The sequence below is a fragment of the Petromyzon marinus genome, chromosome 17 (genome assembly GCF_048934315.1).
Source record: "Petromyzon marinus isolate PM22_M1 ecotype Great Lakes invasive population chromosome 17, UKy_Petmar_22M1.pri1.0, whole genome shotgun sequence".
In the NCBI taxonomy this organism is placed as follows: Eukaryota; Metazoa; Chordata; class Hyperoartia; order Petromyzontiformes; family Petromyzontidae; genus Petromyzon; species Petromyzon marinus.
In genome coordinates, this window is record NC_133683.1 from 13575727 (window position 1) to 13647815 (window position 72089).

The 72089-nt window shown below is 43.9% G+C and overlaps 1 protein-coding gene across 3 annotated transcripts; it reads right to left on the reverse strand.

Moving 5' to 3' along the window:
- Positions 1-3177: 3177 nt before the first annotated feature.
- Positions 3178-45232, reverse strand: LOC116943314 (BTB/POZ domain-containing protein 3-like). Of its 3 annotated transcripts, none has more exons than XM_032956086.2 (6): positions 44957-45232; positions 26926-27178; positions 22140-22230; positions 16746-16864; positions 12929-13145; positions 3178-10090 (listed from the first exon to the last, which is right to left on the reverse strand). In XM_032956086.2, exons 2-6 carry the CDS (start codon positions 27048-27050, stop codon positions 9275-9277), a joined length of 1368 nt encoding a protein of 455 aa, XP_032811977.1. In that variant the 5' UTR covers positions 27051-27178; positions 44957-45232; the 3' UTR covers positions 3178-9274. The 3 variants fall into 3 exon arrangements, with proteins under 3 accessions (XP_032811977.1, XP_032811974.1, XP_032811976.1); XM_032956083.2 differs by having other exon boundaries at positions 44831-45016; XM_032956085.2 differs by lacking the exon at positions 44957-45232 and having other exon boundaries at positions 26926-29327.
- Positions 45233-72089: the final 26857 nt, after the last annotated feature.

Sequence of the window (72089 nt, forward strand, 5' to 3'; positions counted from 1 at the left end):
TGCGGCCCTTTAATCCACCACATGCTACTCTATCGAATGATAAATTAAAGTTGTATATGTTGTATGATATATTATAAACTTGGCTATTTGCAGAACTCATGGGTGGCCACCCCTGCCAAAGGCAGACGAGAAGAGGAGGCCAGACTTGAACAGGGGCTGGGAGTCAAGAGCACGGAGAACTGGAAGTAGGTTCCGTATTGTGTAGTCAGTAGAGAATGAGCGTCCTCCCACCGAGCCGAGGCCGAGTGAGAGATTTCGTCAGGGGGCCTTGACTGCTGGATCGGAGAGATGAAAGGAAGTATGTATGTTGAACTTCTTTTGCACCGTCCGCAGCCAACCGTGCTAATCAGAGGTGCAGGGGAATGACAAACTAAACACAAAAAGCAATTCTATAGAAATTAGTTTTCTTTAGGCAAGTGATTCGCTTTCCTTTCCTATACTTTGCACTCCAATCGTGTTTTATTGTTGTTGTCATTTTCTGACCCGCCCCCACTGGACATCTGTGAAATAGAGCTTTATAGCTCATCGGATTTCTCCAGGATAAAAAAAAAATCTGATTGCATGATGTGGGAGGGGTAGGCGAGTGAATGGATGGTAGTAGTGAGAGGGGAGGAGATGAATAAGCGAGTTCGTGGAGGGGAGTAGGGCGAAAGGAAAGGGGAGAGGTGGGATATAGCACGGAGGGTAGTGCGAGATGAGACGGGAGGGCCATGGGGGGAGGTGGGTAGTCCATGGAGAATCTTGAAAACGGTGAGGGCAATCTTCAATATGAAGCATGAAAGATTATTTAATTTCTCCAAGGACCCCTGGTAACCTCCTAAACACATTCACCAAACATCTATTTGACCAACCACTCCGAAGTAGAAGACTCCTCAAAAAGAAATAAATTCTTAGTGATATCAATATATATAGTTTTAAGATTATGCAAAAAAAAGCCAGACTGCGCCATAGTAGTACACGGTTGTGACCACGAGCATCCAATGGCATTCAACAATAAACACGTGGCTTTCTATTGCCCTTCATCCATTCCGACAGTGACCAGGTCCAAAATCTGCTTAGCTTCTTAAGTCTGATGCGATCAGGCTGGTGACAGGCTGCCAACACTCTTCTTTCGGGGGTACGTGTCTGAAGGGCGTTCACACAGTAAAACAGTGAATTGCACAGCTTAATAGATATACCCTTGACGGCGAAATGAAGATGTAATTATATGATGGATGGCACCAAGTGATGCATTGGTGCACGGCAAAACTACTATGCCTGAAATGACCAAAGCAATATACGTTCCAAGTGGTGACTGCTGTTTAAAAATTGACCTTTACATTTCCCTGACCATGCACGGATGACGCAACTAAAATGGGTTATTTTAGGAATATTACCTTATTCGTTGCATGTAGGACGAGGGAGCGGTGGTGCAGTGGTTTGTGCACTGCACTGTGAATTTGTGGATACCTGAGTTTGATCCTTGGCCACGACTTAACGAGGCTCGGTGATATCTGAACCGGTCCCCGTGACAACCCATGCTGACCAGCATGGTGAGGTATGGTCAACGTCCCCCCCCCCCCCCCACGGCAGACATGGTGTGGGAAGCCCTTCTTCCAGCAATAGATTCACAAAGGGCTGGTCAGTATTACCTTATAATTCTATCATATAATAGATTGAAAACTAATTTTCAGATTGAAATCTCACTTCTTTAAAACGGCATTTTGTGTTTAGTTTGTTCTTCCCCTGCACGTCTGATTAGCATGGTTAGCTACGTATGGTGCGGAAGAAGTTCAACACACAGATAATGCTAAAGAAGACTAATGTATAAGCAGCAGACTCACAACGTGTAGGCTTTCGCCACCCACGTTGTGAGTCGTCATCGACTTTTGGGTCAGATCGCACGAGTAAAATCCAAATGTGTGTTGTACACCCTCCTCCACCCAACACAGCCAATAACATTGTCACGTGAAAAGGTGCCGATGTTTTGTTTTACTGCTTCAGCACAAAGGTGCGTTGGAGAGCGATCCGGACACATTGAGCAATTGCATATTTCTTTGGCAACACACCGGATGTGCCGAAGCAATCGTAAATTGGTACAGTATACAGATAATTATTTACTTAACTTGCATATACTGAGGGTATATCCAAAGTAATGTGGTTAATCATTAAAGCGAAACTTAAATAACACATTCCTGCGGAGGGAGGTGGTAGGAACGTTGGGTTGCTCGGTCAATGGCCAGGGTCAACGGCGACGTGGTGTATTCCGCAAATATGCCCGACTGTGAGGGCGGGCACAAGCCGGCGTGAGTAGGTTAAACGTTGAGATTTATAAGGGCACCACAGGGTGACCAGCCCCTCCCCACCCAACCCCACCCCTCCCACCCCCCACCCAGCCCCTCCCTCCCCACCCAGCCCCTCCCCACCCTCCCCTTCCCACCCAGCCTCTTCCCACCCAGCCCCTCCCTCCCCACCCAGCCCCACCCTCCCCTCTCCACCCAGCCCCACCCCTCCCATTTTTGGATGCACGACGGACGGACGGACACAATAATCCCCTGTGGGCTGGTGGAACCAGGAGGTTCCTACCAGTAAAATATTAAACTTTCAAGTGCACATACTGCATGTAAATGTTAACACACGGATTGATTACATTAAACACACCCTGCGAACATCACAACCACCGACATACTGATGCATCATCCAGCCCTGGGCAAATTATCACGGTTCTGAATTCCAGGGTTTTGTGGGATTATAGCAATTTGATAACAATACGTACAGGTAATCACCAAAACTCCAGGGTCCAGTAATTGCAAATGCAATGATCACAATTACCATGAATGTGAATAGTATGTCGGCAAAAATTTAGAATGAATTTAGAATGTTATTAATCATGACAATGCAATTGTAACCGCATTTATATGGAATTTCATTCAATGACATAACCCATTATATATAGTATTGCTATATAACTGAATGTATAACGGAATAATGGATGGAACACATCTGAAATGGTGTCCATCATGGAGAGATGGAGCGATTAAATCAGCTCATGTGGAGGTGCTTGGGGGGGGGGGGGGATTGCTATTTTTGCAAGATGTCGAGGGATGGCGATGGTTTGGAGAGGCCTTTGTACAGCAGTGGATTGACCACGACATGAGAGAGAAGCATTTGCAAAAATGAAAAACATGTGGCAATGAATCATTAACATTAGCACTTTATTGCACCGACATCCACGAACGCCCATTAAAACAAATAAGACATTCCAACAATCCCCACCAACATGAACACCAAAGAACACTTGGTGATATTATGAAGGCAGTCCATTGTTACCGCATTGAAATCGAGCAAATTAATGGTATGAAGGTTCATTAGCAGATTACATCGCTTCAGAAGGTGACAAAACAATTACAGCACTGTTATGCTTTTCAACAAATGGTTGATTTTAATGTTTAATATATCGCCTGTAACTATTTTAAAGCACAACAGTTTACAATTTTCAATTGTAAATATACAGCCCTTGGCTAATCCACTGCTGGATGAGGGCCTCCCCACGCCACGCAGGTGGCGGGGGGGGGGTTATTTAGATTATACTTCACCACGCTGGTCAGAGTGGGTTGATGAGGCTTGAAGGCAGGGAGCATACACATTGGAGCAGAGTACTGCACAACACTGCATGTTGCTGCACTCCCCTGCACTGAGTGACACTGTTGCCCCGCAGGAGCCTAAAACGCCTGTTTAATGCGTGGTGGTCGCCCATCCAAGCACTCTCCAGACTCAAACCTGCTTAGCTTCCGAGATCGGGAGTGTTCCAGACGTTGCGGTCGGTCGTAGGGCGTTTGTATACAGTATTACAGATTCAAATGTAAATACCGAAAAGCACGACGATACGCACTCAGTGCATGTATTGACCTATTGAAACAACCATGAACGAGCATCTGTTGTTAATGCGATAGCCTACTTGCCTGCACATCATTATTCAGATACAAAAAGTAGCTCCAAGCGAACAGCTTATGAGGTACGTACCAGACACTAGGGAACGAGCGTTAGCCAAAGGACAAACAACACACTGAAAGTTGGGTACCTCCGAGAACTTTGTGACTGTGCAAAATGGGACTTGTCAAGATTACGCAAGAGGCTCACTTCAACTCCTTTGATGTATATTAATGAGAAGGAAAGCTTCAGTGGGCGACGCCACTGATGTAGAGAGGCAGAATGCGACGAATCCTGAATCCTTTTGCGAGATACAAAAATTGTTGGGGGCGTGCCAGTGGAAGAAAACGTAAATACGTTTCACATCCAGGTCAGAATACCAGTAATGCCTCTGCATGAGACACAGGCCACTTAAGTAATTAAACCCGACCATTTGTCATGTTACTACGGGCTGCTTTTGTTCATTAATATACACACACACCTCTTTTTTTACAGACGTGTGCAGCACCGACAACGTTATTGTTGTAAACTGGCCAGGTAATCAAGAATTTAGTCGCGCCAGAGATGTAATTGACATATCGCGACTTTGTACAGGGTGATATTGACATTGCCTCTATAGTTAAGAGTGTCACGGAGAGCTTTGACATTTACTGTAAACATGCTCTCAATTGAAAGGACTCATCTCATCATGACAGAGTGGCAGTTGTTGAGAGCACATGGCAATCTAAGGAAGTGAACGTCACTGCATGTTAGGTGGTGGCATCATATCCTGCACAAATGTGACGTTTAATTTGGGGGGTTCTCTTCCGTAAGCAAAATACTGCCCACGTCCAGCAGAGTATTCTCTTTTTTTACACGACAATGAAATCTGGATTCGACGTGACAGTGGGTGAGGGCATGTGTGGACTTCTGCTGGCCTTGAAGTCCCTGCTACATGGTGTAAAGAATAAATGGCGATTTTAATTATGTACCGAGCCGTGTTCCACTTCACAGGGAAAACAAGACTTCCAGCCATATTTCATTATGGTCTTACACGGGCATCGAAGGGAACTTTGACGGCCCTTTAAAATGAATGTCCATGAAAAAATAAATCGTGCAGGTATGAATAGCATAACGAATAAATGTGCTGTTAAATGATCAAATAATGGTGCACACATCTAAATGTGAAACATCTTATGGTTGAGTGCCTAAACCTTGTGAACGTTACACGTTTTATGGCTCTTTCTCCAACTGCGTTTGACCTCACGGTGTAAAGTTATGTTTTGCAAATAGCCATCTAACATCGATGCGAGCGTTACCTTTGTAAGTAGCGGTAACTAAATTCTGTAACTGAATTCAGGCAATGAGTCTCAAACAAAATTGAGCTTACAAAACAAAATAATACAGATATGCAATCTGACGTAATGTTTTAGGACTTTTAACAGAGGTACTCATAACCAAAACAAGATGTAAAGTAGACCTAGCACTTGGCTATTGTGAAAAGCGTGTCATGCTAAGTTGGTATCCACGCGGACTTGGCTGCACATCTGGTGCTCCCCATGCACCCCTGTGCAAAACTCCATTACATATAATCTTGGCAAACTTTTATACATTAAGCTCTACGATTTCTGTCAACAGATAACCTCCATATTTTATTTAAGTGCTAACATGCAGTAATTTGCTTTTCTTGTTCAACGTGTTGTTTTTTCATCAACGATAAAACAATGCTACATTACCAATGGAAAACAGACCACCGATCAAAACTTTACGTTGTCAACACAAACTACAATGAAACCAGTTCAAGTTTCAGTGGTATATGGTAAATACCCTTGCCACACTTAAGTGCCAATTCGTGTAGTGGTACATACTACACGGCACACACTTTTCCCTATGAAATTCACAACAATCACCAACAAGCTCTCCCGTGTGTGTTTCGAGTTATACCACGCTGTATGTTGTTGCAACGTTCTTACCCGCCCCTACTGGACATCTGTGAAAAAGAGCTTTATAGCTCATAAGATTCCTCCATGATAAATAAATATTCTGATTCTGTATTGTCCAGCACGACGTCCAGACGTTTGCTCCACGCTGTTAGCGGAGCTACACCAAGTACCCAATTCAGAAATTCAACATTGAATTCAGTTCCTGAACAATTCACTTGCTGAGGTTTTAGAACTGAATATTCAGAACAGGTTCTGAAGAAAGATTGCAGCACGTGGAGCGAAACACAAGGGGACATGGCAACGACCTCAAAAACCTACACAGTAGAATAACCACAGAAGTATCTCTGGCCACAAATGAACAGTCTAAACACACTCGAGCTACATTCCACAATTTGCGTATACAAAACCATAAAAAATGTATAATTGTTTAAATATTGACTGATCGTGTGTTTGCGATAAACTACAGCGTCTGAAATGTCAACTGGAGATTGTTTTTAAATCCCAGCAGGTAGCAACCGCTATCCCACCACGTTCATTATCGGCTGTGCAATAAGCGGCCTCGACTTATGAAGCCGTGGCATATGACTAACTGTTCTTCAACAACTCCTGCGTCAAATTAATTGACCCTTAAATATTTAAGATGCTTCGATACGAGTTGAACGTGTGTTTAAAGGCGAGAGAATGCACTCCGCAGATTAATGAACAGCAGCCGGTCTTAGAATTGGCACAAAGTTGAATGTCGAACAAGTGTCTTCAAAAGCTTAAAAGGATACCCCAGTGTCTTGGTTACAGTGCCGTGTTAAAATCTTCGTGACCTTTATAAAAGTGATCCACACCATAACCTACATTTTTAGATGTTGTAAGCCGTGCTTTACAAAGCCTTTAAAATAATAGTGCATTACTAACTTGAAAGTATTTGTGGAATCTGACATTTAAATTTTGGGTTTTTATTTTATTTTTGAGTGAACTACATTTTAAAGTGAACATTTTCAAAACCTTAAAATAAATATTAACAAAGTTGTTACACATTGAATATAATCTAAGGCTGGACAAAAAAAAGCTACAGAAATGCTTAAAAATGTATCCCGAAATCTTTTCTTACGTTGTGAAATGCTGGATGAAATAAAAAATAAGAATGTATTATATGACAGCTGCCATTTTCCTAAATGATAATCTGTTTCTGATAGCACTAAATATACACTTGAACCTTATGGCGGTACCCTGGGATACCACAGTACCCCGGCTCCCGCACAATGTCCGTGATGCAGTCATTTTTAGTCTGTTGATGGTCGGCGATGCGCCGATCGACTCATCTCGACGAGCTGTACTCACGATGATGCACCACCACTTACGGTGCGTACCGCGAGCGTTCAGGGTTTCGACACAATCGTCCTCACTGCGTTTCGAGATCGCAGAGTGGCACTGATTTCGGATTGATTGGTACCCCCAGTCACGGAGTTAAGTAACAGCCCTGGAAAAAAAGCGTCCCAGAAATAAAATGTTTAATTGCCTCGGCACATTTTGTATTATTTGATAACCCTGGTGTACTGCCATCAGGATCACTTGTTGTTCCCTCACCACAGCAATGTGCAACTTACAAATCAGGAACACAATTTGATCGCAAGTTATAGCAACAGCCATATATGATGTTAGTTTTCTCTAAAATAAATACACGTGACTGATGTATTGTATGCAGCAGGTAAGTTAGACGCGAGTGATTTCAGTGTAAACTTTCATCCTAATAAGCAACTCGTTAAATTAAAAGCACTAAAGAACGTAGTTATTACGGTGAAAATTCACCCTGCTGTAGGTGATTTATATGATTCTTTTACGGGCAGCGTTATTAGATTTTTTCACTCTCGTCGCAATTTTTTTCAATTTCAAACCTCTCAGCGTTTCATCAGAGTGCTGTACTGTGCCTCTCCAAGACGACGGAAAATAATACGCGTGGCTTAAATTGGGATACATTTAGTAAAATTAGGTCTCAACTATTGTTATTTTGTGACATTTTACAACTGAATTACTGTGCATTGTCGATGGCATTTGAGACGGCACACATTGGATCCATAATTGAGTGTTCATTTCCTCGTCAATAACGTTTGAAGCTGGAGGAAATTATTAAAGATAACACTCATCTCCCACGCACACGTCAATCCACTGCTGGATGAGGGCCTCCCGACACCACGTGGGTATTGACCACACTTCACAATGTGGGTCAGTGTGGTTTAGATCTGGGAGCATAGAAACACTGTACAAAAATGGCTTCTGCTACACTGCCCTTTGCTGACCACCAAGGGACGCCATGGTGGCGAGATGTTATCTCCCTCGCCTGGTATGCAGGAGGTTCGTGGGATCGATCCCGACCCGGACGCATGTATATTTGGAGTTTGCATGTTCTCCCTGTGGCCGCGTGGATTTTTCTCCGGGTCCTCCGGTTTTTCCCTCCACACGTAGAAACATGTCTTTAGAGTATTTGTCTGCTATACATTTCCACATAAGCCACTTTGTTGAGCTATCATTTGTGGCCAGGTCGCTTCTGAAAAATACCTATATAGCTCAGTGGGCCGTACCTGATAAAAAAATAAAAATAGTTTAGTTATAGTTTAAGTAGCCCCACATCCACTTGGGAAAACCCCGGTGTGCATGGCGGTCATTAACCCAAGAATTATCCAGGCTCAAAAATCCTGATGAGCTTCCGAGATCTGACGAGATCGGGCACACTCCTGCTGATGTGGTCAAGGGTGTATCCATGCACCCAGTGGTGAAATAACCATTTCACTACAGTGAGCCCACGCCAGTTTCTAAGGGTGAACTGTGGGGAGCCCACCCTCTTACCATCTGTCAGACTGAAGTGAATGAGTAGCTAAATGACCCTCGAAAGATGAAGACCTTCCCCCCCTGCAGCGGAGTAAGCAATGTCTCTAAGATGACCTTCACACACCCCTGGCTCTATATTAATTCGCGCACATCATACTCTTGCCGGAACACTTTAACCCTTGCTCCTTTTGTAAGCGTGTAATTTTTTCCAGTTGGAGCAAATGTATTGCATAACCAGGTATTAACAGCTTTCAGTGAAACACTCCTACTCTGCACCACTGTACTTACCTGCTCAACAAGCTTATCAGCCAACATGTCTTGGCATTTGTTATAGAAAGTGCTCAATAGTGTGCTGGTCCTCTTATCGTTCCAATTTCCATCATCACAAGGTAATTGGAAAGCTAATTCTTTTTCGTGACCCATGCACCCAATACAGTCTCAGCTTCATCACCGTCACCACTACCCGCTGAGAACAGCAGTAGCATCCCCAGAAGTAGGCGGTAGCTACTTCCATTTCACTGTTACATCAAGGCCTCCCCTAAAGCAGCAGCAGCAGCAGCTTTAATGTCCAAAAAATAAATAAGACAAATAAAACCTTTGTACGTGCTGGCGTGCCCGCAGTCTCATCAGCTGTAGAAAATTAGCTCGGGGATCTGTCCCCCCTGCACGCCCGTCCCATTGGTGCTGTCGGACGAGCACTGGAACTGAAAGGCGATGCCCTCGCACTGCACCTCGGTCAGGCCATCCTGCCCGAAGTAGCTGAGGCTGGGTCCGTCGAGCACCACGCTGGCCGTGTAGAACGCGTCCGGCTCCACCTGCACGGGGTGCTCGAAGTACACGGGGAACGTGGCCGGCGTGCCGTCCGCCGTGAAGCGGCTCGTGCTGTGCGCCACCACGGTGCCGCCGCGCTTCAGCTCGACGCGCGCCGCGTACTCGGTACGCGTGCCGCTCGAGCCGAAGAGGCCGAAGCCGCCCAGGAAGATGCGGCGGTCCACCGAGAACTGCACGGCGTCGCAGCGGCCGTGGCAGCGCCACTGGTTGCTGCGGAACGTGCAGCTCTGGAAACGGCAGCAGCGGCGCGGCTGCAGCCCCCGCCTGGGCGCCGTCGGGAAGGGCAGCTCGGGCTTGCCGCGCGCCGTGTGCCACAGGAACACGTCGAGAGTCTCGCGGGCGTCCAGCACGCCCGACTGCGCGGGCCCGTCGGCGAAGTCGCTCAGGGGCATGGCGGGCAGGCGCAGCAGGTGCAGTGCCTTGCCCAGCGCCGAGCGCATGTTCCCGGGCGTCGGCGTCGCCACCGATCGCCGGCATTCTGCTGCGGCCCAGCCGAGAGCCGCCTCGAAAACGACCGTCTCGGCCGCGTTGAGCGTCTCGCGCGACAGGATCGCCGCCAGCGTTTCCAGGTCGACATCGCAGAAGCTCTCCGAGCGCAGCGCCAGCTCGGCCTGCCGCAGAACGGGTTCGCTCGTCAACGAGCGCGCAAGCATTGCCGATGTGCGTACATACGTATGTGCGGACGTATGTTGAACTTCTTTTGCACTGTACGTAGCCAGCTGTGCTATTCGGAGGTGTGGGGGAAAAATGTCGATCGACGCTTCCTTCACGTTGCGTGAAAACGTGTTACGAGCTGTCGTGGAGCATTCTGGGTAAAAGCATATAGAAGTTAAAGTATATTTCAGTCCAATGCCCTATTGGCTTCCCACGACCAATATTATCCAGCTGCATTTCTTTAAGCACGATAACTCATCACTCTTTGTCCTCGATGGGTTACTGGATTCGTCTGAGGATTCAAAAAGAGAAATGGGGTTTAATGTAATTATTTGTACTGCCACAAGGTTCAATATGGCTTCAGGATAATTATTATACTCAATAGTACTATTAAATTAGTAAGTGCAAAGTGGTATTAAAATCGGTGTCATATGCACTTTTAAATGTTTGATAATGGCCTCCTGGAAACGTGCAATTAAAAAGACTGTGGGCTGCAATGACAACATTTTAACTTGAGTACGAGTGCACATGGCAAAATATGTTATGCTATAACAATTATAACCCACTTGGTTCATCTAAAGAAAAAGCATACGATGATTAGCAATCACGTTTTTATACGAATCGCCATGTGATGGTGTTTTCTCGATTACATGCTTGCCTTTGTAACAAAAAGCCCCCAATGTTGGTTTTCAGATTCCCGTTACACGAACTTACATGAGAAAACGATTGCCACGGCACAACAAATGATGAATTCACCAGAATAGAAAACGTTTGTTTGCACATGAACGCATATTTGCTTGTTTAACAAAAAAAAAGAACACCGCAAATGGCATCACACACAATGTCAAACAACTCCAAATCCGTGATCTCTTTCTTCACCCCCTGTGTGTACAATTCAGATCAACCGGTGTTCGTAATAAACCACACAAATAACACGAGGTCAACGAGAAAAAGGAAAAAGAAAATCAGGCAACATAAAAATAAACGCGCGCAAAAAAAACCCCTCGAACTTCTGAAAGCAAGTGCCCTTTTAAGTGTCGGTCTTTGTTAGCGGGACACACAAAGAAAAACTGCATCCGATTCTCAAGCAGAAATGCTACACAGCACGAAACAGACAGCAGCATCTGACCCGGGACTAATGCGAGCCACGGGGGGGGGGGGGGTGAACATGCGCACACACGCAGGCTTATCTGCTGGTTGCCTCTGCCCAGCGGAGTCCCGCTATAATTTTCCACAACACTTGAGAGTAACGAAAAAAATCATCCTCCACCGCAAAACGCAATCCACATTTTGTTCTTCGGCGTTTATCGTTGCTTCATCAAGGTGGCACTATTGTTGATGGCCAATTTTGTTTACATGCGCGTACCATGTTTGTTTTAACATCGTGCACACAAAATGGGATATTGCATATGAGCGCTGAACAATGACACAAAGACTTGAATGTTTAATTGCGACCGATGTGTTTTAGCATAACTTCGTTTTGCGCAGTTAAGTAGTTAACCGGCGACACAGATTTTTGCATGCGAACATTATACACGTGCGAATGTTTACTTTGAAAAGGTTTTAAGCACATTATCACCCTTGGAGGTTATTTTTTTTTAAAGAAACTCCACGCAGTGAGTGCATAGAAAATAAACGACCATGTCCCACTGCCAGTATCAGCCATGGATGGTCGAATGCTTTCCAACGATCTTCGAGAAATAGAGTTCTCAACTCGGGGCTGATGTGAATAGAGCAGGCATGCATCATTAACGACGGTGGTTAACTTTTCCCGATGTAACAACAAATCAATGAAAGGCCTTTCAGTTCTCAGCCGTGCCTTGTTGGGAGGTTTGTTCACTTGAATCCCTCACAATTCTAAATCAAAATGACGGTAAGCAATGATGATCTCACATTGGATTTTCTCCCTACGGTATATCCTGTTGCATCTATTGCTAGTCATAGAGACTTTAAGTCGAACATTGAATAGCAACAAGTTATTTGGTCACCCTGGAAAATCTGTCCAGGTGTCAAAACTCAATATTCGATCACGATCTCAATCAGGATGTGTGACCAGTTCTTTTTCATGTCTGTGTGTATGTGGATGTAAACCGGAGTGCCTGCATGAGCCCATACACATAGTCAACTAACATCCAACATTGCCACCTGTCCTGAATTCCCACGGATATCCTATTTTTGACAGAGCTTTCACGTTTTTTGTCAGAACAAAGCATGCATACGAGGTTCTCTCCTCCGCTATTGTCATACATCGTTCTTCACACGTGTTCACAGGTTCACACCCTAGGTGGCAACCAGATATAACACTCCAACTCCACATATAAAAGTCCGCAACCTACTTTCTGCGACTCCCATCCTTCAGGCCCTCTCAGAAAACCCCGTCTGCGCAAGTCATCCAACCCGAACCTTCACGGTATCCGGATCAGAGAGAGAGAGAGCGAGAGCGAGTGAAGGAGAGAGCTAGTGAGCGAGCGGGCGCCAGACTGCGCTCCGGCCGTGCAACAGTCCCGGCACTTTCCCCCACGCCAGGGGTCACCAAAGTTTTTTTCCACGGCGGGCCGGACAACCGATAGAATGACGAGCGCGGGCCGCGTAATCATTCTGCTCAATACTTGGGGGTCGGGAAAGATGCGCGTTTGTGTGTGTGTGTGTGTGTGTTGCCATGGAAACCATGGTGGTAACGTCAGAGCGTAGGCTCCGACGGCGGGCCTGACGGACAGACGTCGGCGGGTCGGGTCCGGCCGGGGTCACCGTAGTTTAGAGTGACCCCTGGCCCCGCGCCTCGCCCGGGCCCTCACCTGCGCGTCGATCACCTCCCAGCAGCGGTCCGCGAGCTCGCGCTCCTCGAAGAGGCGGCTCTGGGCCAGCAGCACGCAGGCGTTGCGTGCCGTCAAGCTCGTCTCGAGGAAGGAGACGCACGCTCGTGCCAGGTGTGGCACCATGTACTTCTTGGCGACGTACAGCGTGGCCAGCACCGAGTCGGCGTCCAGATCCATCTCGTCGCAATAGATGTACCTGCCAGTGCAAGCGTTCAGATGTCAAACAGCGCCACGGCGGCGAGATGTTAAGTACCTTGCCCAGTATACAGGAGGAGGTTCGTGGGTTCGATCCCGACCCTGACACCTATGTATATATATATATATTTGGAAGTTTGCATGTTCTCGCCGTGGTTATGGGGATATTTATCCGGGTCCTCGTGTTTTTGTTACCGCATTTAGAAACATGCGTTGAGACTACTTGGCTGTGATAAAATTGCACGTGATAAGCCACTTCGTTGAGCTATCGTTTGTAGCCAGGTCGCTTCTGAAAAAGAGATGTGTAGCTCAGTGGGCCTTACTTGATAAAATTAAAAGTTTCGTTTTTAGTTTTATATAGCTGCATGATCCTGGGACACTGCTATGATGCAATTGTGAGCGCACCAGACCTGTTAATTTAGAGGTCGTCAGTTCAATTCGATATCCCAGCACGGCAGTTGAAACAATGGGGCAGGTTTATTTTATATCCCTTCCACCGTCTCTGTCCACCTAGCAGTATAATTGAGGTCAATGCAATTAGTCTATCAGCCAATTACATTTGGTGGGGTATAGTGTGGGTACTTCCATCTCTTCCAAGATGTACGGCTAACATGGAAGAGTAGCCCAAGAGCCCTCTAGAGGAGCTCTCCCGTGCTCTCTCGAACAGAAGCCCTTCTGCCAGCAGTGGCATGAGCAGGGAATTGCAGAGCTGCACCTTTAATGCATAGATTCTATTCCAGGGGTGGGGGATATAAGGTCTGTGGGCTAGATGCGGTCTGTGTGCTTGATGCAGCCAATACAAATTAAATTTTAATACGGCCCATGACCACATGGGCCCCCCCACTGGGAAACGGCCTGCAATATCTTGGCTGCACGAATTAGGGAATATTATAGGGGAATACTTTTGATCTGGTAAAACTGTGTTTGAAATTTGAGCACTCAGTCACCTGTTGTCTTTTAAGGTAGTTCTGAGCACACAGTCAATTAGCACGGTTGCGTGTGTACGGTGCCAAGTCAATGCATACGATCCAAGTGTGATATCACTTAATTATCAACTCACGTGGCCCAGCAGAAGCATTTGAAAGTACTGTACGACACTCGGTAAGATAAAGGTTTTCCATGTTGAGCTGGGTGGCACTGTGGCAGAGTAGTCGAGTCTCAATAGGAGGGTTAATTACTGGTCGGTGGTTACACTGGCACCACTGTTCCTTTGTGGGTAATCAAACAAGACAACCCACTTTCTGGTAAGGTAATAGTGGTCATCCTGTGGAGAGAATGGCCCCCGCCATAGGAATGTGGACTTTACATCAGTGACTCAGATCTGACCATGGCGGTGAGCACCACTCAAACCACAAACGTGAGGAACTGAACATTTGAATCATATTACCACTTTAATTAAATCAGATGGCAGTCAGTTTTAGGCATTATTTACAAGGATTTTTTTTGTGCACATCCAGATCCTAAAGAAATGGATTGAAGATGGTTTACTCGTGTGAATGACGTCAGAGGTACTTTAATGACCACCCAACAGTACAGTTTATCGGGTTGCTACAGGAAATTAATCAGAATCTGTGCCAAATGGCCCAGTGGCGACAGTGCACCACCTCATATCATCTTCATCACGTCGAGTCAAAATAAATTGCAAGGGTTAGACAAAACTTACAGATGGTACAATTACATCACCTCATCTTAATAACATGAATACAAGAAGCATAGTGTTAACTTTTCGTGAGCCACGTACTGTTACCTCTCCCTGAATGCCTGCTGAAGTGAAATAACCTTTCCAGAGGTCAACACTGCCACAAAGCAATACTTGCCACACGGATGACAACAGAGCATAGATACTCCCATTCATGAACAAGTACATGTAGGGTTTATCCCACGTACCCACTTTGACATTTTACATTGGACTGCAACCAAACTTGCAGTGCATGCCGAGGCAGAGGTAACACCGTTTTATTTATTTTCTCCATAGAGGGGAAAAAAGCATACAAAAAAACAATTGCAGAATGTCTTTAGCGTCTGCGTCACTTTGAGTGGATGGCCATTCTTCTACTTATTCAGCGAGTTTGTACAAACGTGTGCCGATTCTACGTTCGAGAACATATTCCAGTATTTGCAAAGGTGTATTTATGCATTTCACGTGGGCATATCAAAACTATACAACCGAGGCCACTTTTGACAGAGTGAACAAAAAGCAATGAGGGCTTAAAAAGCGAGATGCCTGTGGCACTAATTACATAAAGCAAATAAACATTTACTTGCATGCATTGCGCAACGTAAATGCAAGTACATTCCAGTGCCATTGGTCATCACCGGAGGTTTCGCTGCCGCGCCAAATGCCTTGGAATTAAACGGCGTCGTCACATGGCTGCGACCGAAGGCAAAGTCTGTCACGTAGCCCATACACACCGCTCCTGGGGACAAACCGGATTTAAACGCGAAATTTTAACCCAAATGGCACATGCGCCTGGCTTGTTGGGTTGGCAGCCTGGTGGCCCATACAGCTAAAAGTTTAGAGGCTATTTGTCAGCAGTTGGGATACATTTGTCACAAGTCAAAAGCTACAGCAGTCTTCTGCATAGCAATTACCAACAGCACAGTAAAATGCTTGGCTAATCTCCAGAACAGTCAGAATAATAATGGTTCATGGCATTGAGCATTCAGTACCTTGTTTGAAGTGCCATTCAATGGCTGAAGCCATCCATATGAAGGGTATTTCAATTAAAATGTGTATATACACACACACACAGTTGACTGCAGATGTGTAATTATGGACTCGATGATCATGCAATTTCACGCAGAGATTTTGGCTGGCTAACTCTCAAGAAATATTTATTTATTATAGACAGATAGAAAACGCCGTTTGCAAACAGTTATGGACCTGGCCATGCAAAGCCACGACTGAAAGGTTTAGCTCCAGGTGTCAGCAAGAAAGTGGTCTCTGCCAATTATACCTGGTGAGGACTGATGTGAAACCTCAAAAATGTTTTGCATCAAGCCCTCAATCCACATTTAATTGCTACTGAACATCTTGCATGAAATGCAGCCAACAAACTGCATATGGTGGTGAAAAGTAATTTGTCTTAACACTCGGGGGTCAAGTTTATTTTTTCATTAACTTCAGTGCTGCTGAAAAGTGCTCTCAGAGATTTACTGAGTATCTCTCGGTCAAAAACAATACATGCAAAGCTCCCAGGGCGATCTGTTTATGGCCAAGATGACAGCATGCACCTCGGACGTAATGCACCTTTGTCGGGCGTGCTGTGTTTAACAGTCATTTAAATGCAGCGCATGGACTAATATTAATACACTCAGGTATTGGTTCACGGCGTTGAACGTTTGTCTTGATTTTTAACTACCGAGGCTTTTGATTATCGACTACAGCATCTCTTAAACATCTCGCCATGTTATCCAATACCTTGCACGTGTCCATCACACGCACTGCCGTGTAGATATCGCCGCCTGTCCGATTTGAGTAACCCATCACAATAAGGTGCTCGCAACATAACCACTTCACAGCTCTGAGCTATTTCGTGAGTGACACTGAGCCACGAGGGGAGGATATAGGGGCTTTTAAAAAAAAATTGAAAAGGCTTACTTCAACATGGCGAGGAAGGCAGGTGGCTCTGCATCAGGAATTACAATTTCAGACTTCTCTTCGGCAAGCTCTCCATAGAACATGGCATAGAACACCGAGCTGCTCACCCCCAGCAGGTACTGCAAAAAGCAGAGTTGAACGTGTCAGATTTTGACGTGCAGCAGTCAAACACGCCTCTTTGCTACGGCACAGCAGGAACAATATGGGGGTGTGGAGACGCTTCAATGAGGAGTGCCAAGCGCTGCGAGTTGGCCAAATGTAAGAAAGAAGTCGTGTCAAAGCCAGGCAAAAGAAGCCCCTGGCTATGGTGGGAAAAGGGCAAGCAAAGTAAAATTCTTGTTTCATACGAGTTTGACCAGTTGTGGAAACTTGAATTTTAAAAAGTCCACTCGGCAAACCAGTTGTGCAGTTTGGTTACACTTTTGAGCATGGAAAGATTTTTCGAGTCTGCCACTGTAGCTATTCATAATGATCAAGTACTGCCAGAGCATGAATTAAATGCCGCACAAGTTAATATCAATGTCACAACATCGTATCATCACGCAACAAGTTTGCAGGATTAAAAGCAAAGGTCAACCAAACAATCCAGTCAAGCAGGCTGAAAGCAGTGGAAATACCTGAACCTAACCATAAGAGAGAACATGTCACAAAGTGACTTAATATAGGCAACTTATCTGGCATGAGATAAAAAGATTAAAAAAAACACCTTAACTGGCATTGAGTGCACGACATGGTGATCCAAATGAAAGCGTACATTTCTTATATAAGTTTATCAAATAACATTAAAGAACAATGCATTCTTTGTCCATGGATTGACTCATATTAATCATTACATTTTCCTTTTTTTTACTCCAATTATAATCCAAGTGTGCCATCATCGTCATTACATGAAATTAAGACACTTCTATTCAGAACTCTTGCAGAATTAAGCACACTACCGCATAACAGACAACCTCTGGAAGATAATAGCACAACACGAATTATGAGGTCCCTTCAATTTGCCTCCCATCTACTCCAGGTTATGCACATACATGCCCTGCTATAGAAGTGATATTTGTGGACTTAATAAAAACAGGATTAAGTAAAAATTATTAAAAACAAACGGTATAATTCCACATCATGGTCTTATTTGTGCAGTCATTGGCAACTAGGCCAAGACCATCAACTTACTACAAGTTAGAACCCAGTTTAATCAGACGTGGATTCTAACAAAGGGGTCTCAACGGTGCTGGCTCAACGCTCTGCCACGGTGCAAAATATATCAGCAGACGATATGTCTCCTTCAGGTAGTCACATCTGTCTCTCCACGTAAAAAAGTAAGAATATTTTCTGCACAACCCATTAGCCACACGTCCTTCTGGAGGCACATCATTCCAGGGGCATTTATTCAGTGCATGAATACTCTGGACCAGTTTTGACAAGGTGTATATAATCAGCATTCAGGCTTGCTTGAAGGCTGTGGGACTGATGGGCTGTGTAAAAACTACTTTTATTTGCTACGTGGAGAGACAGTTAAAAAGGCTATATTGCTCATCTATTTGCCACTTATATTCTCCACACCACTGCAAATGATGATTCTGCAACATGGCATGGAATTTGTTCGGTCATTTTCAGTCAAGACTAAATTATACTTTCGTGAGTATATTATGCACCAAGCATTGACAACAGTTTAACAACCAGCCTTGTTGCAAATCTATACTGCAGTCGAACAGTCTGCGAGCGGTGGGAACGTATTGCTTGAACTACAAAAATGAAATGATGCATAAGAGGTATTTTTTGGGGTTATGTCGTGTAAATATATAAATGTGTCGTTAAACCCGCCACCACCCGACACAGCCAACTAGTAAGGGTTGTCACGTAAACATGCCAATTCGTTACTAGGACAGCACACCGGTGTGGTGGAGAGCCAAACCACAACATTAGAATCTAGATTGTAAATGTTGTGGCTTATATATTTACGCGATATAACTAAAAAAAAACCCTCTTATGGATGATATTGGTCGCGAAAGCCTACGTGTTAAACTAAGGAAATTATGCTCGTAAGTTTGTTTGGACTTTCTTTTTACAAAAATACAAATACAAAAGTTCACGATATAATTTTTATCTCCTGAAAGCTCAATGAGAAAGCCGTTTTTTTTTTTTGCACGATAAACTTCACGTTATTCGTTCAGGCAAAGGCTGTAATGGTTCGTCAATCTACTTCATCAGCGAACAGTCATCAAAGTCTATACGAATGTGTGAATAGCAGCAAGGCACTTTTGCATTGTTGGCAGCCAGCACAAAGCAGAGGGGTAAAGTGTGGAAAATGGCACAATGTGACTTGATTCTTCTCACCTATTTCTTTGTGTTTTCCAAGAATGTATCACAACACTCAGGAAAACAAGGAGCACGTGTGCAACCGTTTACAATGAGTAAAGATGGACACCATGGCCTTGTAATATTTATATACTGCACTTTTTGTGTTACACATAAAACCGAGGTGAATTTAAAATAAATTATTTGGTGATGCTGCATTGTCAGAAATGCACTGCCAGGGGAGATTACACATTGTCTTAACAAGAACCTTCCTAAAATGAATTGTGTCAGCATCATTTAACAAATTGACTTTTAATATGTATCAGTTAATTTCGCTTTTTTTATATAGCTGAAGGGTTGTTTTCTGGCACTTAACCGCTACTAATAGGTATAAATGTGCCATTAACCCGCCACCACCCGACAGCCAATTAGTAAGGTTCGTCATGTAAACAAAACTTGCCAATTAGTTACTACACTTATCTCAACACAACTGTCGGCAGTGGCAGAACATGCTTGTCAACAAGGACACTCAATTGATTTTGACAACGTTGAAGTGTTGTGTAAAACTAATTATTACTGGCAAAAACTAATTAGAGAATCCATTGAAATTGAGAGAAATAGAAATAACTTTAATCGCTCTGACAGCTACAGGCTTAGTGCGGCTTGGAAGCGTATTATTAAATAATACATACTACAATTCCTTATAGGGGAAACACATACTAAATAACGGATTACTAACGTAGCATATAATCACAATAACACACATTACAACTAATCTACAACTCATTACTAATCATAACCATTGGCTGATTATCAATCGATTATATAATTACAATACCCCCCCCCTCCGCCTCAAATCACTGGACCTGAATGAGTTAAATGATGACGTCACCCTGCTGCTCTATTTAAGACCGGGAACAAGTGAGGGCTTTACCATTCTGGCGAATTGCCCGATGATGCTGGATGTAATTACCAGCGAAACGTCGTACTCAAATTTTAAATGATGTTGATTCACTCTTCAACACACCGGTGGGCTAAAGTAGCGAACTATTTGTCCTTTGTAAACGTGACACATTTTTTTACTGTTTGGCCGTGTCGGGTGGTAGAGGGTTACGACACATTTATAAGTAACGCGATCTAACCCAAAAACCTTTATTATGAATAGTTACTACACATCAGCCCACCGGTGTGTTGGAGAGTAAAGCCACAACCTTTACAACATGAGTGCGAAGTTCCGCTGGTAATTACATCCAGCATCATTGGGCGATTTTGGCCAGAACTAGCCATATGCCAGTTTAAAAACTGGTAATGAGAAAACATGTTTTAGTGTAATTCTCACCAGGCCCCATGGTGTTAAGTGCAGTCTACAAGCCTTTCAAATTATATCTCTCTGGCCTCTCTGGAATGTGCTATGAAGACAGGCCATTGCTCGAAATGTCCTCGATTATATATTTTTCAGTTAAGGCAGTGTTATTATTGACGATTTTTTTGCATTTAAGGATTAAGACAACTGGCATTCATATTAATGTTTGATTAGTGGGGTGGACCAGTGGCATAGTGATGAGCACACTGCCCTATAAGCTCGGCTACTTTAATTTGATTTTCCAGCCAGCGCTGATATCAGTGGCTAGTGATATCTGAACCAGTCTAGGGTGCCCATCCCTTCACCAACCTGCACTGACCAGCGTGGCGCAGTATCGTCAAATAACCACTGTGTCCACAGCCTTCATCCAGCAGTGGATTGACAAAGGGCTGAGATTAGTACGGTAATTTATCGTTTAAAATGGTATATGCATTCCTGAAAAGTGCTGTGTTAATCGAGGATTTACTGTGTATAAATTACAGGGCATAAATAAATACAATGAAAATTTGAATTAGATTTGCACCATAAAATAAGTCTGCAGCCATCCCATGGCGGGATAATGGACTGAGATGAAGGTACGCCGCCGCGTACTGTATCCTTCTGCGCTTGTACCCAGAATTCCCACACCGCTCAGCCACGCAGCTCACGGAAGTAGTTCGTCAACCACTGCTCAGAAACCGCGTTATGATGGGCACGTTACGCATTGTGCGTAAAGTATTCCCCCCCTAATAGAAGAACCGCATTTTATTAAAAATGCGTTAAGCGAGGACTTGTAGTGTAGCGATTATACAGGGTTCACATTCTTTGGGTCTTTCGGTAGATAGATACAGGGTTATCCATTGACCACTGCTAGATACCCCAACGAAAACAATGATCAATTATACAAGAAACTACATTATATTTCCAAGCCTCTACACATCTCCCAACAATTTCAATACTTGTATCTTTTAGCACTCTCCTCAAAGATACGGAGCCATCATTTTCACAATGTTCAACCAGCTGTTTAGGAGAAACTCAGAGGACTATTAGAAAGCAGCGGGCTACTGACAATCGGGTGACCTTTCTGAGTGGTAGTCCTCTACTTACGATAGAGATGCGTTACGACGACCCCATCGTAAGTAGAAAATATCGTAGGTCGAAGATGGCCTAGCCTACCCAGGAGTCTTAAAGAATGGTGATAATTTAGCAAAACAGAGCAATTTACAGTACCGTACTGTATACACTATATACTGTATGTATTTATTAATTACAATACTGTATTGCACGGTAAAATTTAAAGTAAATAAACAAGGTAAATTCTTCGCCTACCTATATGAACTGCAATTTAATAGAAAGTTTTTTTCAGGAAACAATCCGATCTGCTATAAAAAAAACTTTTAACATGCATTGAATGTATGTATCGTATCGTGGTAACCCTAAAATGAAATCGCTAAAGCTATGTATCATACATGCATTGAACGTATCGTAACGTATCTTATTGTACTGTACTCACCAAGATTCTGTCCGTCGTCTGCATACTTGAACGATGTTAGGTTGTTGATGGCAATTTTGTCGCATCGCTATCGCCATCGTAAGATCGAAATATCGTAAGTCGGACCATCGTAACTCGGGGGGACTACCTGTACATCGTAAATCCACAAAGCAACACCTGCCCTTTTCACTGGCACTTTCAGCCGCACGCGGATTGCTCGCTGCAATGTCCATGCACATCTCAGGGGCTTAACGGGTCAGCTCACCTTGTGTCCGGGGATGCGCTGGCTGGCTCCCTGAGGCCCCACCACAAAGGTGACATCTGAGATGAGCGCGTTGTTAAACATCATAGCGTTCCTGCAGCCAATTCAACATCAAATACAAATACAAACAAAATCATAATCAATGACAATGTTTTTCTACTTTACAACCCTTTGTCAACCCACAGCTGATTGGAAACCTCACCACACCGTGTCAGTTCACAGGGGTCGTTTGAGAATATTTCACCATGCTGGTTAGTGCTCGTCGTTGCTGGGTATCAAACTCTCTGGGTTCACAGAGAAGTATGCGAACCACTGTGCCGCTGCTCCATCCCTCGGATGGAGGGATGGAGCGCCACGGTGGCTAGGAGATGTTAACTACCTCGCCCGCTATACAGGAGGTCGTGGGTTCGATCCTGACCCTGACGCCTGCTGCTGCTGTATATTTGGAGTCTGCATGTTCTACCCGTGGTTGTGTGGATTTTTCTCCGGGTCCCATGGTTTTTCTCTCCACATTTAGAATCAACATGCATTCAGAGTATTTGGCTGCATTAAATTTCCATGTGATAAGCCACTTCGTTGACCTCTCATTTGTGGCCACAGTCGCTTCTGAAAAATATCTAAATAGCTAAGTGGGCTTCACCTGGAAAAAATTAAAATAGTTTCAGAGATATGCAATGTTGCATATTCGACTTGCTGGGGACAGAGAATAGGCAGATATGTGAAAAGGTCAGTTTATACGAACATTTATAGAAAGTTAGTTACATCATGAAAAAATACTGCAAAGGGCGGTGATTCATATTCTTGGTTCTTTCGGTAAAGTAACGTAGAAGGGAAACAATAAAATAGAATAAAAATATATTGTTTCCCTTCTACGTGACTTTACCGAAAGAACCAAGAATATGAATCCCTGCAGTCACGAAAAATTTAAATAAAAAAAGGTGGTGAATTGGTTAAGGTAAATATCTGACAGTCAGATATTCTATGTTGTACCATACATATATAGTGCACCACATCCCTTCCTGTTGATCTAACCTCTTTCTGATTGACCATGGTCATGGGTCGGCCATAATTTTCAAATTTCGTAAAAAAACCCTCAAAATTTCAAGAGCCACAATGCATGTGAATACGAGGCAGTCCTTAATAAAGAAACGTATTTATGAATGTTGAACTTTTTTCGCACCGTGCGTAGTCAACTGTGCTAATTAGAGCAGTCCTTCAGGAGTCGCATTGGGCTCTGGAGGCGCAGGTTTGTCGACCACTGACTATGGTGATGTATGAATGGAAGGTGGTGACGGAGGAGCCTCCAGGTGACGGGGTTAAGGCCCTGAACTGGATCCCAGACATGCCGAGTTGCGCTTAGAAGTTCTCCATCACTATGGAGGCTGGAAACCAGCTCCTGACAACTCCGGTGAGCCACTTTTATCACGTATTGTTAATAATATTTTCAACAACTAAGTGCCTACAGTATTTTTTTACCATTCTTATAGCACAAATGCTATCAGGAAAGCACTATGGTTATGCTTTGTAAGCATTACAGAACATTTGTGTCTTGACCCTACGGCATGCGGATTCAACCATTTACAATTGATTTATATTTTAAATTATAATCGACGATCAGATACTATATATTTAAAAAAAATGCATAAAAATTGCAAATTAGATAAGGACAGAATGTTTAGATGTTAACCATAATATGTATTACATGTTTAAGTCACAAAATTGTTTTCCATTCTGTCAAAACTTTCACTGACCGTTCAACATAGAGATCGAACGAATAACTATTTTACAAGGGAAGGGAATGGACGAGTTGGTGGGCAGTGAGTAATTGGACTCTACATGCCATGATGCTGATGTCTGCAAATGGTGGGAAGCATCAGTTCACTGGCATTAACCCTCAGCTGTGAGGATGACTCGAAATTATCACTGAAAGTAAAACTGCTACAAGTACACTTAGCACCACTACTACACACTGCCTTCTCAGTTTTAACAGACACAGCATTTTCATATGATTACCAGATTATTTGAGTCCCAACAATCATGCATGGTGCAAAATGCTAAATGCAGAAATTCAGTCATTTCAGTTACAGTTACTAATTGCGTCACATCACCATCACAAGAGTATGCGAGTGCAAGCAATGCACGTAATAGGATATTTAATTTCCATACAAATAGGCATATGGTGCACTTATTTGATAATATTCTCAAAGCACATTATTAACGGGCTAACGGTGAAATATATACAGCATGCCTGCATTAGATTACAAACTAGCATGAACAAAATGCAATATTTAACACGTGCTATACATATTCTATACACTACACACACATATTCCGTAACCGTCCTACAAAAGGGTGCAAAGCTTGGTCAAGGCATTATCGGCTCAATCATACCTCTCATTCTTTCCCACATGATGCCAAACAATGAGCGACAGGTTTTCCCTGACCCTTAAGAGCCACAGTAATGGGCTCAATTCTCAACTGGTCCTCTCTGTGCGTGCACTTTAGGTCTCTCAGGCAAGCCCCAAGCACCTGTTGCTGTTTGCAGCCAAGCAAGTGTACCACCAATTTTATGATAGGTGTGAGTGGGTATTTGATTTATCAGTGGCATCTCAGCCGAGGTCACACCAACCCTGCTGAATGTCAAAATGGGTTTTAAATGAGCAAGAAGCAATTGTTTTGTTTGTTTCTTGATGTTGTTTTACTACAAAGGCTCTGATGGGATCTGAAGACGTACATTTTCTTTGCCACGTATGTTTGTCGAGCACATATTTGTTATGAGCGTAAAAAATGTGCTCATGGCCAAATAGTAATCCATTGAGATTATCTCCATCTCTGTGCGTGTCGTTGTACCATGACAATTGTGTTATGTTGCATTAGCAATGCACTCCTACATTTTCATGAAAAGCTCTGGACATAGAAATGCATTATTATGGACTAACAATCCCCATAAATGTGCTTATTTCACGATTGTTTTGGATACAAGATTCACCAAATGAAACAGATTCCCACTTGCAATGAATTCATCGAATTGTGCATGTAGGGATGGATTACTTTAAATTATTTGTGTTATTGTGATTGGTTCATGTAACGTTGTAAACTTCGGACAGCATCGATTCTAACAAGGGTAAAAATAGACTTAAAAATCGTGAATGCATGATGGGACCTCCCCAAACGTGGCGATTCATCCAATTGTGGAGAGTACGAATGGTTAGACCCATGCTGGCAATTGTAATTCTAACAAAAGTAACAATGGTAATGCAATAACATGCTTACATGCGTGCAAGTAAACATGAAGTACATTTTTGGAATTACACTGAATCACTAGAAGAGGAACACATGGATGCGATCAAATTCACAAGTTGGAGACATCAAAACTAAACTAAATATTTGTTTTTTTATTTTACCAGGTAAGGCCCACTGAGCTATATAGCCCTTTTTCAGAAGCGACCTGCCCACAAATGACAGCCCAACGAAGTGGCTTGTCACGTGGGAATTTAAAGCAGCCAAATACTCTAACCACTTTTCTCAATGTGGAGGGAAAAAACGGAGGACCTGGAAATAAATCCGCATGACCACAGGAGGTCAGTGTTGGGATCGAAACCATGACCTCCTGTATACCAGGAGAGGTATTTAACATCTCGCCAGCATATTGACTCATAAAAAAAATCGGGCTTGGGAAAGACACGTCACTAGAAGGGATGATGCCTCGTGGTCCAGACGTATCATGAATTAAAGTATGTCGACATTAGAGATAGAGCAATGAAAACATCTTGTGTGCAGGAGCTAATTTTAATTGTTGCATCATGAGACCACGATGTCTTGGCGAGTCCTTCATAAGGTTTCGACATATCATGGCTGATGATGATAAACAAACGAAAATACAACTTCAAAGGCCTAGAGCACTTCACTTCAAACTAAACATATACGTACAGTAAATGAGTGAAGGTTAGATATGTGAAAGAATGTTTTCGATCTTACGGAGGGTATTTATCAGAACAACAAAAAATAAGGCAATCCACCACAATACCAACACTTTCTGTAACTTTAGGGAAATCAAATAAAGGCACTGTTTACCAATGTCTTCATGTGATTTGCTTACTCTTTGGTTCTTTCGGTAAAGTCACGTAGATAGAAAATCAACAGATTGATCACGTATATCAATAGATTGATTTTCTATCTACGTGACTTTACCGAAAGAACCAAAGAGTATGGATTCCTGCAGTCACGAAAGCTGCAAATCAAGATCGATTTGCTTACCACCAATAATTATGCAAGTCGCTATAAAACTAGCTTTACCTGAAGTGTGTAATATATTCAGCGAAAGAAGTTCAACATTCATACATACTTAGTGTATGCCACAAGCCGTAATTCTGCTTGACCGTTTGAACTGCAATGGGTAACTCGGTTCCCAAACATGAAAACAAAAAAAGTGCTGACCACGATCATGGACCGAATGTGCCGCAATATATTCACGTGGATTATTAATGACACCATGTGGGTTTCTATTTTAAAAACACACCGTGGAATCACAGCTGTGGAACAAAAATAAAGCTGCACTACACCATGCTGCGCACAACATACATGCAGTCACACAGTGAAGATAGTGTATCTGTATGTGCATATAAACTAGTACCTTAATGATCGGTTAAACGTCCATTTAAACCAGTTATTTTTTTTTTCCAAGGGAGCCCTGGGTTTAAAACATTTTCATTAACCTTATGCTTGACATGTACATGTGAATATATTAGAACTGCCGGACAGCATGTGTGAGAATGCGCCGAGATCCCACCGTTCTCGCACTGTGGCCCGCTGAGCTTGCCAGTTGGCCTGTCCCGGTTCGACTCCAGCTATCTCCGCCTTCCCACCGGCACTCTGCTGCGCCTTCTTGCCGTTGCCTCCGACGTCCGCCGCCATGGTTCGCTCCCAGGACCCGTCCTGGTCCCAGGGACCGTCCTGGTCCCAGGGCCGGCTCGGCACAGGCGGCAGCTCCTTGGTGGAGGTCCCCTCTTCTCTCGGAGGCTTGCGGCTCCGCTTGAGCGACTCTGGCAGCAGCAGAAAGAAGGGGAAACACCGCATGGCTCGGCCGGACAGACGAGGGAAGAGAGGGAAGGCACGGCGTCCTGGACCGATCGGGGCATTAACGCGCCCACGTCCAGCGGGAGCTTCTGCAGATTTCTACCATCCCGGCACGCACATGGCCGCTCTTCGGATGCGATGCTTTGAAGTGATGAGAGAGAGAGAGAGACAACGCTCGGTGCGTTGTAAATCTTGCAATGAACACAAGTGCACGCTCTGTGTTGTTAAGACCGCGCACGAGAGGCGTTCGCTTGGCGGTGCTGCCGAGGTTGAACCCCCGAGCGCGCTGCGTGTGATGTTCGCGATGGTGACACGCGCACAGAGGACACGTGTGCGTGTTGTTGCGTGTGTTGCGTGCTGGTATGCGGTTGTCAGCGTGTTTAATAGAGTACTCATTCAAGTACATATACTGTGAGCGTGAGCTATGTGTGCATGTAGTGGTCAGCGTGTTTGATAAGGGTATTAATGAAAATGTAAATTATACGCTGTGTATAAGTAGTACACTATATGGACTGGTCAACATGTATTCAAGTAAGGATATACAGTTTATATGCTGCGTGTGTAAATGGTATGTGTTGTGCGCTGGTACACAGTGTGTTAATGCAAGGTTGTGTGTATATTGTGTGTGTGTGTTGTGAAATGGTCAGCGTGATTAGTAGAGTTTTAATGGAAGTGTTTACGTATGGTGTGTGTATGTCGTGTGTGTGTAGGCAGTGTTGTGCGAGTGGAGATGTGCAACACGGCGTGTGTAAAAGAACAGCCTAGTAATGTTGAGACATACACGTGACGTTTGTTATTGTCTTTTGTGTGTGTTGGTATGCAATGACCAGTGTGTACTCTATTAAAGCAAGAGTATACATCAAACTGTTTGTGTGCTGCGTGTCTTGGTTCTATGTATGAGTGAGCCTGTCTATAAGATACCATTAACTCCAGGGTGTACACGTGATGTGCCATGTGCTGGCAGGTCATGTGTGAGATGTGTTTAACACAGCGTGTATACAAGAGTAATGATGGAACAGTATATTCTGTATATGATGCGTTTACGGTGTGTGTACATGTAGAGTACAGAGTCTTCAAAGATATATACTTTGTTAAAAATGTATATACCACATGATGTGTGTTTGTGTTGTGTGAGCGCGTGCATAATAGAGCATGTTTATGCGAGTATTAATGAAAGGGTATATTTATGTAAATTCTGCGTGTATGTGTTGTGTGTTGGTATTCGGTGCGAGTGAGCAAGTGTATTGACAGTGTATAACAAAGCATTGCTGCAAGTATGTACATATGCTGTGTATGTGTCTGTGGTCTGTGTATGTAGCGCGTGGAACAGTAGCGCAGCGCCACAAACCCGGTGATCGAGGTTAGATTCCCGCTCATGGCCAACACCAGTGACGATTATCTGAACCGGTCCTGGGCCTCACCAAGGTCGACTTAGCATCAAATGAGTACCTGGTGCGGTATGTGGTAAACATTGCCTCGCAGGAGACAAGGGCGGCCGGGCATGGTGCTGGCTAACTCCTCGTGTGCCGTGTCGGCCTTCATAGGTGTTTGTGACGAGCACTTGCCCCAAGGGTCTTTAAAGGCTATACGGGGGACATTGTTCTTTTGTAGTAGAAGCTTGTTCTTCTCTGTCCTCCTGTGCGCCGCATCTAGTAGTACTGCCGCCTTGCGTAAAATCGACACATTTAGACTTGGCGAAGGTGCAACTTAAATCGCACATGCATCCCCATACCAGAATGAGCAGGGTACGTTACGACTGTAGGAGTCTTGCATTAACAGGAAAGGGGCCGTCCATAAATGACGTCACGCGATTTTGGACGATTTTTTACCCCCCCCCCTCGTCACACGACGTCACAAAAAGTCAGACCTCCCCTCAAATATGACGTCACAAAGCTCTGCCCCCCCCCCCAAAATAAATAAAACACGCTTCAAATCGCTTTAAACTATTGTCATTGTAGTGCGTATTTAATGTGGCGCTGCACTCTGATGTTGTAGGAGAAAACATTTATTAAAAAGTCTATTTAATTAAGTAGAACGTGTTGTCTACATTTATTTAAAGTTGCGCATTTTGATGTGACGTCACATTTCTCAAACCCCCCCCCCCTCGTCACACATCGTCACAAATGTCTGACCCCCCCACCCCCCGCCAGGTGCGTGACGTCATTTATGGACGGCTTCAAAGGTGATGTACGGATTTTAAAAACTGTTTTTATTGTAACACAACTCGAGCCCCGGTCGCAAGCGGTAGGGGGACACAAACTCCGCAAACCGATTTCGGTGCGGCAGGACCTTACCAAGGGGGACTCGCTAACCCCCCACGCAAGTGGGCACCACGTGAAGGGGCACGAAGATTGATTTGGGGAGGGGAAAGGGGTAAGGGAAAGGGGTAAAACCAACATACTGGGAAAATAAAAGGAGCCGGGGGAGGTTGGAAGGGTGGGGGGGGGAGAAAAGGGGGAGAGAGGTGGGGGAAGGAGTACAAAGAAAAACCCTAGAAAAATAATACACACGCGGCATATGCGTTGAAGCACTAAGGGGCCATCCATTTAGTACGTACGCATGGAGGGGGGAGGGGGGGTCAACCAAAATGTGTACGCTTGCGTATGGGGGGTCTACTGACAATGTGACAATGTACGTACGCATAGGAAATAGGGGGGGGGGGTGAAGCCTCGATAATAATTTGTCTACATTGGCCTTCAAATGAGCCACAGTTCAGTTTCTTTATCTGTTAGACAACAAGTACTACCGGGAGAAGTGGGACTGTGGAAGAGGTGTCACTTGTGTCTCGCCGTGCCCCTGACTGCGAGCTCTCACGCAGCTCAGCAGTGAGTCTGACATCGTCTGACGGCCTTGCCCCATGGATCACACATCCTGCAATCTGGCCTCACTGCAGACTGCCGCTGGCTCAAGATTATAGCTGCTGCAGGCCAGTGTAAAACGACACCAGCGCATTCACACGACGGAGTCTTCGGACAGTGAGAGCAACCAAAAGTTGGATGATGATGACGTCAGCGACGCTGTGGACACCGAGACGGCGGCCTAGAAGACTGCAGCTAATGCTGCTGCTCTGCTTCAGCATGACATTGCGCGTGTTGACGAAATTCCTATAAAACGTAACCTGTTCGACTGGGTTCAGTCAGCGTTTGAAACTAGCGGACACGAGACAAACTTTTTAAAGGTACGCAACTTCATTCTTTAATGCAGCCGGCCGGTGGATGATCTGTTTGCTTAAACACGTTAATGTTTTCCATCCTTCATCGTTTCTGCGTGGATTAAATATCGGCCGTTCTGTAGGACTAGCTTGTTTGCCCGTCCAAGTACGGGTGTGTATTGCGGTAAATCTGAAAAATTAAATAGAAAAATTATTCAGCTCATGATTATTAATGAGGGGGGGGCCTCATGTGGAGTGACGTCACGTGCGGGACACACAGACATTCTTGGCTCATTATAGTAGTAAATTCGCGGGGGCGGGGGGGGGCGTCAAGCGTACGTACGCAGGTGGGGAGGGGGGTGTAAAAAGTACGCGTGCGTACAGGAAGGGGGGGGGAGGGGTCAAGTTTTGACAGATTTTTGCGTACGTACTGAATGGATGGCCCCTAACCTCCCACTGAGCGATGCTCTGCTCCCGCCCGTCACGGCGGAGGGGTGCAGCCCCCTCCTCTTACACCCGTCCCCATCTTCCAACGTCCTCACCCACGCACCTCATTTTAAGCTCCGTAGGAATGGGTATCATCTGGTCTCAAACTCTCGATCCTTCCCTTTAAGCTTGTGGCTTAAGTGCTCAATCCCTGCTTGGGCTAGAAAGTTATGGCAACCACTGTTTCCACGAGAGGGGGGGGGGGGTTATGATCTTTCCAATTGGACAATATGACCTTCCCGGTCACAATGTTATATCTTTGAAGTAGAGCATTTTGATGTTTCGGCAGGGTGTCTGGTGTCAGGCCCCACAGAGTCGTTTCCACTGAAGGGCTGAGACGAGTGCCACAAATGCTGTTAAAGAAGTTCAAGATCTCCCAGTAGAGTTGTATTACGTACGGGAATAGCCAAAAGGCGTGAAGGTAAAACTGAACCGTACCTGGGGAGCATTTGGGACAATCTGGGGAGACCTCCATGAATTTTGCTCTTCACTCATTGGTCATCTAGGTTCCGTGCATGCATTTAAACTGGATAAGCCTCAGTCGCCATTATCTTGGGCCAGATTGAGAGGCCCGCCAGATTAATGTCCATTTCTGCAGGGGGAAATAATTTAAAAGTTTCCGAGTGGTTTAGGCACCTTCGCTGTCCATCAGGATCCATAGGAACGGCGACCATCTGGTCTCAAACTCTCGTTCCTTCCTTTTAAGCTTGTGGCTTAAGTGCTCAATCCCTGCGTGGGCTAGAAGGTTATGGCACAGGCGATAGGCATGTGAAATTATATATTTGGCCTTTGGTATTTCTAGCCAATTTATGATTGGGTGAAATTGTTTGCTCAGGTTCTAACCACGGTCTTTCACAATGGCGTCTCTGATTTGCAAGTATCTAAAGAAATGGGAGTGGGGGATATTAAACTTAGCCTGCACCTGATATGCCTGTCCCTGCAGGTCCCCAGCATCGAGGAGAGCGTCCACAACGGTTTTATCTCTCGGGGTCTATCTCTGGGTGAGGCCAGGGCAAACTCAATAAGGGAGCACGGTTTTACAGACTCCTCTTCCCAGCGTTTAGCAATCCCAACTTTCATAGGACCAAACCTGCAAGCTTATCACCGTATGGTATTTCGGTAAATCCAGGAGAGCTAAGCCACTCTCCCTTACCGGTAGATTGGGAGAAGGGTAGTCAATGCACGCGAGTTTACGATTCCAAATAAACCAATTCTAGAGTGGAGTACCTTGAAGAAGTGCCTTGGGATATGGGAAAGGATTATACTTAAGTGTACAGCAGTTTGGGGAGAATCAGCATCTTGATCAGGTGTGCCCTGTTATAGAGGGAGAGGGGGACGTCTGCCCATGCCAATAATGAGGCCCCAATTTCCTGAGGTGGGGGGGGGGGGACATTTTTGCCGAAATGCGTTGTCAATGAGGAAGGGACCATAACGTCGAGATATTTTATATGGGATGGAGACAACTTAAGGGGCAACAGACCCTCTGGGGGTTTGGGAGATACTGGTGATAGGGGGATTAATTTTGACTTTATTTTATATCCCGAATCTCCCCCATACTCCCTCACCAGGGCAAAAATAGCTGGGATTCAAACTTCTGTTTTTTTTATGAAATAAGGGCATCATCGGCATAAAGATACATGTTGTTTTCTACCGTGCCAAAACGTAGTCCCGACAACTGCTGGCTTCTCCTTATGCTCTCAGCAAATGGCTCCACTGGCAAGGTACAACGCGAAGGTGAGAGAGGGCAACCCACTCTGACTTGTACCTCTGCTGAGCACAAAGTTGGGAGATGTCAAGCCGTTTGTAACCACCGAGACCATAGGGTCAGCATACAGGAGTCTGCACACGTAAATAAACGGGAGGAGAACGCCGAATTTGTCCATCACCCGGAACAAAAAGGCCCATTCGACCCTATCAAACGCCTTTTCCCCATCCAGGGTGACAGCGTAAGTGGCAAGGTTGTCCTTGCTGGCTATCGCCATCGCATTGACCATAGTCCTGACATTGTCTGTGGCATCTCTGTTTTTGACAAACCCTGTCTGGGCTTCCCCAATGATCGTTGGGAGAACCTTGTCTAGTCTCATTGCAAGGATCTTTGCAAAGATTGAGTAATCTGCGTTCAAAAGCGAGATGGACCTATAATTACCCAGTGCACCGGGGTAGCCTGGCTTATGTAACCAAAATCCTGGCTTCGTTCATTGACCTGGGAAGAAATCCAAAATTTAAGGCTGTGTCCAACATTACCCTTAACTGAGATGTAAGGGCGGCCCCCTAATTTTCGATAAAGCTCCAGTGGTATCCCGTCGGTGACGCGGCCATGGCACTGAGGAATTCATGAGAGGCATTGAGGAATTCATGAGGGGCAATGGGCCTGACCAGCTCTATGTTCTAGTCTGAACCCAAATTGGGGAAGGTGATCTTGGCCAGGAAATAATTCATATCCTCTCCGGACAGAGATTACTAAGTGTACAAGGTTTCATAGAACCCTTTAAAACACGCACTGATGTCCTTGGTCTTAATCACTGGAGAGTCCTTCCCACTTCGAATAGAGGCGATGAAAGAGCAATGCCGCCGGGATTTAACCATCCTTGACAGAAATCTAGTGGTGGTGGGGGAAGGGTCATGGAAGGGCAGCCTGACTCTTGAATAACAGGCTAGCTTGGTCATTCAACAACCTATTCTAGATTTTAAGCTTTTGTGACTGCAAGGATTCACTCTTTGTTTTTTTCGGTAAAGTCACGTAGGTAAAATAAAATCAATGAAAACAACTAAATTAAATCACGACGTTTCGGAGGCAACACAAGCTTCCGTCTTCAGGTGGAAACCGTCACAGCAAAATTGCTGTATCAAGTGAAGAGAGCTCTAAGATACCCGAGATTATATACAGGTTAAGGGGGGGGGGGGAGAGGAGCCAGGAAGGGCCGTGGGGGGGGCTAAGTTAAACCGCCTTTTGTTATGCTGCAGGGGGTTAGGGGGACGGAGAGGCGATGGCGAGCGGTGATCGAAAACGAGCGCAAGCAACTGGAAGAAATGGAAATGGCTGTACAATTATAAGGCAGCTAAAGTTTGACTTGGTTGATGACATCTTTCCAATGATTGCTCAATTTAAAACCATCCTCTCGGTTGAAGTTGTGTCTATGTTTGTATATCTGGATGGCTTCATGGACAAATCTTTGGTAGTATCCCGGAGGGTGGCAGTGTACTTTGGTATCGGAGAAAACAATATCATGAGAACCCGCTGTGTTGAAACAATGATCAGCTACGGCCGAAGAAATCGTTCTGCTGTGTTTCAAATCTGATTTGTGCTCGCGAATTCGGTCAGAAATATGTCGTTTCGTCTCCCCGATATAGCAGTCACCACAGATACAACTCAATTTGTAAACACCGGGGTATTGTAAGTCAGGAATGACATCCTTTACAGATGGGATCAGATCACGGATTTTGTGTACCGTGTTGAACCGGACCTGGATCTTGTTTGTTAAGAATTTTGGAAATCATCACGTTGCCATACATAGCAGGCGTTACCAAAAAGATTTCCGCGTCCAGAAGCCACCTATCTCGGACCAGAAGTTACTCCCAAAAGTTGCATGTCCAGAATTTTTACCTTCGTGAGTTGTGGTAAAAGTGGTTTGGAAACGAGAAAGTAATCAATTCTGGACAGTGTCCTACACCTTAGAGATATGGGTAAAGTAATTTCTTGTCGGGTTCAGGGTCCTCCAGGTGTAGACCAGTTGGTGTTGAGATATTATTTCAGCCAAGAGAAGTGTCTGTACAGAATTTTGGTCTGAGATAGTTGTATTAGATGTATCGAGGGCATGGTCCAAGACCAGATTCTAGCCCCCTCCCACAATGATCTCCCCCACTCTTTTCTCAGAGCCGTTATTGCTGAAAAGTGTTTTAGAGTTGATGGGGGTGTGTTATACACATTGGTTAAAGTGATTTCTCTGCCCTGTAATTTTCCTGTGAGGAAAACATTTAACTTGGGAGTCCAACACCAGCGAGTCCGGTGAAATGTGATTTTTTTATTTATTGACCAGGATGGCCACACCTCTGCTGCCAGAAGTATATGCAGCGTGGAATATCCACCCTACACAACTCCTTTTATGCGTACTGGCTTCCGGTTGGAAAAGGTGCATTTCCTGAAGGAACGCAATATCAGCCTTGTGTTTCATCTTCTTTGGTTCTTTCGGTAAAGTCACATAGAATGAGAATAAAATAATAAATTGATAAAATAACACAATAATATTCTCACGACGTTTCAGCCACAACACAAGCGGCCTTCATCAGGTGAAGGGACGAGACTGTCTGGTAGGACAGCGCTTGTGTTGTGGCCGAAACGTCGTGAGAATATTATTGAGTTATTTTATTTTATCAATTTATTATTTTATTCTCATTCTACGTCACTTTACCGAAACAACCAAAGAAGATGAATCCTTGCAGTCACGAAAGCTTTAAAGCCTTGTGTTTCTTGAAGAAGGAAAGGGTGCGGTGTCACTTAATCGGTTGATTCAGGCTATTAACATTTAGGGAAATTATGTTGAGTTTAACAACTGCCGGAGGGCTTGTCACAGATGTCAGAGGTCGGGAGGGGAGGATCGGGTCTATAACATCAGGCATTGCTACAAGGAGTGGACCCGGGCCAAGAGAGGTAACCATAATGTACCAAATGGGATTTAGAAGCTGCCGCACAAGGGGAAAAACAGGGAAAGGGCAACCCAGTCAACACAAAACCGAGCCCAAACATAGAGTCAACCATGGACGCCCGAGGTGCAGCCCTCGAGGCCGGACCCTATTTCTTATCAACGACGACCCGCAACAAGAACTACAACGCATCTATATATAACACACCAAAAACAACCACCCGCAATCCCCTTTTAACAATCCAAGGATAAAAGGGAAGAGGAAGAGAGAGGAAAAGGGAGCGAGGTAAGAGGGAGGGGGCGATGAGGGGGAGGAGACCCAACGAGGGACAATGGCGGGGAGACACAGCCACGCTCACTCCGAGTGCGGGCCCGACGACGATGGCAGGGGCCAGAAGGACTTGCGTCCCATTCAGCCCCTGAAAAAGGCGTGAAGATGGGTGGGGCTAGGGGAGGCGCAAAAAGGAATTCTACCCTTGGCGGCCCAACGGAGGCGGTGCAACTACGGGGAAGGTGGCGCTTAACCAAACCAGTCCGCGGCGCAGCGGAAGGTCAGGATTTGGTACCCCACCCTCCCCATGGGTGGGGGCCTTCGGTAAGGGTCTCCTGAGCGGACCTATCCCATGTAGGGATATTTTTTATGCAGTATCAGATGGCAAAGCCCATTAATATAAGTGCAATGCAATCTCACACATTCCAATAAAGGCATTATAATCTTCACAACTAAACCATCTGTCTCAGACGTACAGCCTTTAATCATCCACACTGCCTTTATAACTGGCCGGCTAGAGCTATATGGCATTGTATCACAACTATTTGCAAGTTCATCACATTGCAGTCAGTGGGCTCTTGGGTTGTGGTGGTGGCAGCAACATGGTAGTGCTGAGCATTACCCCCTCTTATACATGGGTATTCTCCAGGTATTCCAGTTTCCTCCGACAGGAAGCCAAACACTCTATAATATAATATATTCAAATATCCCAATACAGGACCCTCCAGAAAAGATCCTGAGACTCAGGAGGGCCTTACTGGGTAAATAATTGGCACTTTGACACAATAACACAAGTAATATACTATAATAGATTACAAACAACTGGGTCACACATCTGAGTTTTCTATCAGTTAAATGTGTAATGAAAATGTTTCTCCCACGTTTGCCCTGTGAGTCCCTGCATGGTTAAATAAAGGATTCATTGACCCATGACATGAATGTGCTACATACTGAAGGATACAGAATGCACGAATGAGTGAACACTTTTTTTAAACGCATTAAAAATTAAAAACGCAATATTGCTCTCTACTAAAGTCAGTCAATAGCATGGCATACAGTACTTAACTTTACCGCAATGTTATACGTACAAGTTCAACGAATAATGCTGTCCATTTGACAGGATGTTTAGCAGCTGCAATGCTGGAATAATGACTTACAAACGTTTTCAATCCACTGCTGAATGAAGGCCTTCCCATGCTATCATGGTGGTTCTCTCAATAATACTTCACCATAATGCACAGTGAAGGTTGGGGCGTGAGCAGGACCGGTGCATATATCACTCGCCACATCGCTCAAACTATAATCACTAATCACCGACAGCTATTAATCACTGACACCACCGCCCCTCCGCAGATATAGAATGGCAAAAAATTTCATTACACAACAGATGACACTCACACACTTTTGGCAAATATGAAGATGTAATGTCCATGTCATGGCCAAATGAACCACCCAGAAAAAAATACCGTACAGTAATTCATCCATCCCTTCTTAAAAGGATTCTCTCCTTGAAGTCTCTACTGTGTAACGCACTGCCAAGCAGTTCTAGAAGCATTTTTGTGGCGCATTGGAGGCTACAGAGAACACTGACATGGCCATGTACTTAATAGTTTATACACATACTGTACTGTCGTAAACACAAGTCTCCCTTGAAATATACTTTTGGTCTTAATAAGCTCTCAGCTGGTTATAAAGGACAGAATTGAATGGACTGAAATTGGATCATGAACAGAGGAATCATTATTGAGTATTTAAAACAAAATCATGTTTTCATTAAAGGCACTTTAATGCTATGATCGCGGCTACCTAAGTTCAATTTCCGACCAAGGCTAACATCAGTTGTGAGCCCCAACCCCCTTTACAACGACCAGTGTGGTGAAGTATGGTCAATCAACCTCATGCCTGACACTGTGTGTGGACTAACAATTCAGCAGAGGATTGACAAAGGACTCTAATTATTAATTGTTTCATTACAATGTCGATGCTAACTAAAACTCGATTTTACACGCCACTATTAACACAAGGCCTCACAGCGCTTTCCATAAAATAACCCAACCCTAAATGAACAAAACTAAAAAGGAAAAAACATTAAAGGGGGAAAAACACTTACACAGATATGCAAGGGAAAACGAATATGTAAAATACAGTTTAATAAGTTAATTATTAATACAAATTTGAATTCATAGATCAATACTAATTCGCAGATAAATGTGTTTTAATATATTTAGCTGGTGTAGCTCATTTGAGCTTTCAATGGCACTACAGTAGTTGCAAAAGCTTAGTTTCCATCCGGACTCTTTCTGGTGTGCTCTCACATATGTATGAGTCTAAGTTCTCGTCATTGACATATGTGGCATTGTGGTAATAGGGTACCTTACTGCATACCGCCAGGCTTTAGACCACCAACCCAAAAAGTAAAAATTGTGGTCATATTATTTTAGGCAGCGGCGACAGTGAGACAACTGTATACACGTATTTGGAATAATCAGCGCAGTATAAGCCACCATTGTCCCCAGCCGACACATACTCTTTCTGTCTAACGAGGTTCCCATCATTTACAGAAAGTGAACATTGTTTTTCGGTGATAGTGCATTGGCAGTGGGCGCACAAGCACACATTCGTCAATAAATCAAACTGCCCTGAAGAGAAAACAACATATAATAGGAAGCAATTCCTTCGTAAGGAAATCTACTTTGCAATCATGGTCAGACACCCAGCCGTAGCGCTCTCCGTGACATCACTGCACAAACCTTTTACATGCCCTGTTGTCAATCAACTGCTGGATGAGGGCCTCCGCATGCAAGTATAGAAGTACAGTACAACAATTTATTTTTTATGTACTACCCTCTTCTACTGCTCACCACATAGCACTGACATACTGCATATTAAAATGTCAGAGTGATGTTACTAGAACGCAATATTCACACGCTTTAAGGCATTATTATAAACTATTTCTTCATTTAAGATAAGTTTTTAACTTGTGTCTAACAGCCTGGCACACACACCGCCTATACACGTGTCTGCAACAACAAAAAAACTCCACCTTTTTTTGTCATGTATGTTTAAATATTTTTACTGACAAATTAGTTATTTTAAAGTGTGCTTGTGCACCACTGCCAATTCAGCATTCCCAAATAATTTGCAATAAAAAGTTGTTAAATGATCATCGAAAACCAGTAGTCGATTCCTGAACTTATGGATCAGTACTTGCTTCCAATGGAAACTGGCAATTAATGCAATGATAATTATGATTGATGCATCTATTGGTTATGTATGTGCTGAACGAAAAAACCGCAAGGCCGCAGGCATAAGTCACCGAGTTGTACATTTGCCTTGGTTGCTAAAATGTGCAGCCCTGCAATTGCTTACTCATATTACTGCTAGCGGAAGGGCCTCTACTAGATGAGGCTGTCGAGGTTACTTGGCCTACTCTTCCACGACGACCAGACGTGTTGGGAGATGTACGAACGACACTTTAGCCCACCACATTCCACCTGCTAATTTACTTCACCGCGGTGCACCCAGAATCAGAATCTGTATTTATAGTGTCGGAGGAATCTGATGAGCTATGAAGCTCTTTGTCACAGATGTCCAGGAGGGGCTGGTCGGAACGTTATAACAACAAATAATACAAAACCACGATTGAGTGCAGAGTATAGGAAAGGTAATAAAATCAATAAAACATTTATAACAATCTTCCTGGTTCTTTCGGTAAAGTCACGTAGAATGGAAATAAAATACATGACTTTACTGACAGAACCAAGAAGATGAATTCCTGCAGTCGCGAAAGCTTGAAATCGAAATATATAACAATAAAACTAATCTATTGTATTCTACCAGGTTAAGCCCACTTAGCTATGCGCTTATTTTTTTAGCAGAGACCTAACCACAAATGATAGCTCAACGAAGTAACTCATCACGTGAAAATGTATAGCAGCAAAATTATCTAGATAATATAAACCCATTTAGACTGCAAGGGGATTTAAAAAAATTCGCCAAATTGTTTCCACTGCCGCACCGGGAGGTTGAACTGAGCAGGTGACCTCTGGATTCCGAGTGAAACGTGCTAACCTCTACACCAGAACAGCTTCTTTCATTTCTGGCATAAAGGAAATACAATTACTGTTCATTACTGGGCATTTCTATGTGTGCGGCAAACCGGCAACGGGTTTTTCATGCACTTGACAGTAATGCAAAACAAAACGATTTTAGCAACCCGAGTAATAACACTTTCACAAGTCTGGCCAGGATTAGTTATGATCAGTTACAGTAGAATGTGGGATTTTAAAGATTTGCCCACGGTTGAAAAAAACAGATTTACAATACAAAGGACAGGAGAAGTAAACACAAGTGTCGAGTGTAAATAAAATTTACATGAGAAAAAGGGGTAAACATTTTGAACCGGAGTGGTACAAGTAACAAAAACACGTTTCAGAAGATTCGAGGGTGCAAATCTCAAAAAATGGCAAACCAAGTCACCGCAGAGTATTTTTTTGTTTTTACAAATTTTTTAATTGTTAAGTATAAATATGCCAGTGAGAAAAAAAACTGTGTTTTAAGTTGAATTAATGTTTTAAGTGGAAGACGAGAATTTCTCAAAATTCGCTGTGGGTAAAAAATGCTAAATTACGATCACAGACGCGAATTATTTGGTGCTGCTGCGCTGGCAATGATGTAAAAGCACAATTAACAAAAAACAAAAATTAATCAAAGGGAAAAATACATAATAGGCCATGGCCATGAAGAAGGGTCATTGCCTGAAACGTCGCCCATTATATAAATTTTATATATAATAGCCCAGAAATGTGTGTAACGCGCGTGACGTCACTCCACATGCCACACCCCGAGTCATTAATAATACAATAATCATGAGCGGGTGGATTTTTACAGCAAAAGGTCGAGTGGAAGATATTTTTTTTCGCAAAGTCGCTTCAAATATGACGTTTCTTTACAGAAAGTGACGGTCAAAAATAAATCTACGCAGCACAGTGCTGCATCCGTACGTGACGTCACTGCAAAAGAGCCCTCCTCCTCCCTCATTAATAATCATGAGCGGGTGGATTTTGACATCCCGCAGGTCGAGGGGAAATAAAGCATTTTACGCAAATTCGCTTTAAATTTGACATTTTCTTAATTGAAAGTGAATCAAACAAATAATTATACACAGCAACAAAGTGTATTTGTTGTCTATATTTCTTCAGCACTTGAAACAAAAGGTAAGTCTAATTTTTGCTTCTAAATTCTGATAAAATATTTACATTTCTCCGTGATTTTCCAGACATTGTATCGAATTCAAATTGATTACAACCCCAGCGAGCGAAAGCAGAAGAAAAGAAAGTATCAGAGCAGTGATTTCGAACTAACTGAAGGTGAGTTAAATGCAGTAATACAGTGACATGAAGTTAGGTGTTTTATGACGTAGTTTTGTGCAAGAATCACTGCCATTAATACAGGGTGTTTGAAAGAGATGGACCCGATTTGAAATCGCTATATCTCTGCAACCACGAACCGCCCATAAATGAAACTCTTACCACCTGAAAGGGCGAGGCATAGAGTTTCAAGTGATTACCGCTCGATGCCTCTCCCAGCGCACAAACAGCCCCTAGCCTCAGTCATTCGCAAGACAACACTGCCTCAACGTTGTATAGGTCGCATGGGACCCCAAGACTTGGCTACACTCTTGGCCCCCAAGATCACTCCTAGACATCACCACACCCTGCGACTTTTTTTATTGTGGGGATACGTCAAAGACCCGTGGTGTTTTTGTGCCACAATTAGCGACTAATCTGGATGAACTCAAAAACATAATCACGGCAGCAGTGACTTCAGTGGAAGAAGACTTCACTTTGAGAGGCGTTTGGGACGAATTCAACTATCGTCTCGATGTCGTCCATACAGCAGGTGGAGGGCACATAGAGCATTTATAAAATGGTTAGTAAAACTTGATAACTTATTAAACCGTTTGTAACTTTTCGTGAAATTGTAACATGTTGCATCGTGAAATATATTGCTTTGAAATTGGGACAATCTTTTTGAAACACCCTGTACAGTACCAGAGATTCACACAAAATATCATATACCGAGGTTTCATTTTTTAAGTTAAGAAAAAAATATTTACATGCAACAATTAATAAAAAAATGTAACAATCACAAGAAAAGGAAAATGTACATCTTTAATATTATATCTTCCGTCCTAGAACAGGCAAAAGGCTAATTGAAGGTCAATTAGATACAGTGCTACAGTGACATGAAGTGAGGTGTTTTACGACATAGTTTGTGCAAGAATCGCTGCCATTAATACAGCACTACAGTGAAATGCAGTGCAGTGTTTGATGACATTCTTCCGTGGAAGATTCACTGCCATTAAATGTACACAAGATACAATTATTACTCTGCTCAATTTTTTCGTAAATTATACAGCTTCCGTCCTAGGACGGGCAAAAAGGGCTAGTATTTTATATTGACGATTATGTCCAATCACAAAGGGCTAGTATTTTATATTGACGATTGTGTCCAATCATAAAGGGCTAGTATTTTATATTGACGATTGTATCCAATCACAAAGGGCTAGTATTTTATATTGACGATTGTGTCCAATCACAAAGGGCTAGTATTTTATAGTGACGATTGTGTCCAATCACAAAGGGCTCGTATTTTATAGTGACGATTGTGTCCAATCACAAAGGGCTAGTATTTTATATTGACTGTGTCCAATTACAAAGGGCTAGTATTTTATGTTGATGATTGTGTCCAATCACAAAGGGCGAGTATTTTATAATGACTGTGTCCAATCACAAAGGGGCTAGTATTTTATATTGACGATTGTGTCCAATCACAAAGGGGCTAGTATTTTATATTGACTATTGTGTCCAATCACAAAGGGGCTAGAATTTTATATTGACGATTGTGTCCAATCACAAAGGGCGAGTATTTTATATTGACGATTGTGTCCAATCACAAAGGGCTAGTATTTTATAATGACGATTGTGTCCAATCACAAAGGGGCTAGTATTTTATATTGACGATTGTGTCCTATCACAGCGGGCTAGTATTTTATATTGACGATTGTGTCCAATCACAAAGGGGCTAGTATTTTATATTGACTGTGTCCAATCACAAAAGGGCTTGTATTTTATATTGACGATTGTGTCCAATCACAAAGGAATAGTATTTTATATTGACTGTGACCAATCACAAAAGGGCTAGTATTTTATATTGACGATTGTGTCCAATCACAAAGGGCTAGTATTTTATATTGACGATTGTGTCCAATCATAAAGGGCTAGTATTTTATATTGACGATTGTATCCAATCACAAAGGGCTAGTATTTTATATTGACGATTGTGTCCAATCACAAAGGGCTCGTATTTTATAGTGACGATTGTGTCCAATCACAAAGGGCTAGTATTTTATATTGACTGTGTCCAATTACAAAGGGCTAGTATTTTATGTTGATGATTGTGTCCAATCACAAAGGGCGAGTATTTTATAATGACTGTGTCCAATCACAAAGGGGCTAGTATTTTATATTGACGATTGTGTCCAATCACAAAGGGGCTAGTATTTTATATTGACTATTGTGTCCAATCACAAAGGGGCTAGAATTTTATATTGACGATTGTGTCCAATCACAAAGGGCAGTCCAGACAGTCTCGTCCCTTCACCTGATGAAGGCCGCTTGTGTTGTGGCCGAAACGTCGTGATTGTTTGTTATTTTATTTTCACCTACGTGACTTTACCCAATAGAACCAAAAAGTATTGACGATTACGTCCAATCACAAAGGGCTAGTATTTTATATTGACGATTGTGTTCAATCACAAAGGGGCTAGTATTTTATATTGACTGTGTCCAATCACAAAGAGCTAGTATTTTATATTGACTATTGTGTCCAATCACAAAGGGGCTAGTATTTTATATTGACGATTGTGTCCAATCACAAAGGGGCTAGTATTTTATATTTACGATTGTGGCCAATTACAAAGGGCTAGTATTTTATATTGACGATTGTGTCCAATCACAAAGGGGCTAGTATTTTATAGTGACTGTGTCCAATCACAAAGGGCTAGTATTTTATATTGACTGTGTCCAATCACAAAGGGCTAGTAGTTTATATTGACGATTGTGTCCAATCACAAAGGGGCTAGTATTTTATATTGACGATTGTGTCCAATCACAAAGGGGCTAGTATTTTATATTGTGTCCAATCACAAAGGGCTAGTATTTTATATTGACTGTGTCCAATCACAAAGGGGCTATTATTTTATATTGATTGTGTCCAATCACAAAGGGCTAGTATTTTATATTGACTGTGTCCAATCACAAAGGGGCTAGTATTTTATATTGACGATTGTGTCCAATTACAAAGGGCTAGTATTTTATATTGACAATTGTGTCCAATAGCAGACAAATACGGCATCGTAAAACAACATCGATTGTACGTGATAAAAACAAGTTTGAAAGTTGAACTGGTGTAACAAGCTGACAGCAAGTCTGCAACAGTCAAGCAGAGTGCAAAACTACATTAACTTCATTTGTAAAAAAAAACAGGAATGTAATCCAGTGAATGAAAATTACTCCACAAGTAGGAAAACAAGTTTAAGTTCTAAGTGAGAAAAACACACATACACGAGTTTCAAACACAAATACTAATTTTCGCGGGATTCACCCCGATTGCAAAACACATTAACGGCGATGTTTAAAGCGGTGAAGCGTATTTAAATGCAATTCAAGCTGAACAATTTGGTGTAATTCAAAGACATCTGTGCCTCTAAAAACATTACTGGTACAGTGGCGCGATTCTTAGGTTTCTACTGAGTGTACCACTCCACCGTACGTGTACGCGGGCGCACAGCAAGCGAGATGGTTATACACAATTACACAACACGTTAACAACGTACATTATTCATACGCGAGCGTGTGTGTGTGTACACACAACGTAGAGCTGTGCTGCAGTTCAAACAAACACCTACGAAGTTACAAGTTGAACGTGACGAGCGGCTAAAGTTCAGTACACTCGCACGCCGCTCAACAACCAAGACACACGCGCGATCACGTTAGAAACTGCTTACCCTGTCGAGTTAACCACCCATCGCCGCCGCTACAGTGTGCATAAAATAAAATAGATGAACTTGTTGAAGCGTTCTGAAGGAACTCTATATGTATGTAACATTTTACACACATACATACACACATACCGCCAGTTCCTCGCTTTTTTAAATCTTCCTTGAGTCGCTTACCCCGCCCCCTCCTACTCCTCCCTCCACGTGATGTCAACTCAGGGGGCGGGGGGGAGGTGGGGTCAAAAGGTCACGAGGGGAGGGGCCAATACCCCGTTATACGTCGCTCCCCCCCCCTATAGCGTCGTCGCTTCGTTATTCCTCTACCACTGCCAGATTTGCGTCGGTTTTAAACAAACGCGCTTACGTCCCTTTCTCGTCGTCCTAGCCAGCATTCGCCTCCGCCTACCCTGTCCATCGTTTTGATTTACGTCGTTTCGATATCGGCTGTCGCGCAATTCACGAACGCAGTCCCCGATGTAAACCGATTAGTTACCGTAATTGCTGTTTACAGGGGTCACGTGCTGCAGAGTTGATTATTTAGAGCGTTCATCGATGAATGGATCCCTGGAATCGGTTGTAATCGATCGAACCACGACACACCATTGAATGCAAAGACACATTGCACACGTGGAGAGTCGAATCGTGCACGAATAGTACTTTTTGTGCCTTGTATGCAAATTAATATTTTTGCACTGCTTGGAATATTAAGATAAAAAAATGAGGTTAATGTAAGTGGAAGATACTCCACGTGTGAACTTTAATTGTGACTTACGAACACAATTATGTAAGAGATTTTATAACTTATTCACAATTTTATTCCACTTCCTATTGAAAACAGATATCGTGAAAACTGTGAACAAGAGGAATAACGTGTGTGCGAATATTAGGAGCTTTCACAGATCCTTTAAGTCCCGCGGAATTTATTTGTGTTTTTTGGGTCTTGTACATGCACTACCTTATTCACAGTAAACATGGAACGTTGGGTCAACGTTGGTCCAACAGTTCCAACCAAATGGAAATGTTGGCCTAACGTTGGCATGTTTACTGGGTCTCTACTGTCTGTATGGTATTGTCTCGTTTATATGTATGTATATGTATTATCATTGTATGTGTATGTATCATCGTATGTGTATGTATCATTGTATGTGTATGTATTATTGTATGTTAAGCGGTAGTGTAGCGGTAAGCGCACTGCGCTATGAACCTCAGCGACCGGAGTTCGATTCCCGCTCACGTTCAACACCAGTATTCATTATCTGAACCAGTCCTGGGTCTCGCCTAGGTCGACTCAGCCTCAAATGAGTACCTTATGCGATGTGTAAACATCGTCACTGGGGAGACAAAGGCGGACCGGCGTGGTGCTGGCCACCCACCCCCTCGTGTGCCGTGCCGGCCTTCATCGATGCTCGCTAACAGCACTTGCCACAAAAGTCTGTTCAGGCTATGCAGGGGATATTTTAATCATTGTGTGTTGCATGCTTTGAGCAGGATCATAAAAATCAACAATGACAAAGAAAATGGACCAAGAGTTGCAAACTGCGCAATGCTGCATGGAGAAATGCTTGCCTGGAATTACATTGGGACATCAAGAGGAACACGTGGAGTCGAGAATATACACACTCTAGATACGTTGTGATGCATACTATATTTGTTGGTGGAATCGCATAGGTAAACGTGCGTTGTGCACCCTCCTCCACCCAACACAGCCAATTAATAAAATCGTCACGTGAACAAACGTGCCAATGCATTACTGCTTCAGCAGCACACCAGTATGTGTATTAATCGGCTGTGTCGGTTTGAGGAAGGTGTCAAGCACATTTTACGTACTCCACCCGACCCAAATATCAATTATGAATGATAATATTGGTTGCGAAATCCTACGTGTTCAATTTCGATGCGTCACATTGACTTAAAACATGTAAGTGTGCTTCTGCATGACACTTCATGGCCAGAAGGAATGGTGGCCGGCGGTCAAGACTAACTAAAGAGTCGCAGACAAGGGAGGAAACACTCGAGCGAACATGCACTGCTGGAATCGAACGATGAAGCCAGCTCGTGTACAGATGCTAGAGAGATTGTTGCACGCAACTTCGTGACAGATGGGGACGGCTTGGGGTGGCCTTCCAGCAGTGGATAGATCGTTTATTGATGTCAGGTTTCACAGATACGTCAACACCTTTCTTAACGCTGGGTAATTTTTTTTTAAATAATCTGTTATTGTTAATGATGTCCAAGGGTAAATTCACACTGTGGGTCATTTGCTAAGTAATTATTAGACAGCTGCACTTCTTATTAAGAACATTCATCGCAATATACTTTCACAAAATGCAAGCTTAATGAAGGCTGAGAAATTTCACTTGGACGGTCAAAACAGTAATGAGCCAAAGAAGGGTCGTGTCAGTGAAGTTTACAGTCAATTACACCTCAGAGTCGACATGTACAATATTTGTCAGTGTCTCGCTGCGAAACAAATCAGGGATGTTTGGAAACACCTCCAAATCGCTAACATGCAAATATACCTGTAACCTTCTTTGGTTCTTTCGGTAAAGTCACGTAGAAGGAAGGAACGAGACTGTCACCTGATGAAGGCCGCTTGTGTTGTGGCCGAAACGTCGTGAGAATTTTATTGTGTTATTTTATTTTATCAATGTATTATTTTATTCTCATTCTACGTGGTGACTTTACCGAAAGAACCAAAGAAGATGAATCCTTGCAGTCACGAAAGCTTTAAATCGAAATATACCTGTAACCTTTACATCTTTACCAGCGGCAACACGTGGTACTTCTGTTACCCAGCAATGCAGCCGCAGAGTACACATGCTTAGCATGAGCTTGAAAATTTGCGATCACTTATTGTGTGAGATGGACAATGACTGATCTGGAGTGGTGGAGCGGTGGCATTGTGGTTAGCGCACAGCACTGACCGGGGAAACTTGAGTTCGATTTGCGGCCACAGCAAACATCAGCCGCGAGTGATGTCCAAACTGATCCTGGGTTCCCACCTGGATTGAAAACTGATTCAGATTGAAAACTAATTTATTTTGTGTTTAGTTTGTTGTACTTCCCCACACCTCCACTTAGCACCAGTTGAGTACGTACGGTGAGAAAGAAGTTTAACATATATACATACCCCATCCACCAACCTACACACTGAAATGTGGTCGACCAGTGACCATGAGTGACTTGGCATGAGGAGACTTTAATCCAGTCGTGGCATTAACAAAGTGCTTTAGATTATTACATCGGTGAATATAAAAAAAAAGTTTCTTAGGGCTCAGTGCACATGCCCCAGGCTCAGTCAAACTAAGGTTGTCTTAAGATTCTTGGCATTCATTGTATTGATACCCCGGGCTTATTAAACCAGAAAGACGCCTATCCGACTTATATAATAATACTGTATATAAACAGCAGGTTTTTGGATTCACCAGTACTATGCTGTATGTTACAAAAACAGTAACAGCATGTAACAGTGGTCGTATTAGGGCTGCCATCTGTTCTGGTTTTCCAAGATCGACCTCTTGGTTGTAAGTCTTCCCTGGACATTGAAAAAAGTTGCCGTTTTGTCAATTGCGTGATAATGCACCACTCATGAACATGCATCCACCGTGTGTGTAGTTCCTCCCGCCTCTTCTAGTATTGTGAGATATTCTTCCCATGATATGTCCCAGTTTTTTTGTAACTCAGAAATTGCAACTATAGGTGGTATGCGGAGAGTACGCCTATGCCAGTTATCTTGATTAACTTTTGGTGGCGTAAATTACCCTCAGGTTGTCTCCAACCCAGTGAAGTATAGGCAAATAATTATAATGACCAACACGTGGCAAAGGGCATTCAATTATTATGGGGCTATAAATGATTACAGTGTAAAATACTCTATCCGATTATGTTGCTTTTGTTTTATATGTGCAGAAATACTGCCGCACGTATGTTCAAAGATGGATACAGTTCCTGCATGGATGTGTTTACCAGATGTGACAAGTCAGGTCAAAGCATCTAAATTCTCAATTTATAATGCGAGGTTTATTGTTAACCATAAAGTGATACCAGTTGACCAGGGAAAACCTTAGCAAGTCTCAATATTTGTTTTTCTTGAGGGTTCTTTACTGAAGAACGAGTAGCTGGTACCTGTGGAATGAGTGGCTTCGTGTGGAAAAAATAAAGAGTGAGCAGAATAAACCAAAGAATAATATATAATAGGGGAGAATGCTCAAAGGTAACACAGATGGGTTCATGAAACCATTTTCTGTAATGACATCTGGCCACCCCGTATCCCGGAAGGTTTGGCAGTTACACAAATCTGCATTATCCATTAATACTTATGCCAAAGTGCTGGATCACAGGTGTGCAATGCCATGCCTGGATCTATAATATGATCAATATAATGTTCTGCTTATTTTGATTGATACTTATTGACTGCGACTATTACAGATATTGTGCAAATAACACAATGTAGATATAATTTTATGGTATTTCTACATACGTGACTTTACCGAAAAAAACCAGTGAGTAATTTATGCAGTCACGAAAGCTTGAATTCTTTATTAACACACTTCTACGGGGAAGTTACCTTTACAATTCTGTCCTAAACGTAGTGCACCCCTTGCTTGCTCCTACCCCTCCCCCCGCCTCTGCTGCTGCCGTGCCCTCTCTCTCCGGCCCCTCCCCCCACCTCTACTTCTTATTTAAGGCCTCTGTCTGTTCATCCCTCCGGCCCTTTGTCTTTTTCCTTGCTTCTCTGTCCGCCTTTCCTCTCCTTGCCTCTTGGTGTCCCTGTATATGTATTTCTGCTGACTTGTACCTTGTATTTGTTCACTCTGTCTATGCTGGTATGTTCAATCCAGAGGTTGAACACGAAATTTAACACTCTTCTGAAATTCGTGGTCCGCCAGGCAAGTGTCTAACTGTGTTGTTGGCCTGACTGGTTGTGCATCACATATTTTTTCTTAGGTTTGTTGAATTCTCGTCTCTCATCTTCTTGTTGTATTTACCTCCGTGTTTTGTTTATTATACCTGATGAAGATCGCTTGTGTTGCGGTCAAAACGTCGTGATTGATTTATTTTTATATAATTTTATGGTATTTCTACATATGTGACTTTACCGAAAAACCAATGAGTAATTTATGCAGTCACGAAAACTTTAATTCTTTATTACAATGTAGATAGTTGGAGTTTACACATGCAGTTTACAAAAGGGTATTTTCATATATGAAACCTGGTACATTCGAAATATATTTAACAAAACAAATACATAATTACTGTACAGCAAATATAAACACACTGACTCAAAAAACACACATGAGCTTGGATTTGTTTTGGCATCCATTCATTATGAAGCCTGAAATTACCTTTCGGCAAAATGGCCACCGAAATATATTCAGGATTTGACATTATAAAGTACATACTCAACTGAATATGTGCATCAATAATTAACGTGTTGGACACAATTTAAAATACAAGGTCCTTACATGGAGCCCTGCAGGTCCGCTTCATTTTAGTGCACCCATTTGGCATTACACCGTATAACCTTTCACAACCTTCAGTGGCCCATTAACCTTCTTGCAAACCACATTCTTAAGTGGTACACAGTACACAGAAAGGGTGAATGCGTAATGAGTTAACATAACAATTTAGCAATATTCTCATAAAATGGATGAATTTACATTTTGGTTGCAAACAGAACAGTGTTTCCTGGCCTTACCTTTCTCCCTTCCAGGCATTCCTATGAATCAGTTCACCCGCCAAATGTGTGGCCGTGAGCCTGCAGAACCAATTTAAATTAAATGCGAGGATAGCTTTCCAGTCCGATGTGTATTTGGCTGCACTTAAATTACGCGCGTAGTTCAGTGGGCATCGTAATTAAGACCGCATGAAATTCCACAAGTGAAATGCGCAAGGTGTAGGCAAAAAGTATGGCATGGTCCGACTGCATTCAATTAATTCGTGTAACTAGATTTCCTTCACTTCTCATTGTATTTCCAGAAGGACAAATTTACAATCAATAGCTCAAACCAGCAACGAAAATTTAAAAAAATAATTATTATCAGCCCTGTTTACGCTAAATCAGTGTTCTTCCCTTATTTTCAGACGGGGGCCACTTTCACCGATAAGACATCATCAGCGTGAGGGCCGCCACACATTTGAAACCATTGGGGGTTGACAGCAGCACGATGAAGGGTATTTTCACATTTGTGTATTGTCTGGGCCCGCACTAAAGGCCACCAGGGGCCGCCAGTGTCCCGCGGGCCTTGCAATGAAGAACACTGTCCTAAATGAACATAAATAAACACCATTTTATTTTTTTATATTTGACCGTAATGTTTTTTTACAGCCTTTTGTCAATCCGCTGATAGGCGAAAGCCTCTCCATTCTCTGTTGGTCATGAGTTTTTAAAGTGTTATTTTCTAGTGTTTGTGAGGCACAGATATTAAACGGATAGTTCCAACCAATAGCATCTCGCAAGAGCATTGTTTTAGTGGGCCTGATTGCAAACAAAAGCTCAGAAGGTCAAAACTATTCTAGAGTATGCCTGCTTAAATAATTGCTGTCATGAAATATCGATCTGTAAGGACCACTGGCTGATGGACTATAAAAATATGGATTGTTATGTGCAGAGATAGACTTCTGTCTATTTCATAACCCATAATGCTATCAACCACCAATAATTAGTTTTCCCCCCTTACAGTATAAGCAATGCGAGTATAAAACTGCAGTGTATAGCTTAATGGCAAGGATACACGTTGCACACGCAAGATTAGAGTATTGTGACCCCAGAATGACAGTAAACGGGTGGAGTAGTGGTACAGTGGTTAGTGCGCTTTGCTATGAACCTGGTGAACTCAGTTAAATGCCCAGCCATTTCTAACATCAGTGGCAAGTTATATTATATCTGAGCCAGTCCTGCCCTCCCCCACTTCACCATTCCGCACTGACCAGCATGGTGCTGTATGGTTAACCTCCCCCCCAACCCCACCACCAATTGCATGGGGAGGCCTTCATCCATTTAGAATTGAGAATGGCTGGAATTTCTTTACTTCTAAATGCCCGTAAAAAAGGTGTCACCACAACAGTTGACATATTCGTCAGATTAAACACCTTTTAATCTGGTGCATAAAAAATATCTGTCATCAGCAATGAGACTGCAATGACATCTTTATATGACAAAATCTTTTTATCAGCAGTTGAGAATTAATGGCCAATATTTATAATACTGGTATCATTGCAATATCCTTCTATTGAGAAACAGTGAGACGATCTATAATGATTGCACTTTTCATGATTGTGAAGCCAGGATTCTTAACCCAAAGGCCAATCACAGCTGAAACAATGGGCTAATGCTACATTCAAATTTGTCATCTTTTAAAATCAAACCACCATGTTTAAAATGTCAAAAATTAATTGGATGCAGAACGGTACGCGCATTCGAATGAGGAGTCAATTTAGTAAGGCATGTCTATTAAAACAGTTGATTTTAATTGTCCCGTAAATTATTACATACGTCACAAATATGAACATATTCACGGCTCTGTCGGTCCACTGCTGGATGAATGCATCCTTCCACTGTTTTAGTAAGGGGGCTTGGTTGGACCATATTTCCTCATGATGGGCAATACAGGTTGGTGAAGGCGGGGGGGCGTAGGCCTAGTTCAGACATCACCAATGATGTTAGGCGCGGCCGACAGTATAACTCAGACCTCTGGGTTCATAGTGCAGGACGTTTATCACTGAGACACCACTCTACCCATGCAAAATGTAAATTCTGCATTAGAAACCGTACTTGTCAAGCTTATTGGTGGTAGGGGTTGGGCGGGATGGGGGTAGGGGCAGGGGGTGGCTAGGATCGGTTCTGATATCACTCGGCACCGATGTCATTCATGGCCGGGGATTAAACTCAAGTCGCAATGGCTTCATGGCACAAATGCACGAATCCCCGTGCCATCGCTCCCTTCACCGGACACCGCACGGAGTGACTTAATTGCATGTTCAATTACATTTAAATTTTCACAGCTGTGCTTTGAGTTAACCATGCACGGGGTCATGACCATGTCATCGAGCGCCATAGGGGGACACGAAGTTGGTGCTTTTGTTCCGTTGCAAAATGATATAAATTTGCGCTTGCAGTGTCAGAGCCTCTACCCATTTTCTCACCTGGGCGGTGGCACGTGCCGCCTCACCCAATAGTCACCGACTCATGTCGCACCGAAGCAAAATGGAATAACGAACTGAAAAGGGGCCCCGATAATCGCAACGATATAAACGGACAACATACGCAGCGACCCGACAAAGAATGGTATCGTCGCTTTGCTTGAACAGTTTCGGTGCAGCAGACTGGCTAAATGGTTTAATTAATGTGATCAACTTTTTTAAAAGCAATAAATCATATGAATACTTCGTAATACTATTTTCCCTAATTGCCATCGGCCTACTAATAATTGAAATGTACATACTTCGGTTTGTTTAGATCTGCGAATATTTTATTTGGGTAAAGTGTAAGATCATATTTTGCCAAGTATAGCTACATAGTTATACTCTAAATTACCTTAACCTTACCAACACATTACAATTTTAAATACATGTGCATGCTTCCTCCCACAGGAACCAACCGAACATAACTGCAAGCATGTTGTGTCTCATCAATTGCAGTATTTACTTCCTGCAATGTTACCGATGTTAGGTAGAGAGTGTCGTCGTGCCAGTTATTTACCCAGGAAAGACAAGTTTACAGACTATATATATATTTTTTGTGGGAGCGTCTTGCCTTGGATTATTTGACCAACTCCGATACTGAGGGATGCTGCCGTGGTGTGATGGAGAGCACACCGTTATGGTGGCCACTTCGTTTTCCCACCGCTGCAGTTGAACCGATGGTGCAATTTGCTTGACCAGCCTCCCACCCACACAGCTGCCCTCCACCCTCCGTCTTTTGCCCACCCAGCAGTATAAATTGGCTCACCGCAGTTTACCAATCGGCAGGTCAAGTGTGGTGGAGTAAATGTGGGTACTCCGACCTCTTCCAATTTTCTTTGGTTCTTTCGGTAAAGTCACGTAGATAGAAAAAAATAAAAGTAAATAAAATAGAATAAAACTACGACGTTTCGATCACAACAACAAGCGATCGTCATCGAAACGTCGTAGTTTTTATTTCGTTTTGCTTTTATTTTGTCTATCCACGTGACTTTACCGAAAGAACCAAAGAATATGAATTCCTGCAGTCACGAAAGTTTTAAGTTAAAACTCTTCCAATTTTTTCTCACAAGCGTGGAAGAGTAGGCCAAATATACCCTCTGGAGGAGCTCTCCAGAGCTGCCTCAAGTGGAGGCCTTTACACGAGCAGTGGCGTGAACTTGCCGGGCTGCTTTATATTTTTACCTTTAACGGGTGCTCGTTCAAGTAAACTGGAGAACCCATTGTGCGTACGAGGGAGGTAACACTCAGCACTGATATCCTCTGGCTACCTCGTAATCCCTATCGGTCACCCATCCGAGTAATGTACCAGCCATGCACAACCGTGCTCAGCTTCCTAGATCTGACAATATTGGGCGCATTTAGAGTGATTCTGTGGGTGGTCTTGGGCCTTTGATTGTCCACTTCTTTGTCTATCCCTGATATCAACCTCATGATCGAGACCCAAGCGAGCAGGCTACGTCTGATTGTATCGAAATTAGCAGTTTACCTTTAATATATTTTACTGAACACTAATTCATCTCTTCTAATTTTTATTTCCAAAGCTTATACAAAGGCATCATCAATGTCAATTTCCATTATTTATCCCATTATTTAGAAATCTGTTAATTATTATTAAGCTTGTACAACTCAGTCCACCCACAGAGATTCATTGAAATTGTCACAATTCAAGGCGCATGATTCAACTCAAGAATCCATCTGTTTTGTAAAAACAAATGTAACATCATATACGTAGTGTTATATTTTGTCTCATGTGTACGGTATCAAAATAAAAACAACCTATTTAACCACACTTGTTGGTGCGGATTTGTGATGTTGAGAGGAGTGCAGGACCGTTTTTTTATATACCACTCACCACTGACAGCATCAGCCAGGAATCTAACTTGGATGGCTGGACTGACAGTGCAGTGCACTAACCACCTGCACGCGCCATTATTGCTATGCCACTACATTTGCATACGACCTGCATGAATCTGACAACAACAACAATCGTAAACACTTTTCATACCCATGATGGATTAATCTATCTATAGTTACATGTCTAGTTGTTTTATTTACCCGTTCCAGCCTCTCTTGTTTTGCCAGAACTGTACGGTACATTTCAACCTATAACAACAAGAAAGATCAATAACGAGGGCCAATACTATTATCATTTGTTTAACCATTACTGTGGTGTATATATATGTTCAGTATATGCATATGTAATGACACCGTGCATTAATGTGGTTTTGTTGCAATAAAAACCCACCTTGTCATTTCGCTTCTTCTCTGATGTAATCCAACATGGTCATATTTAATATAATTGAATTTAAGATCACAAGCAGTTGACCGAGTGCATTACGACAACCCTTACGCAATGAATATGAAACCAAATGCAATACAATTGTCGTGCTTTCATGTTCATTAATTCTCACCCGGATTTTATAACATGGAGTTAGCGTGGAGAGGTCTTCACCCTGCGGTGAATTGAGAAAAGGGCTGTAAATTTAGTTAGCAGCATGATGTGGAGCGTTGGCGTGGTGGTAAGCACAGCTGCTCTCTGAACCGGACTCACCTGAGTTCAATTCCCAACCGTGGCTAAAATTAGTGGCGAGTGATATCTGAACTGGTCCTATCCCTTGCCCCCTTCACCTTTCTTCATGTGGTGAATTATGGTCAAACAACCCTTTCAGGACCAAGCCAGCATGAGAAAGCCTACACCCAGCAGTGGATTGACAAAGGGTTGTGCATTGTTCTTATGGTATAATGTAAAAAAGGGGCAAGTATGAATGTTAGGAAATGAAATGCAGTTGCCAAGATGACAAGGTCGATAAAGAAAAAAAGTTAAAACTTCAATCTCAGTTTTCACTTTATGCGTAGGCTTTCCCCGACCAATATTATTATTATTCATTTTCAGTTTATTTTGGGTTGGATCGTGTAGTTATAATATCAATGATTTAACTATCACCCTCCACCACCCGATAGCCAATCAAATCAAGTTGTCACGATGGAAACTGTGCAACTTGATTTTGTTTTTCAGCAAACCGCAATCTTGGAAAGCAATCAACTTCGATTACGTGTTAAAATGACCTTCGATTATAATGGTTTGCGACGTAGGGTGCGAAAGAAGTTCAAAATGCATACATACAGAGTGTTGAGGATTTTGTATGACGTTTAGCCGGAAATTACAACCAGCTCCATCTGGTGTCAACAAAAACTCTGCTCTTGTGTGGGAGAAAAAAAAATCATCAATTGCCATATTTGCCCATGTGCCAACTTTATTTGATTGGTTCTCTCAAGTTGTGGAGTCTTATAGTTAAAAACAATTCTCATCATACCACACTATCTAAGTTATCATAGTCATCCCAAGAGTACCAGTTCAAATATTTACATTTAGCACTTGGCTTTATTCATTTTTATTCATCACACACCACAATTAAAATTTCGATTTAAAGCTTTCGTGACTGCAGGGATTCATCTTCTTGGTTCTTTCGGTAAAGTCACCACGTAGAATGGGGATAAAATAATAATAATAAAAATTCTCACGACGTTTCGGAGGCAACACAAGCTTCTGTCTTCAGGTGGGACAGTCACAGCAAGATCGCTGATCAAGCGGGGAGGCTCTGAGAGCCTCGAGCTTAAATACAGGTTAAAGGGGGGGGGGAGGGCGGGGCCAAGTGGGGGACATTGATGGGGTGTGAGGCTAATTTAATTATTCTTTTGTTCTGTTGATGGTGCGGTACGTCCGGTGGGCCACTGCACGGGGGCAGTGGGAATTTTTTTTGAGTTATACAATGCGTTACTGTGTACTACCCTGTACTTTAGACTATTAAAAATATTAGACTTGTAATATTACACTGTCTTATTCTGTCAACCTTAATGTATGACACACTGCTGTATATTCATTACGCAATTACGATACTATATATTGCCTTATGAATTATGTTAAACATTACGATGCTGTACTATTTATTATTATACTACATGTTATAAACCATACCATTGACTGTGGTGTGAAAGATATCAAGAGGCAGTGCTGCAGTCTGAAGGTCACCGTAAAATACAATCAATTAAGTACTGAAATGGTTTATAACATCTTTCCAATTGTTACTAAGCCAGAATCCATCTTCCCGGTTGAAATTGTCTCTGTGTTTGTATATGTGGATGGCCTCATGAACGAATCTCTCATGGTAGCCGGCTGGCTTGCAAAGAACCTCCGTCTTGGAGAAGTCAATGTCATGTGAGCCCACTGAATTATAACAGTGATCTGCCACGGCCGAGGAGTTAGTCCTACCGTGTTTCAAGTCTGCTTTATGTTCGCAGATGCGGTCTGAGATATGTCGTTTGGTTTCTCCAATGTAGCTGCTACCACAGAGGCAACTTAGTTTGTAAACACCCGGGTACTGTATATCTGGAACAGCATCTTTTACAGACGGAACCAGATCACTGATTTTATGTACTGTGTTGAATCGGACCTGGATCTTGTGTTTATTCAGGATTTTGGAAATCTTTTTTGTGACCCCAGCAATGTAGGGTAAGGTGATGGTTTTGAATGGCTCCTCAAGAGGAACCTTCTTCGTGACTGGAGTGATGGCTTTGCGGATTGTGTAGTCGGAGTAACCATTAGCCTTGAGAGCTTGGTGTACGTGTTTGAGTTCACTGGCAATGTGATCCTGGTCGGAAATGCACTGGGCTCTATGGTATAGAGTCTTGATGAGGGAATTCTTCTGGAATGGATGGTGGTGTGAATCCGGTTTAAAGTAAGCATCTGTATGGGTAGCTTTCCTGTAGACAGAGTGGCTCATTGAACCATCAGGTCTCCTTTTAATTAAGACATCCAAAAAGGGTAGCTTGCCATCTTTTTCGACCTCCATGGTGAATCTGATGGCTGGGTGTATGGAATTGATGTGGTCGAGGAATTGGTCTAGAGCATGAAGGCCATGTGGCCAGATGACAAAGGTGTCATCCACGTACCTCTTCCATACGGTCGGGCGTAGAGTGGCAGTCTGGATGACGTCAGTTTCAAATTTTTCCATGAACACGTTGGCTACAACCAGAGATAGGGGGGAGCCCATTCTGGTGCCCTCAGTTTTTTATAGAAAGTTCCATTGCAGTTGAAGTATATGTTGGTTAAGCAGTGTCTCACCAGGGTGGGTAAATCAGTATGCAGTCCTTGATGAACCAAGTCTTCAATGATTGCGATGGTGTCAGGTATCAGAACTTTGGTGAATAAGGAAACCACATCAAAACTGACAAGCAAGTTGTCTGGGGACAGGGAAATGCCCTTGATTGTCGATACCAGGTGAGTAGAGTTTAGTACCGCAGAAGTGTTTTTTCCAGTAAAAGGTCGCAGGATATCAGACAGAAAACGAGCCAGTTTGTAGGTGGGGGAGTTGATAGTGGAGACAATGGGACGAAGGGGTGTATCTTCTTCATGTATCTTTGGAAGGCCATATAATCTTGGTCGTCTGGCCGCAGAAGGTTTCAACGAGAACTGTTTGGTTTGATCAATTAATGCTGTTGAATCAGAAAATATTTTGTTGGTTTTAGTCACCAGGCTGTTGGTGGGGTCTCTTCTTATATATTTTTTATAGCTGCCCCCGTGCAGTAGCCCACCGGACGTACCGCACCATCAACAGAACAAAAGAATGATTAACTTAGCCCCACACCCCATCAATGTCCCCCACTTGGCCCCGCCCTCCTCCCCCCCCTTTAAATTGTATTTAAGCTCGAGGCTCTCAGAGCCTCCCCAATTGATCAGCGATCTTGCTGTGACTGTCCCACCTGAAGACGGAAGCTTGTGTTGCCTCCGAAACGTCATGAGAATTTTTATTCTATCCCAATTCTACGTGACTTTACCGATTTAAAGCTTTCGTGACTGCAAGGATTAATCTTCTTGGTTCTTTCGGTAAAGTCACATATAATGGGAATAAAATGATAAAATAAAATAAGACAATAAAATTCTCACGACGTTTCGGCCACAACACAAGTGGCCTTCTTCAGGTGAAGAGACAGGTCTGTCCAGAAGACGGAGCTTGAATGAACGCTGTCATGCAAGGACCGCGTCTATTAAGCTGTGTGGGCGGAGTTATAATACGAATTTACATGTTACCAGCATCACCTCCGGAGAGGAGGAGGGAGGGGGCTGGGAACACAGGCAGAGAGAAAAAAAGAAAAAGGGGCAAGTGCAACAGCCAAGGTGCGCTGTTGTGTCCTGAGTTGCCTTATGACTATGCTGTAAACTGGACTACTATATAATACAATATTATACCTTCCAATCTGAACTACATGGTATAACATCATATCATAGACAAATTCCACCTTTGAATTATACAATGCGTTACTTTACACTACCCTATACTTTAGATTATAAACTATTACACTTGTGATATTACACTATGTCTTGGAGCATCCGGAGAAAACCCACATGCGTGGGTTTCTCCGGATGCTCCAGTTTCCTCCCACCTTTAAGATGCGCTTCTGCAGTGGTCTGGAACCCTCTTCCTTCCGATATTAGGAAGCCACTGGAGCTATTCCACTTTTGGGTTGAGATTGAAAACTATTTTTTTAGAGCTGATTTTTGTGTTTAGTTTGTTGTCCTTCACCCACACCTCTGATTACCACGATTGGCTACGTACGGTGCAAAAGATATTAAACATACATCCATACAAATGCACGTATGTTGGCTGAAAACATCTTAAAAATATAAAAACTGGATAAATAGGTCGACGGCTGCTCACATGAGCGCCTGAATAGGTCACTTTTCAAATGTTAGCGTACCGTGCCACAATTTGTAATCCTCGAATCGCTTATCTGCAAAACATTTGCGCAAAACCTCTCATCATCACCAAAAAAGCATTTGCGGACAATAGGACTCCGTTCTGCAATACTGGATGAGAAAATCGCAAATAAATACGGATAATAGTAACAGTGGCACGTAAAAAAATTATTCTCATACATAAAGCTAGCGTGGAAAATAGGAGTCATGGACTCTCCTGGACAGCTCCCTATCCACTTATCCGGTATCCGCGAAGCAGATCACAAGAGATTAAGGAAAGTCAGCGGAGTGGTTCATGCAAAACTGAACAACAAAAAAACCTTGCCATTAACCGCAAAGCGGTCAAGGAAAATATGCGCTGAATACGCTAAATTAGCTGCACGCTTGGCACACATTGATACCCTGTTTGGCATGAGCACTAAATATCATTGGCTGGTGTGGTGGCACTGCAGCGTTATAAGAAGGAATTGCAGCCAAAAGCAATCAGGATCCCTTGTATGTGGTGATACACAGGTAATATTGTTTTTCTCTTGCCTTTGAAGTACATTTTGTTTATTTCCAAGCATTTTTTTTGCACGCTGTGTGATGTTTTTGCATGCAATGCGCATGATGGTAATTTGAGAAGGCTGCCACAAGTGCTTGATGTGTCACACGATCGTGTCACAGCCGCTCTAGTGAATTCTGCATTGAGAAAGATTCTGTATTTTATGTTATAAACTGTTGGGGGCTTGTAGAGTGTGTAAGCAACTGTTAAGTATGGCACGCCTTCATCTTCCTTTGCACTGACGGTCACACATCGCTGCACTGGCTGCTCATTTATTTTTGCTCAGTAGACCTCAGAGAAGGCAGCTATTCACGGTGAAGTAAGGTCAAACAAGCCTCGTACACCCACACACGTCACGCCACGGGGAAGCCTTCATCCAGCTGTGGATTGACAAAGGGCTGCAAAAGTTCTGGGCGATTTCCGATCTGGGTTCAAGATGCACATTTGCACTTGGCACCATGCCAACAATTAAACCCATTATACCAGTTTCATGGCGTCGAATGCGGATCGCTCTTCGGCGATGGCACCTGGGCCGGAGGGGCCCAGGTGCCGGAGGGGCCCAGGTGCCAGGCTACGGAGATGTGGGTGGGTAGGTGGGTGGTGGGGGGGGATAGGATGGAGTGGTGGGGCTCAGTTCATTCCTTTCACTGGAGCCCATTCCAACCACGCTACCGCTGAACCAGCTGTGCCACCACTTCCCCATATTGAGTTTGTCAATGTGAATGAAGCTTTTGCCACTACCGATGTGAATTATCAAACGCCGTAGCCTTGTTGTCTACTGATTTGTGGATAATAAATATTATTTGAAATTGCTTGTTAGAAGAGAGTACCGTGTGTCAGCATCAATTGTAGGCTCGTCAGAACATGTCTGAAGAGTGCACTAGCAGACTGTCCATTCGTAATTGTTTTTTTCGTAATTCCTATTGTCCAGTTTGTACTCTGGACAATAGAAATGTGGATTTTTTTCATCACTAGCTCTGGGCTGCCTACAAAGCTGAGCAATGCCCATTGGAGTGTGGAGGTGCCTACATACCGAACACTTTAGTATTGTTCCTTTACGTTTTCAAGTATTTGAGGTACTTTTTTCATACAATGTGCCATAATCATGCAAAACATGTTCATGTAAAATATTATCAAATGACTTTTCAGCAATTTTCATTCGTAAACACCCTTAAAAATGCATAACCTGTAAACAGCAACGTTCATTGAAATGAAAAGGCAGGCAAAAGTGTTTAGGTTATTGTTGGTGAGTGGTAAAATTATTGTAGAAGAAGCATTTTCAAGTCTATTTTTGTCGTTGTGTGGTCTGCACGTTAAAACCACCAGAGCAACTGTAGCCACCGGAATATCTATTTTAAAACGGTGGCGGGGGAAAAAAAATCTGAAATCCTACCGCAAAAAAGACATATCAGAAGAAAAATGGAAAGAGATTGCACTGCTGTCCATCCATTTTGACAGCTGGCTATTACTTCGCCGCTGTTGCGTGACTTTGGCCGTGGCAGTATCCCCTGGGTCACGTGAAGGGGCTCCACTCCCGTGGGGAGGGAGCTTCTGCGATCCCCGGTCGCTCGATGGAAACTGCTTGAGAAAAATCCGTTTCCCTTTCGTCGCCACACGCGCTCGCCCACACGGAACCTTTTGGCAGACAGACGCCCGCCGGTGGCCCGCCGTGGAGTTTGCTCTTCCCGTTGCACTGCGGACTTCATTGGGCCCCGTTCATCCACAACAATCCTTATCGGCAAAATATCTGCTTAATACAGTACACTGGAACCCCTCTTCACGACGACCCCTGTTAACAACTAATCGCTTAATGACGGGCCTCCATAGAGCCCAATGTGTAGTGTATAGTGTAGTGTATAGTAGTGTCCATTCTAGATTTAAAGCTTTCGTGACTGCAAGGATCCATACTCTTTGGTTCTATTCGGTAAAGTCACGTAGGTAAACAATAAAACAACAAAAATCACGACGTTTTGGCCACAACACAAGCGGCCTTCATCAGGTGAAGGGACCAGGCTGTCTCGAGTACAGCGCTGGAGTGAAACACAGCCACGCTCAGACCGCGACCTTTAAGCTGTGTGTGAGGAAACAAGGTGCCTTGACAAAAAAATTAGCATAAAAATTTGCATTTGATTGGCCGACTTAGCATGATGAACGGTGTAGAGGTGGTGTACATGTGGGTGAACATGCCGGTTGGCGCAGGGCGGAGGGGGAGTTTACCTATTGATGGTGTGGAAAGATGTTCTAAATAGAACCAAACATTAAACTAATTTTCAATGGTACAGTATATTTTTCAAGTAGTGGTACCCCAAACTTTCGCAGCTCTTAAAAATTCCCTTTTCACACCATCAATAGGTAAACTCCCCCTCCCCCCCGTGCCAACCGACATGTTCACCCACATGTACACCACCTCTACACCGTTCATCATGCTAAGTCGGCCAATCACATGCTAATTTTTATGCTAATTCCTTTGTCAAGGCACCTTGTTTCCTCGCACACAGCTTAAAGGTCGCGGTCTGAGCATGGCTGTGTTTTACTCCAGCGCTGTACTCGAGACAGCCTGGTGCCTTCACCTGATGAAGGCTGCTTGTGTTGTGGCCGAAACGTCGTGATTTTTGTTGTTTTATTTTTTACCTATGTGACTTTACCGAATAGAACCAAAGAGTATAGTAGTGTCCGGCAAAAACAACCCCTTACCTTCTCGTGGTGCAGGACGGGCAATGCTGTCGTGGGCAGCACTGTAGGGGGAGGGCCAATTCCGATTGGCCTTTCCCCTCATGGCGTTTGTGACTACCTTAAATTAATTACCGCTAAACCACAAGGGAAAATTTTAATTAATAAGCTTGTGCCGGAGGCCCCGGTGGCACAGGCATCTATGGCATCTCCTGGCCAAACCCCATTTGGCGGAGCCAGGAGACTCAATCCTTACCCTCAGGGCTCCTCCAGAAACAACAAAAAACCACTACGTTTGGCCATGTAGAATGTTCGAACGCTCACCGCGGAAGAGAGGCTGCCACTCCTCTGTCGGGAGCTAGACTGGTACCGCCTGGATCTCTGTGGTATTCAGGAGGTCCGGTGGACCGGCTCTGGCTCCTGCCACCATGAGGAGTGGACAGTCCTCTTCTCGGGGCAAGAGACTGCCAAACAACAGGGAGTGGCTCTTCTTCTGAACAAAAGAATGAAGGGGGCGTGGGAGCGTGGCAGTGAGGTGTGAGAAGCTGTAAGCCCCAGCCTACTTTGGGCTCACCTTCCCATCAACCGGAGGCGAGGAGTGGTGGTCGTGGTTATTTATACTGAAGACGAACATCCGTGAAGGGATGCAGGCAAGGCCGATGAGTCAGATGCCTTCTATGACCTCCTGTCACAATGAGTAAGATGCCTTCTATGACCTCCTGTCACAGGTGCTAGCTAATGTGGCCCCTTGGCATAGTCAACTTGTTTGGTGACTTCAAGGCCCGAGTTGGTCATGATGCTGGCACCTGGTCTAGAGTGATTGGAAGGCATGGGCCAGATCAGCTCAATAACAACGGCAGGAGGCTGCTAGATTTTTGTGCAGCCCATGGGCTTGTAATTACCAACATGCTGTCCCGGCATCGGTGCATACACACAACATCATGGATGCATGCCGGGTCCAAGCAAGAACATCTGCTGGACTACATAGTGACGGAACAGTGGATGCGGGCCGATGTCCTTGACACCAGGACCTACCGTGGAGCTGATCTGCCCACTGACCATCGACTTGTCTTCTGTAAGATGCACCTGCCATTCTTCCATTCCAGTGGTGGGTGTACACCCAGGACCCCATTCAAACCCTTAGCAGCATGGTCTCAGCTAGCTGGTGAAAGTTGCAAGCGAGAATTTAATCATCGCTTGCGGTTGGGGTTGGCATCGTCCCCCACTCCTCCTGATGTCGAGGGGAAATGAGCGAGGTTTAGGACCGTGGCTCATGCAGCTGCAATGGCTGCTTTGGGTACACGGTCCAGACCTCCCCAGAGACCCTGGCTGACAGAGGAGGCATTCAAGCTGGCTGAGAAAAAGCGACAGGTCCACTCTCATCGGCTACAGCATCCCACGTCAGAGAATGAGGAGGCTTACCGCAGCATTTGCTCGGAGGTTTGGAGAGCCGTAAGGCGCTGCAAGGATGGGTGGTGGCTGCGGGTTGCTGACGAGATGGAGTCTGCCTCAATGGCCCGCGATCACAAATCGCTCTTCAATTCCATCAAAAAAGTAACCTGCAGCACCACACCTATTACCATCATTAGGTGAAAGAACGGTGATCCAATCTCCAACCCCCACGAACAGGTTTGCAGATTTGCTAAGCATTTTTGTGAGGTCCTGGGGGAGGGGACATCCCTCAGCCTGGATAACAATGTGGGACAAAGTGGGGATGACCCTGCCGAGGCTAAAATATTGGAAGAAGTTACCCCTTGTGAGTGGCTGGCTGAGGTGCCATCTGTTGAGGAAGTACTGAAGGCAATCCAGAGTCTGAGACCAGAAAAGGCACTGGGCAGAGATGATCTCCCAAGCGAAATGCTGAGGGAGGGTGGTGTTTGTGCACAGACTGCCATACATGACATCATAACAACAGTCTGGATCACTAGACAAGTTCCGCAGGACTCGGAGGATGCCCTGGTGGTCCCCCTCTTTAAGAAGGGGGACTGCACAGACTGTAACAAATACAGGGGTATCTCACTCCTCAGTGTGCTGGGAAAGGTCTTGGCAAGGATTATTCAACATCGCCTGGCTAGGCACGCTGAGGAGAGGCTTGCGGAGCCCCAATGCGGTTTCAGGAAAGGGCAGTCCTGCACAGATGCCATATTTTCTGTCTGTCTGCTACAGCAGAGGTGTAGGGAATTCCAACAAGACCTACATCTCTGCTTTATTAAAGTGGTCAAGGCCTATGAGACCATCAGTAGGCCTGGGCTCTGGGTAGTTCTTCGTACTTTTGGAGTCCCTGACCCTCTGCTCACGATCATTAAGGACCTTCATGATGGTGAGCGGGCCTGGGTAAAACTACGTGGCCAGGAGTCGGAGCCATTCCCTGTACACCTTTGGGTGCGACAGGGATGTCTTCTGGCTCCCACATTATTTCACAGATATTTCGACCACGTAGCTCGTGAAGCCTTAAATAGCTGTACCGGAGGAATTTCCATCTGGTACAGATACAATGGGAGCCATCCCTTGCCCGGGTGCGGTCAAGGAATGGCTCCCTATTGCTCAACCATGTTATGTATGCTGATGATCTGGTAATTGCTGCTCACTCAGAGGAGGCGTTGGAGGCACTGCTGCTGAACCTGGAGCTTGCCACTAAGAGGTGGGGCCTTACCATCAGCCCAACCAAAACTAAGCACCTGCTAGGGTATTTTGTACCATCGGACACTCCGCCCCCACAACTCACAATTGGTAATAGGGCAGTTGTAGAGAGAGTGGAGAATTTTACATACCTGGGCAGTGTGCTCATGACCTGCTCCGGTTTAACAGCAGAGGTCTCACTCCGAATCAGTCAAGCGGCATTATCTTTCCATCAGTTGCATAACGCTGTGTGGAAGCTACCTGGTCTGTCGCTCCGCACGAAGCTTCAGGTCTTCTCGGCCATGGTCATTCCCTCCCTTCTCTACGCTTGCGAAACGTTGACCCCCCTCATGGAACATCTTCGCCGGTTAGAAACATTTAGGCTGGCCTGCCTATGATCCATCTGGATTTAACCAGGCTGGATTGTGTAAGCTCACAAATCCTTGAAAGATCTGGACAAAGTCCCATCGGTGAGCTCCTCCGGCGGGCAAGGCTGCATTGGCTGGGCCATGTAGCCTGCATGCCCAGCCACCGCATGCCTAAACAGGTTTTGTTCAGCCGGATCGAGGGGGCGAAATGGGCGCGACACGGGCTAGAGAAGAGATGGAGTGATGTGGTACAGGAGGACGTGGAGCTGAGTGGACTTGCCGATGACCGGTACCAGCGGTGTCAAGATCGACCTCTGTGGAGGAGGCTCGTGAAGGACGCTACTGGGCAGTTGGAGGCAGTCGCCCTCCAACAACAACGGATAGCGGAGTAGCGATGCTCACAACAATGAGCGGAGCGCCGGATGGCTAAAGCACAACAAGTTGGCACAGTAGGGGGCACAGGTGGTGCATCTGCCAGTCGTCTCAGTCAGTCGACCTGTGGCATCTGGGGTCTGCCCCGTGACCTCCTGTCAGCGGGCGTTCGACACTTCACGTGGCCTCAAGGTGCACATAGCCTGGCACAAGCATCGTGGTGGCATCACTGCCACTTAGTGATGAATGGCGGTTGTTGTTGTATAGGAGTGTATAATGTACTGCAAAGTAGTGTAGTGTATAGTAGTGTAGTGCCTCCATAGAGCCCAATTTGTTCACTTACCGACCATTCTACTGTTAACGACGGGCAGTTGCAGGTACAGTCAATATTATTTAATGCATTGGTTAACGATGTTTTTTTATATTATGTGTTTATAATGTTGTTAGTATTTTATGTATTCATGTCCATTGTATAAATATTATAAAGTAAGTATTTTTGGGTGAAAAAGGCTAACTTTCGGTGCTATCGAAACGTATTAAGCCTTTAAGGTGTATTTCCTATCTTCGCTTCACGACCGAATCACTTGACGACTGGTTTCATGGAGCCAATTACCATCGTTAAGACGGGTTCTACTGAACTTGGTTAATTAATGAAACCCCATTGTCAAACCCACGAAACCCAAGATGTCTATCTAATTGCCTTTTAACTATCACAAGAACAAAAAATGGGAATAGGTGATGGAGTCTTTGCCATTGCAGCAACGACGTTTGGAACAACAACCTTGTTTGCTACCTTAACATCGTACACATATATCTTCCTTCAAAAAATGTCCTGAAGTAGAAGATTAGTGCCAGATACAGACGCATTTGCAAAAGTTATTCGTATCTTTCATCCTTACCTATGTATCCATTGTTCAATTGTAATGTGCAATATTATTGAGGGACTGTGTGTTGTCTTGGTGTGGTCTAGGACTGGTTTTGCTTTTTTTTTGCTGCCTTGCCCAAAGCTTGGAAGTTGGTGTAGTTATGCAGTTTGAACTTATATACTTAATCTGTTTTAACACGTAGGCTTTCGCGACCAATATCATCCATAATAGAGGGGTTTTTTTGGGTTAGATCGTGTAAATATATAAATGTGTCATTAAAACTTGGTGGACTTCTCCACAAATCTAGCTGTCGCCTGATGATGCTAGTTGTAATTACTGGCGAAACGTCGTACTCAGATTGTAAATGTTGTGGCTTGGCTCTCCAACACACCGGTGTGCTGTACTAGTGACGAATTGGCCACGTTCTGTTTACGTGACAACCCTTACTAGTTGGTTGTGTCGGGTGGTGGCGAGTTTTCACGACACATTTATATATTTACACAATCTAACCCAAAAAAAAACCCTCTATTATGAATTTGTTTGATTTATTTATTTGTAGTGACTCGCTTACCTTTCCTATACTTTGCACTCCTGACGTTTTTTTGGTATTGTTTGTTGTTGTAACGTTTTGACCCGGCCGTATTGGACATCTGTGAAAAAGAGTTTCATAGGTTCATCGTATTTCTCCAGGATGAATAAAGATTCTGAAGTACTCTCTCATTCGTTGTCTTCTTCGGTAATCTCGGTCCTTGAGCCATTGGCCTGAAAACGAAAAATTCGTTTTAGCTATGCTGGCAATTGGCAACGCTGATTTTCATGCAGAATTCGTATCTCTAGATCAAAAATATGCATGAGAGCAAGTACACCGTGGTAGTTTCTTTTTATTTTACGAGAAAAATTTCATAAAACTGGTACCCATAGTATATTTTACACAGAATGTCATTTTGGTGGACGGGAGGTGGGGATGGGGGGGGAGGTTACGCGAGCTGAAAAATCGACAAAATATGAAAATAAAGAGAAACTGTGTCTATAAAACAGATGGTGTGCTGGCTAAGCTTTCTGCCTGTGCTGGACATTGCCCATGGTGCCTACTGGTAGCATTTGTCAACTCCAAGTGCTACCAACCAACCATCTTGGCGCATGGGCTCATTGCCCAATGGCAGATCATTGGCTCAAACTACCTAAAATCCTGGCCAATCATGAGCTTTCTTCATTGTTGCACTTCAATGTATGTACTGTACGTTGAACTTCTTTTGCACCATACGTAGTCAACCGTGCTGATCGGAGGTGCAGGGAAAGTGAAACAAACGTAACTCAAAAAGCAGTTCTAAAGAAAAGAGTTTTCAATCTCGATTTAAGTGCATAGCTCCAGTGGCTTCCTCATATCGGAAGGAAGCACATTCCAGACGGCCACAGAAGCGCATCTGAAAGCACGCCCTTCTCTATTAAAGTCATCAATCAGCATTTTACTTTTTCTGCCTCTTAACATCCTCTTTCCCTCAAGTTCCTTCATCGAGAATTCACCTTATTTTTGTATTTCTTTATATTTTATTTTACCAGGTAAGGCCCACTGAGCTGTATAGCTCTTATTCAGAAGTGGACTGGCCACAAAGGATGGCTCAATAAAGTGGCTCATCACGTGGAAATTTATAGCAGCCAGATACTCAAAGCTTATGTTGATTCTAAATGTGGAGGGAAAAACCAGAGGACCCGGATAAAAGCCACACGACCACGGGGAGAACAAGCAGACTCCAAATACACAGGCGTCAGGGTCGGGATCGGGATCGAACCCACGAACTCATGTATAGCAGGCAAGGGAGTTAACATTTCGCCACCGCGGCGCCCACAACCACACAATCATTGCGAGAGGTATACTCGATGTGGTGTGCCGGGGTTGCGGAAATATCTTCCGGGTCACTGGAAGAGTCGAGTGGGTAATGCGACTGCCAATCATGGCCATTGTGAGAGGAACACTCGATGCGGTGTGCCCAGGTGCAGATATATTTCCTCGGTTGCTGACCGAGGCAGGCGCAGATGAAATGACGCACTGGTCGTACCTGGCTTACGAAGCCAATGGGGAATGAGTTATTATGAAAAAGCAATACACTGTGCGTGACATTGGGTCGATTTATAAAACAAGTTTAACCAGCGGTCTATTAAAAATGATACACGTGTGCAGTGCATATCAGCACCGTATGAATATAAAGTAGTAGAGTACATCATTTGATTTAGAGTGTTGTATGGTGTCTGCTTGTTATGCATTATGTATAATGTGTATACAGGCACATGTATGTATGCGCATATGCAGAAGCGTATATATTTTACTATAAAAAGGCCATTATTAATAATGTATATCCACTGGTAATGATTTCCTGAACTGTCAACACAAAACTTGTGTTCCTAAAAATACAAAGATGCCCTTGGGTTCCATGCTGAGTGTCTATGGCTGTGTGTGTGTGCGCGCGTGTATGTGTGCACGTGTGTTTGGCTGTACGCATGAGTGTGTATGAGTGTTTACCTGTATACACCAAGTGTTAAATGGGTACCCAGTGCAGTGTAAACATCAGCACTGGGGAAAAAAAAGGTGGCGCGGTGTGGTGGAGGCTACACCACGCCCTCATATGTGCGCCGTGCTGTCATTAATAGGTGCTCGCTAACCGCACTTACCCCAACAGTGTGTGAAGGCTATGCAGGGGATCTTTGTCTTTGGGGTAATGATTTAGGACTCTAGCAGTTTGTGCACTGCTCCGTGAATTTGGCATCCTGGGTTTCATTCCCATCCGCGGCTAACATCATTGGCGAATGATATCGGATGTTAGAAATTGTCCTGGGCGACGTCTAGGTCGACTCAGCCCTAATTGGGTACCTGATGCTGTGTGTAAGCATCAGCGCTGGGGGGAACAAAGGCGGCCGGGGGTCGTGCTAACCACACCGCCTCCTCATTCAACATGCCAGAATTCACAGATGCTCACTATCCAAGTCTATGTAGGCTGTATGCGGGATATTTTCTATTTTTTTCATGCGTGTGCATGATTGCATTGTTGTGTATGTGTATATATGTGAAAACTTTTGGGGCGAGTGCCTTTAACGAGCACCTATTAAGGCTGGTACGGCACACGAGGGAGTTGGTGGCCAGCACCATGCCCGGTGGCCTGTTTTTAAATCCCCAGTTCCGATGTTTATACACTGCACCAGGTACACATCTAAGACTGAGTCTACCTAGGGGCGGCCCAGAACAGAATGAGATATTCATCACTAATTATGGCTGTGAGCGGGATTCGAACTCACGTCGCCAGGTTCAGAGCGCAGTGCACGAACCACTTTGCCGCTGCTCCCAACATTATTCGTCTTTAGGTGTATACTAAACTCCGTGCATGTCTATAATTGTGCATGCATATGGATGTGTGTGTACAATAGTATATTTGGAGAGCTGTAGTATGGTGGTTAGGGCACTGCACTACGAACCCAGTGACCCGGGTTCAATTTCCGCTCACGGTCAACACCAGTGACAAATATCTGAACTGGTCCTGGGCCTCCACTAGGTCGACTCAGCCTCAAATGAGTACCTGGTGCGATGCATAAGCATAGCCACCGGGAAGACAAAGGCGGCCGAGCGTGGCGCTGGCAACCCACTCCTTAGTTTCCCGTGCCGGTCTTCATAGGTGCCCACAAACAGCACTTGCCCCAACAGTCTGTTTAGGCTATACGGGGAGATATTTGTCTTGCGTGTGTGTGTGACTTGATTGTGACTTATCTCCTTTCCAATGTCATCCTTCACCTCGCTGTCGCTGTGGTTTCAAAGTGTCACCGGATGAAGAGGAGGAGGAGGAGAGCTCGACAGGTCTGCCAGGTGGCCAATCCCTTCACGGGCGGGGGTCACTCAGAGGCGGCTTGTCCATAAATTGGTTTATTTTGTGGGCCAGGGCAATACGCACATGCAAATGGTGACGCACAGGACAAAATGACCCCGTGCGCACGTGGCTATGTTTTTTTAACGAAGCCGTGTAACGCTGATGCGTCCATTCATTGATTACTTCTTCACAATTCCGGCAAAAAAAAAATCGCCCGATGAAGCTGGTCCTATTCGCCGGCGAAACGTCACGTTACTCAAATTTTAAATGTTGTGGGTATTATTCTCCAATACACCGTTGTGCGGAAGTAGTAACTTATTGTTTACGTGATAAAACCTTGCTAATTGGCTGTGTCGGGTGATTACGGGGTCAACGCCAGATTTGTATTTGCGCGATCTAACTTAAAAAAATCTTTATTAAGATTACAACATGTTCTTAGGGCCCGTCCATAAATGACGTCACGCGATTTGGGACGATTTTTTACCCCCCCCTCTCCTCGTCACACGACGTCACAAAAAGTCAGACCCCCCCTCAAATATGACGTCACAAAGCTCTGCTCCCCCCCCCCCAAATAAAACATGCTTCAAATCGCTTTAAACTATTGTCATTGTAGTGCGTATTTAATGTGGCGCTGCACTCTGATGTTGGAGAAAACATTTATCAAAAAGTCTATTTAATTAAGTAGAACGTGTTGTCTATATTTATTTAAAATTGCGCATTTCGATGTGACGTCACATTTCTCACCCCCCCCCCTCCCCCCATCGTCACACATCGTCACAAATGTCTGACCCCGCCCTCCCACCCCCCAGGTGCGTGACGTCATTTGTGTACGGCCCCTTACGCCCACGATCATTTAGCAGGTTTGGTATTAGCGCCAATCTCCTTGACCCTGCCTCTCCGGTTTCTCTCTCCGTGCTATGAAGGAGGGTCACATGTCGCCCGTTATATACCGCAGTTGTTGTAGATTTTTAAGGCTGTTTTTTTTTGTATTGACGAACGTTTGGAATTTTTTGTTGTTTAATTCTTACAGCGCAGGGCAG

Excerpts from the sequence above, each read along its gene's own strand:
- LOC116943314 (XM_032956083.2), bottom strand. The coding sequence starts at position 44,954 with ATGTGTGTATGTATGTGTGTAAAATGTTACATACATATAGAGTTCCTT. Across the intron at positions 16,865-22,139 it reads AGCGCATCCCCGGACACAAG|TACCTGCTGGGGGTGAGCAG; the intron begins GTGAGCTGACCC and ends TGCTTTTTGCAG. Across the intron at positions 10,091-12,928 it reads GGGAGGTGATCGACGCGCAG|GCCGAGCTGGCGCTGCGCTC; the intron begins GTGAGGGCCCGG and ends GTTCTGCGGCAG.